Genomic DNA, 70,839 nt, shown 5'->3' with positions numbered 1-70,839 from the left:
AAAGTTAAGTCTAAATGTAATGTATCAGATTGTAATAATACATGTGGTTGTTATTTTACATTGCAGTTATTATGTATCCACATCTCACTAACAGTGCAATAACAGTGCAGTTATAATTAGATAACCCTAGCCACAAGCTACAAGCCAGTGGTTTATTGCTATTAATGCTTTGTTACAGGGTAATAACACAGCTCCCATGCAATAAGACAGTATTCATATTTAATCTATCTGTCAGTCTTCATAGAACATAGATCCAGCACATGCTTTTCACTTTGTTGTTGGTTTTCTTCTAAGGGAGTGCAGATGCAGAATTAGAGGATGGTCCCGAAGCTACCCTGTTAGGATCCCTTGCTTTACAATACAGACAGGTTCTTTAGAGACAATGAGATCAGCAGATACAGATCCTGCTTCTTCATGTAAAGTGGCTGTGCTTGCTTACACTACTGTGTAAAACCCCACTACTCCCCGGGAAGGAATCTGTCTCCAGCAGCTCATTTTCTTGCTACTAATAGCCTCGGACACTGTCTGAAACACATCTAATACAGTAAGTTAATAAACAGGTGGCACACCATCTCCTTCTGGGGTGATCAAAGTGTCAGCTGATAAGAACTGGAATGTTACTGAATCAGGAGAGCTTTTGATTGGCTCAGAGGGACTTTCTGATTTTTTTTCAAAGGGCTGCTCCCTTGTTTAGATTCTGGAACGCTATTGAAAGTTCTGGAACTTGAATTGTGCAGTCCTACTCTTTAACCCTGTAGGGGCTGCAAGCTGATTGTAGCAACACATTTCCTGCCCAGTCTGCTGTGATCAGGCCTTTTTCTTGAATTGGCTTTGACACATTCAAATTGAAACCAAAAGGAGATGTAACAGCAGCTGTGACTGGTTGTTTTGCAGGAGGATTCTTGGAAACCTGAACCTCGTTATTTGATTATTATTAGCAGGGCTGACAGGAGAAACTTGTTTTTAACACTTTGCAATAGTGCATGTCATTTTTTTCCAGCTGTATGTTAGTTGCTTGTTTAAGCAGTAAGGTTAGCAATGAATTAGCAAAGCTAAATGACATGCTCACTGATACTGATACTTATGTTGATAGATTGTTGATCAGTGAAGATTGATGCAGGATTGGTAAAGGTTACTGATACGTTCCAGACTTGTTCTTTCTCTCTCTTCATTATCACTCACTAATACAAAGCTCCTCCCCTTGCTACATTGCAATCCATGCTTCTTAGTTAAGAGTAAGGCAACACCACACACAATTTTCACCTGATGAATTAGCCTAAAAACATGATTAATAAAAACTGTGAAATGCATGTTTCATCTTGCATTAACATTACTTTTAACCGGGGAAGCGGTTTGAGATGTTGCCTTGCAGACAGACAGTGGGGGACTTGTGAGTGTGCAGGTGGCGACCGCTAATTATAAATACACTTTAAATATTAACACAGGACATGCAGCTTAACATGCATAGGCAAAAACAAGATCCATGCGTAATGGTGAAGTATGCAAATCGGGGACAGAAAATAAACGCAGCGGGATTGGTAGTGAGAATAGACCCAGTTTGAGAGTTCAGCTCACATGTCACAGATTGTAATTCTGTGTGATCAGGCTAGAAATGCTTCTGTACCTTCGATTCTGCAGTGAGTGAAACTGCATCGCAGGAAGAATGTGTGTCGGTGTGTTTCCATTGCACTCTGCAATTCAATACAACTCACCCTTCTAGAGCTCTAGAACATTAAGCTGCCGTGGAGCACTCCATAGGAATCTCTGGAAAGGGTTCGTTGGTTACTCAAGGACTGTCCTCCTTCATAATAAACACACAATTGTGCTGAATTTAGAAACACCAGCAGAAACGTAATAAATAGGGCGACAAACGTCTTTCTCAATGTCTTGAAAACTGAGAGAATGTCAAGACTAAAAGAAGAACGACAAATAAGCAGATTCCCAATCTCCTGCTCTAACTTGCCCAGTGGAAGTGACATTACATCTTTATGATATCAGAAATGCAGTGATTCATATTTGGACATTTTGAGTATCATTATTATGAAACCTACTGACATTAATATTAACAATGTGCTTTCTGCTGTGTGTAAACACATTTCAGTCATAAAAACAGATGGTTTTTTTTTTTGGTTTTTTTTACTTGCTGGATGTCGATCAATGCATGCGCAAAGTGTATAATTCAAAAAACTAAATAAACCACGAGTCTCAGAGGTCCATATTTTAAAAGCTGCTTCTGGGTGTTGAATCTGGTTAGAAGATACTGGTGGCTAACAGATCACAGAGCTGAAAGATAATCTCCATCCAAAGGTATCAGTAAAAGTATGCATCTGCCTACCTAGCAATCCATTCAGCTGCCTTTCTATCTATAAATCCAGCTATTGTTCCATTTGCCAGTTATTTAAAAGAGTAAATATAATACACACTTTTGAATTGCTCAGTGTTGATGTCATGAGATGTATCTGTTTTAAAATACGCCCTATTTCTGCTTTCCTGCATGCAGCAGTGTCACTTAAAAAAGTTTTGCCCGACGCTATCCGTCTGAAGAGTTAATGGCAAGCATGATGGGAAGCTGTGATTGTTCCATCACGGTGTCTGCAGAGAAACAAGAGAAGCTGTGTGATCTGTCAGGAGCCAGGCTATAATTACACTTGATATAACAACTAGAGAAGCAAATATCACAGCGAAACTGTGAGACAGGAATGTTTGTGTGAGATCTCATTAATTCTAAATACCTCCTCGCCCTCTGTTTCTCTCTCTCTCTCTCTAGAAACTTACATTCAAAAACAGGGCAAACACACCATTTAGCAAATTCACAGAATCAAATTAAGTTCCATACACAATACAGTAAATTTATACATTCTCTAAACTTGTGTGTGACTATGATTGGTGTCACAGTATTCCCTAATGAATGTAGCTTCAGAGCTACTTGGGTTTAGTTTTACATACTGCCGTTCAATTTCAGAGTCTTTATTACTGATCTATAGTATGTCCAATCAGAGGTGAGCGAGGGAATGGGTTATGAGTTCCTCAAAGTGACAGTAGCCTAGATACACTAGGCTGTATTGTTTAAATGCATTATCACAGTGGTATACAATTACAAAGGCCCAACCAGGAACACAAACACTTCTGGAATACATTCAATACACAAACACAATTAGTCAAAACCTAACTGAAGATCCTTATTAATTATCCAGCTAATGTGTCCAGCAGTCTGGGCAAAAAGAAAAAAATGAACCTTTAGAAAATCATATACATTTCAAACATTTTAAGTACAGTTTGTATAATTAAAAATATGCTATGTGGCCTCCCTAATTGACTGGTAGGGTGCTGTGGGATGGGTGCTATGCATTATACTGCTGCTTTCTGAGCTCTGTTTATTGTTTTTCACTACCTCCTTTCCAGTGTGGGCTATCGGCTGGATGGGACTGAGGTGCAAGGAAGAGAAATGAATCATATAAAAAACAACTGCGCTTCGAATACAGCAAAAGCACAGTAACAAAAACACAGCGACCCTCGCCGGATACACACGCTGCTTACACATAGCATTCTTTGTGAGCTGTGAGAAACATTCAACCACAATACTGCAGTCCATTCAAAAATGGATTTGAGCTTTTTCAAGCTGCTTGGAAGATCTCCTTGAAATCTAGTTTCACTACAGGGTGCCTGCTGACCTGGGACGGACACTTTTATTAATCTAAAGATATCTGACTCGAGTTAAGTGACACTGCAATTTCTCTGAGCACGCTGCAACAGCATTGCAGTTTGAGATCTTTATATGAATATCCTGCAGTTACAGTGAAGATAAACAGTTAATCTGCAGTGTGCATCCGGGTCTGTTTTGTATGAACTGACAAGCCATATCGCCACTTTTTAAGAAGATGATTTGGCAGAGAAATTAATAACCTGTGTCTAGAGTTGCCACCTGGCCCCATAATTCCAGAACAGTGTGATACAGAACAGGATTTTGAAGTTGCCTTTAAACTGAAGGAAATCAACATGTGAATTGAGCCCTAAACCTTTGCTAAATTGATTCTGGTGATTAATTATCTTGAGGCAGCATGACAATACAATAATAGCTTTTAACAAATGAAATATATAAATAAGTACATCATCAATATTTATTTATTTTATTAATAGTGTTTATATATATATATATATATATATATATATATATATATATATATATATATATATATATATATATTAAAGTTTCTTTATAGTTTCTAATAGTATATCACCTTCTCCCACTGAAATCATTAATACTCAGCAGCTGTTCACTATTCCTGACACCAGACAGCCTGAACACCCGATCATTGTTGTTATTTAATTGGGAGAGTCAATGTAAATTAGGGCTATATATTACTAATTAATTTGATATAAATAGCATATTTTAAATATTGAAAACTGAAATATCATTTTGTACAAAATAAAAATAAATATCTTGAACAAACCTACACACATGTTTATTCAAGATGGTTTTTTTTATTCTGTAAGATTTGTATTATCACAATGATTCAGATAATTAAGAAGCAGTATAAATTAAGCAAGTGCTTAGTGCTCAATTCGCGTGTTTATTGCTTTCAGTTTAAGGGCAACTTAAAAACCATGTCCCGTCCCAAAGTGTTCCGGAATTATGGGGCCAGGTGGCAACCCTACCTGTGTCCTACAGCATTGTGGAACAAGCCAGCTCCATCCGACTACATTCCAGCGCGCTATGAACAGTTTCTATTGATGGGAGTGTGTGTATTTTCGTGCATATATAACACCCAATTCTGACTCATTTACGCATGGCATGAGAGTGCGCCTGTAAAAATAAGTCTTAAAGCAACACCAGCCCCAGGCAGGAAAGCCAGGAGGAAGGGAGTATCGTGTTCACAGAAAGGGCACGCATCTCAAAGGGAGACTGGTCACCTCGTTTGTATCACTCAGTTAGGACTAAAATGATCTTTTATATCCAGTTGGGAGTTTTAAAAGTGATGGGTTTTTTTGTTTTTTTTTTAATGTTTTTAGTAAACCTTTACAATAAGGTATGATGAATCGATAAATACTTTCAACTTTGAAATTCGGCAGGAAACAATGAACCCACAGTCATAAACCCTCATTTGCAATTTCCTTCTAAGTTTAGAAAGTGTTTTTAAACCCCAGAATTGAAACCAACCCCTATTTAGAAACATTCGAGGAAGGTTTCATGAATAATGACTTGCTTTATTTATTATCAATAAAAGCTTGCATGATAAGGGCTCAGTATTTCACTGCGTTTCTAACTGCATTCGATTCCTATCAATGCCTTGTTGTCTGAATTTCATTCACACGCTAGCTACGTTTTCATGGTCAGGGTTAGCCACGGTCATCCCCAAAACGATATGAAATATTACTTAAGTGTCTCTGAAGCGATCGCGTTGTCTGTTTATCGCTTTGCAACATTGTAATATGGTATTTTGCATTAAAAAGTAGTAGTTACATTAAAGTATTTTTTAATGACACATTACGCGTGTAAATCATCATGTTCTGCATTAATTAATTATAGGTTTCTTATAAATGCCTAAGCTATTTCACGTTATTGCTTTTTCGTGTACGCGCTCTCTCAATATTGGCGTCTAAACTACAGTTCAATTAAACAAGATTATTATTATTATTATTATTATTATTATTATTATTATTATTATTATTATTATTATTATTATTAATAATAATAATGTTTTATATCAAAGGAGTAACAAGTAAATAATAGGGTAATTAAAATAATACCTCTGCTTCCCAGAGTAATATCCGTTAATACTGGTAAGTTAGTGATATAGTTAGGGAGGAAAAATGTTAAAAAGTGCATTTAATTGCTTAAACTTAGATGTCCGCTAATTGTCAGCTAATTACGGAATGAACTCATGAAATGAACTAGTTACGTATTATTCAGCACAGTCGTAACCGTTTGCTCTTCAGTGGAAACATGAAAAGGGTTTAATAATCTGACCTATCCTGGTTATATCTTATTTACGCTTAACATAAAGCATTGCTATCATAGAAAGAAACTCTGACTGCCTTTGTGATAAAATATTACTTTGGTCTCCCCAATTGACTGACCTGATTTTAACTGCTTTAAGAATGCAGTATCCAAGATAATACCAAAACACTTGACATAACTTGTTAAAAAATGTTTGGTATATAAATACACACAACACGCAAACAACAAGACTATAGGTCTTCTGGGGAATCTGCCAGAGAGCAAATTTCAAAATAAAAAATAGTTTGTTGAAAATAAAAGAGCTCTAACTATTGCTTTTCAAACAGCAAAAATAAATAAAAACATCATATAAAACAAACACCTAATTCTTGACAGTATTATAATGCTTATAGGAGAACTAAACATAACAAATATGAAACTACCACACACAGCCCATTTAAAATTGATAAATAGATTTGCTCTTAGTGTTAGTGCCTGTCTATCTATTTATAGGGCTTTTAGCTAATAATGCTGAGCAGAGCTAAACACACGACCCGGGAGTTCTTAAAACGCTCAAGCTGTCAAAATAACAGTAGTCGCTGGGAAGTAGTACAGTAGCAGGATTAGCAGGACAATCATTTCTGAGGTGGCCCTCTTCGAATCTGTTGTTGCTCAGCCCCTTCTATGCTGTGGCCCTTCTACTGTATCCCAGGCATGCACGAGTCATTCAGCAGCCTGCACTTGCTCAAAGGTAGCTGCTAGTGCTGCACTGTGCTGTATTGTAAACTGCACTGGAGTGCATCCTCCCTTAATCAACACAGGGATGCAAATGCAGGCTGAATGATGAAATAACTTCCACCTTTCCAAGCTGTAGTGCCTGGAGAACGCCGTTCTTGAGTAAGTAGCTAGATTGCAGTAGCCTACCTTTTCTGAGCGAGGTCCGTGTCTCCTCTTGTGCTGTAAATAAGTAAGAAGGGCTCTCCTTTAATTGAATGGGCTACAACAGTGTACACAGAAACACCCAGCTTTGAGAGAGCTACTCGCCCTCTCTCTCACACTCTCTCTCTCTTTCTCTCTCACTGTAGCTGCGCTCTGTACTGGGTGTATAATTAGAACAGTCTCTGTTGTGATACGCCTCAACGCAAGCTGATTGTGGGAGGATGCTTGCCTCCTTGCCTGCCTCCCTGCCTGCCTGTCATACTGCCTGGTTTGGCAGTCTGCCTAGAAGCGTCTCTCATTGACAGTTCCATAGCTAGAAATTCATCAGGGTGACACCCAGCTATTCACTACTCAGAGCTGACTTCACTTGGGTTGTAGTTAGAGTGGTAGCAGTGGAGTACACTCTGGGGATTAACTAGTATTAGTGGCATTCGTATATTAAAACAGGAAAGGCGGCATTTAGGCAAACTGTATTATTATTATTATGCACTCTAAATGTGCATTCCTCTTCATATATTTGATACTAATACTAACTAATACTTCCATTAATAATATAAAGTGTCTGACTCAAATGTAATCATGTCTGGGCATGCTTCTGAGCACAGCTAATGGAGCTGCAGCAACTCTGACTCATTTTGCTTCCGGTCCGCTCCAGCGGTGGATTGGACTGAGTCACATAAAGTTTGTGAAAACTACCCTGCGCTTTCAGGACACTGGTCTGTAGCCATACAGCCATACAGAGAGAAAGAGAGAGAGAGAGAGAGAGAGAGAGAGAGAGAGAGAGAGAGAGAGAGAGAGAGAGAGAGAGAGAGAGAGTCCCAGATGGACCCAGCCTCCTACACTCTCATTTCTCTATTACCACAAATATCACTTCTCTAATTCCTGTTAATGTTTTAGTGCATACAGCTGCCACTGCTTCAGTATCACTCCTCTCTGCATTGAGTTACTGTACGCCTTGCAAAGTCCTTCTTTCCAAAGCAAAGCCTGCAGCGCTATAAAGCGCTCAATGGTAGAACAAGTAGTAATGCTAAATACGTTTGGTTTGAATTATTACAAACGTTTCAACTAGAATTGAGGAAAGACTTCTAGCCAAAATCTTTGTCAAAGACTTTTAGTTTAGTATTGCTACATAACATGTTCTCTGTGGTCAAACAGTGTTTAGAGACGCAACAAAAATCTCTAGTCGATCTGGACAAGTAGTTTGAGAAAGGTTTTGTTAATAAAATGTATTTAATGACATCAACAAAATGGCAGAACACAAGCTGGTGCCCACAAGGAGGAGCTGCTGCAGGAAGTGAAACCATTGCTCTCAAGATCTGGGGAGGAAGTTAAATGAAACGTTGAACTTTTACACGAAAAGGGTGAAATCGGTTCATTTCCTGTATTCCACTTACTGTGAATGAGGTCATAATAGAATGCCAAATCTACAATGCCTAAACTCAGAGTGCAAACAGTACGGTGCCAACCCAACAGCACAGCATTGCAACGGGGGCTACTTTTGAAATGTTTTAATGTTGTGTTTTAATTACCAAAAAAAAAAAAAAAAAAGCTGGATTCTCAAAGGTATATCCTCCAAACCGTCATCAGCACATTAGGTTTTCAGATAGTAAAACCACACCCAAAAAGCAAACAAAAAATGTATATCTTACAGTATGTATCTTACAACTGAGTTTTGGATAAGGTGCATTTATTACCCAATATGGATCCATGGAGTCATGAAATGGTCGTTAAATGAAAGCTCTTCAGCAGAAAGCCTTAGTTGCTGAAAGCACCTACCAAAGTAATACTTTGACTTAACACCAAAAAGAGACTGCAGTGAGTTATCAATGAATGGAGGAGCAAGTAGGGATGGGCAACAGTAACTTCAAACACTTTAATGTTCACATTAATGATCAAACTAACCTTACCTGTGACCTTAGCATATAAATACAGTAATATGCAAACTTTCCTCTCTGCGTTTCAGGGCAGCAGCTAATGCAGAGAAACCAGAAACCTGTTCAAATGTGCTGACTCAGTGAAGAGGCTGGCAGAGCGGAGTTGTATTTAAAGTGTGAATATTGGGTGGGCTATTTTTGTCTTGAGGTTCCTCTCTGACGGTGAAGTCTGCTGACACTGTGCAGGACATGCTGGGGCTGCAGATCACACAGTTAGTATTTTACATCTTAGATTTACTACGTCTCTCACGGGCTGGGCCAGTGTTTCTCAGGCAGTGTTGTCTGTTATCACACAGTGCAAGAGCTTTTCTATTCTTGAGCTACACCAGAAAAGAACCCTCAATGAATATTGCATTGGGTTAGGTAGCAACAGCAACTAGAAACCTCCCTGGTGGTTACATTTGAGAATCCCTAGTCATTACAACTTGGAGACCTCTAATATTATTGCTAGGATTTTCAAACTGGAAGGTGGCAAAGCACACAACTCCTGCACTCCTCCCCACACCCCCTGTACAGGTGTCATTTAGAACTGCTTTTTTAACACTGTAGTGATGTTTAATAGATGATGTAAAATGTATCAACAATGTATTACGAGACAAGTTATAAAGTGAAGGAACAATATTGTCGAACACATTATCAATGCTTGTTTTGATCTTGCAAGCCCTGTAATGGGTTATTTGATGCAGATAAGAGGAAAGTTACATCCAAGAACTGGGTAGAGCCAGCCAGAGACAAACATAAGCCCCTTTTACCCAGTTGTGCTTGAGCTCATCTTTGAGAATCTAGAGCAAGCATGTTGCATGTGGTCACACTTCATTAAGTACAAACCTGCTTGGAAGGAGTACCAGTGAGGTGAGGGTGCCACAGAGCTGTAGCAGAGTAAAAATATCAAAGAAGGTTGCAACAGGTTGCAGACAGCTTTAGTTAGTAGCTTCAGGTTATGCACATTACAAACCCTTAGGAATTCCTTTTATTAAAACATGTGTGCTGGTTTGGAAAATGCCTTGTAAAAAGATATGCTATTTTTTTTTTTTTGGTGGGGGGGGGGGGGGGGGGGGGGATTACCAGTTATATTATACAGGTCGGCTGAAACAAGTAACATTCGTCAGATGTCAAGATGCTGACACCTAGCACCACCTCTTCACACACACTCTTGCATACAGCACTATGGTTTGCATGTATTTTCATTGCAAAGCAGATGGGGGTGTCAGTGGGTGGTATGGAGGCTGTTTGATTGGCTGTGCTGTTTTACAGTAAATGATTTATATTCCTATAACTCGATTGACTGCTGAAATAAATACAATACTATTCCTTAGCATTGGGGCTTACTGTCACCAGGGCTGCCATAATGATGTATTCTGACAGCAGTTTTTTTTAACAAGTAATTAGCAGTTATTGTGTCTGCAAGAAAAATCGAGAAATCGAGAGGTCAGGCAAGCTGTAAACACTGTGTGCTGTAAACAGCAGCAGATAACATGCAGCATTGTATGTTCTTGACTTGACATGGGCTGGAACACACACTTTGTACGAGTGTTTGCAAATGTCTTGTTGGGACTCTGGGGGTCACTTTGCACCATCCTTTAATGTAATAGAAAGTTCATGGGAGATGTGACTCTGGGTGGAATAAGAGAGCCAGCGGGTGCATTTGTCATCGCTGAGGGGAGGTGATGACAGGGTGGTCTCATAAAGCAGAGCTACAGAAAATCAAACGTTTCGATTCCCTCGTGAAAGGAGGCTTTTGCATTTGCGGTGCAATAATATCCCACAAAACAAAAGCTCCATCTGCGCCCCCTGTCCCCCTCTTACATGCAAATCATCAGAACAGTGTCTCACCTCAGCCATAACCTTTAAGAGCTTCGCAAGAAGCTCGCAACAGTACCACTTAAGTCATCGCTCTGAAAAGAAGAAGAAACAGTGAGAAAGATCAGCAGTAATTAGTCATTGAACATATGCAAATAGTGCATTTTGATTTACCATTTCAACTGCATTTAATGTCCTTATGATATTAACACTCTCAACAGATAAAGTTAGCTTTGTTTGAACAACAGTGACAGTGTCTTTGTTTGAACAACAGTGACAGTGACACTGTGCATTCTAGAACAGGAACATTGAAGATATGGAATTGGCAATAGGAATAATAGATCAGAGGGAACTGATATATATATTCCTATGAGCTTAACATGCAGCCTACAGCACTCAGTATTCCCAGGTGGTCTCCCATCCAAGTACTAACCAAGCCCAACATTGTTTTGCTTAAGCATTGCATGGTAAGTTCGATTTGAAGAGCTTTTTGCCATCAGAGACGTTGCCCAGGGGTCACTACAAGGAAGTAGCTCTTCTTGACCCCCAGAGGGAACTGATAGAGGCAGTTAGCAGTACACATAACAACAGAACGCCCCGCCCACCTCATGAATATTGAAGTTCCCCTGACCTGCATAGTCAAAAATGTACCTGAGCTCTCTGTAAAGGTGAGCTAACAAAAGATGAAATAATCTGATTTTTTATAACAGTGTATATTGTAATAATGATGGCTGAGTTGTATAGGATCAAAAATAAATAAATAAATAAATATATAAGTACAAAAAATATTTTAATTGTAAAATTATTATAAAAAACATTGGATAACCTTTTAGTACTTTAAGTAAACTCTAACAAAGAATGGTAAATAGTTGCAGCTTTTGTTGCTTGTGGAACAGATGCAAGTTAAGGGAACAGATCAGTATTCTTCCCCCTCCAAGCACTGGAGAAGGACAGGTATAATTGCAATGTAATTTCATACATACACACACACTCACATATATCGAATGAGTGAGTTGGGAGGGCTAGTATTTTCTTCAAAGTGCTGATAATGATAATAATAAAAGCGTTATTTATTGGCCTGTGTAGGCTATATAATCTTCATAATACCACATATTTAGCAGCGGTGTGACATTTGTACGAAGCAAATTAAACCATCTGGCTCTCATTAACAGCCTACTCACATCTGATAAAGTAGACTTCGGGTGTGTTTTGAGTCAGCTCTCTCTGTCCTGCCCACACATATTCTCTGAGCCATAGCTGAAGAATTGTTACAGCTATTTAAGAGCTGGCTTGTAGAGGTTAGGAGATTCCAAAAACTGCTAATATTTGACATTTAGGGAGATGGGGCACTGAGGTAAGACCTGAAACGAGAATTGCCACAATGCTTTCTAACCTCTCCTGTGGTTTCAAATACATAAGTACAACAACAAAGTGTGACCATCAGTCATTTCGAAAAACAAGTCTGATCTCGGTATAGTTCAGTATCACACCAATATACTGCAAAATGAACACAAACTGAAAATATCACACCACTATACTGCAACACTGACACTATGCTATAATGTGTCATGTTATTGACAAACTAAGATCACTCTAGCTTGTGCTGAATGTGTGCTAGATTAATCCAAACTCAGCTGAGATGGCATCTGTTGTTTCAATATTGTTAATATAAAAACATGGTTTATAACAAAATTTCAAGATCTCATTCATTATAACCGGTATGGCTTATAACAGACCCTTATTCTGCAGTGGTACTGAACTGAACTGTGCCACACACAATTTGAAGGCTTTATTTGTTGAAACATTTTTTTTATTTTACCATGCCATACCAATTTCATTTATATAGCGTCCTTCATGTGCAAGCATCCCTGGGCGCTTCACAGAAATACTAAATAAACAGAAGACCGAAAAAGATATGTTTTGAGCTTAGATTTAAACATACTAACAAGTGTATTTTACATATGTCATTCAATGACAGCAGTTTGCAGTCAAGATACTAGGATGACAATGCATCAAAATGTAAAATTGAAATTGATCAAAATCAATGCAAAACATTTTTGGGATTTTTTTTATTCCTGTTTGATTGTTTAAATTGTTGCAGCAATAAATTAAACTGTATTGCACCCTTACAGTAATAATAATAAGAAGAAATGAAACTGTACACATTGAGATGCGCAGTAAAGGCAAGCACTGTATATATAATATTTGATTTATGTTTTAAAAGCAGTTTCTAAATGACTAACAACCGTGAATCCCCACTCTAGCTATCAATACACACATTGCAGACTTGTATGATTCACCCTGATGAATATCATGCTGCTGTTTAATTAAGGGCAGCTCAGACAGACACACGAAGAAATAATAAAGAAAATGTAAAACTAAAGTTTGATTCCCAATATTAATAAATGCAGGTTAACTTACAAGCCCAAGGTGCTGGCCGACAGGGGCGTGTGTTAATATCACAAGATTAAGAGCTGGAAACAAGCAGAGGCGATGACAGGACAGAAGGTTCTTCGACTATCACCAGAAAATGAAAAAATAAAGCTTGTCACGTCAACAAGGGGGGAAAGGCATGTTGCAAAAGCTGGTGAGGAATTGTTTTAATTCCTCTAAATCTGTCGACCATTTGTGTGGTGCTTCTTATTTTTGTATAATTATACCTCAATGACCTATTCTGGCCTATTCCAAATGAAAATACAGACAGATTTCTAAACGACAAATAAAATTAAATAAATCAAATCGGAAGTTGGAGATCTCTTGTATCTTGATTTTTGGTTCCTGGATAGTCAAGGGATTTAAGAGGCCTGTTTCTCAGAGGAACTAATAATGTTACACCAGCACAACTCTAACAAGTGAAAAACCTTCCTTTGACTCCTACAGATCTGGGATGAAACAGTAAAAAGGCAGTGCTAGTAACAACGAACCTGATACTCTGTAAGTATTTTATTTGACGTCCACTCAAGTGTGCTTTTGTCAGGACCTTGCAGTTCTTGATTTGTAATAGGAGAAGCATGGTTTGTACAAAACGAGATACAAATCGAGGGTCACTCGAAGTGAACCAAACAAAACTGACACAAAACAGTATCAATAACTTCTGCCCTTTGACTTCTGGCAGTCAAGACCCAGAGAGCACTGCCCACACTGTAGGCATTACTCCAGAAATGACAGAGCCTGGCACTATGGGAGCAGTCCAGCAATAATTACAGTGAGACTGAAGACCATTGTATCATCACTGAGCAGAGTATGTGTGGGGCCGCCACTGAAGCTTCATCAGTGATCTAGACCAGCTTTCGGATGAGAAGGCTTCATCAGGGTCTTTACAGGGTACAACGTGGGCTCTGAAACTGCTTAGCTGGGGATTGTGGACATGCTCCCACTTGTGGTCTCAGTCAGTAATTGCATGTAGCGAGTCAGTAATCCAGATGATGTCGGCTACAGCGGGTAACTAACGCACTACGGAAGACCATCTGGGTTAAAAAACTATGGAAGGCCACACACACACACACAAACATATTCACAACTACAGAGTCCTACTGGTAGTGAGGATCTCAAAGCTCTGAGAAGAATAAATGAGCCAATTTCAAAATGTCATTGTTATACAAGACAGCACACTAGGCTGGGCGCAATGACAGGACAATGAGAGAGTCATCCATTCTGGTAGATCTGTCTTGAAAGCATCTCAACAACTGATCACCACAAGTTGTTTCAGGCCATATGCTTTGGCACTATCGCAAAATTGAAGTCTAACAAACAGTTGTCTTGTGTTACAGACTGGGGACGTTATGCTGAGATGTCAGAACTAAACAACCTTGTCATTGTATTTTTAGCCATGTGCTGTACTTTTCTGTTACACTGTTGTGGCAGGCTGGCAAGTGGATAGAGGCCCAGAGACAAACTGCAGTTAAAAAAAATACTCTTATTATAAATAAACACAAAAATAAAAGTGCACAAGGGCAAAATAACAGATATTTAAACAAAAAACTAAACTTACAAAAATAAAGGTTTCCAGGTTGGGCAATACCTTCATTGAATTTAGAACAGTTCAAAAACCTCAAACACCAACCTGCTTCCTTCACTCCCTCCTCCTAATGGGACGCAGAGGCCTCCTTTTATGTCAGGTGGCTGGGTGCTGATTGATTGTTAATTAAGTTAATCATCTAATCAACTAATCAACCCCAGCCACCTGAGCATAATAAACCCAGGCAGGTAGGGGAAATTAACCCCATCCCTGCCAATTTAAAAAGGGCAGAGCTTTGCTCTGCCACAACTGTGTATTTGTATTTTTTAAATTTTATTTTCTTGAACTAGCTTCTTATGAATACACATGCAAAAATACAATATATAAACTATATTTTTTGTTAAAAAGATGTAGTTTGTAAGGAGATCCTATGCTCACAAACCACACACACACACACACACACACACACACACACACACACACACACACACACATCAAAGAAATTGTAAGATAAGTTAATAAGTAAGAGGAAATTGAGTAGGAGGCAAAAGGTTAAGAATACCCAAAAAAACAGTGAGTAATGTGCTTTAGTTATACATAATTATTATTCGCTTTGTAATAAATATGGATACATTTAATACAATTTATTCTGGTAAAACACCTCAAGTACTGGTAACGATGCATATTAACATTGTAATGATGTGTAAGCACACATGTATTTATTAAGTAACTGCTATGTAAATCCACAGTAATTACAGAAACTTCATGTAACATGTTACCCCCCCCCAAAAAAACCCTGCTCCTCTCAATGGATTATTATTGGTTCTCATTTACATATGGTTTTCATATTAATCACCAAACACCCACTTTGTGTTTTCTGCCTGCGTGTTTTGTGTTTTTATATCACGTCTGTTCTGTTTTGTTTGTAAATGCCAGAGGTTGAAAAGCAGGGTGGAGATCGATAGAGAAGCACTTTCTTCTTCCTTGTTCTTGAATTGGGTAACACAGACTCATTTCATGAATATGTATTGATTGGAATTCAAGATGTGACCTGGACTGGACACAAGGGTTAACATGCTCACTCACAACTCTGCATGTCATAGGGTTATTTATTTTATTATTCGTATTCATTCACAAAAACACATTCTATAAACGACTGTATCAGGATGATACACAAAGAACACCGATGCATAACTGAGATGTGAAATAAACACACATTTTACTCAATAGAAAGTATTTCTCTCCTTTCTTTTCCAGCTCATTTGATGGGTACCTGGTGTGATTGTCGATGTATCAGTGTGGGTGCAACAGCAATTCAGTTCTACATTCTTTGCTGTCAATTAGAATTGACAATTCTAATTGCTCGTGTATCTGCGGCCTAACCTTGGTTATCCCCCTGAGCTCTGCTGTGATTGGTCAGCCAGAAGACTGCTCCACTGCCCAACCAATCACAAGCTTTTCTTCTGCAGCTGGTGTCAGATTTGAGCAGACAATGAATCAGAGTAAACGAAGCAGCAGTAGGTGACTGTGCCAGTTGTAATGAAAGCGCACACCAGCACTAACGCTGATACCTGCACGTCCCAGGCATGAGCGACTGCAGTTTGCTTTTGAGTCTTCGGCTCCTCTGATGATAGGTCTAGTGGTAACATTTAAACCATGTGAATCCCCCTTTCAATTCAATTTCACCTTCTGCACTTGTGTGGGAAAAACATTTCACTGACCTAAATATGGTTGCTGTTCTATGGTGTCTGTTTGTTTTGGGTTTTTTTTTTGGTTAAATTTAATTTCTGCAGAACCTGTATATCATCCTGAACAATTTCTTATTAAAGACTGCAAATACACTCACCTCTGTGTGGATTAGTGTAGCTCAAAGAAGATTAGGAACAAAGTTTCCTATCTGAAGGGCTTATAAGAACAGTCCCTATGCCCCACGCTAGTGAATGTAAGGAATACCACTTTGGCTCCATGCAGTATTGGTTACTGATGTATTTTTTAAACGCACACCATCTGTTAGCAGATCTCTGCTCGGATTGTGATTACAAGGTGTGTTCAGTTCAATTCATTGAAGGTGTGAATGCTGTTGCTGTAACAGACAGATAATATCTGCATGGCTAACCTCATCTTCGGCTGCTGAATGCAAAGGAGGGGACAAGACTGGTCGGTAAAAACCCTGCCAACCTGCTGCTTGTCTTGTATTTAATTATCAGCAAGTACTGCAACAACAACTGAGCTTTCTGGCTAAATAAAAGAGCAGTACTGGGTGCAGTTTGGTGACATTATTTATTGCACAGCATATTAAACTAAGGGATGATCTGATCAATCTTTACCCACCTGAGACAAGCCACAGCTGGATTTCTTCAGAGCATTTTACAGTACTAAACAAATAAATGAAAAGCTTAGGCCTTGGAGTACATTCAAAAGACATGGCCAAAGTCATACATTTTACATTTGAAAGCACTTATTACTTAAAAGTTCGCGATCCTCCCCAAAAAATCTGTCGCTTGCTAAAAAGTACAAAGTGAAGAGGTCAGATGATTGCGGTGAAACAAACTGCAGGGTCAGCACACGTAGCGCTATTTTAATGTCTGGAAAGTATGACAAGTGTGTTACATTACCAAGTGCTACATTCAGAATTAATGCCCAGGTTGCCCAAGCTCAGTGTGCTACGAGCCAGCAACACACTCACAAACAAGCTGACTATAATGTGTGTGTGTGTGTGTGTGTGTGTGTGTGTGTTTTACACTCCAGGGATGACTCACCGGCCACATCAGACACTGAGTGTGAACAGAATGAGAGAACTCTGCAGTTTCACACAGGAAGTTGGTACTGATAGGAACTTCAAAATATGGTACGAGAATCACACACACACACACACACACACACAGTATTATAAAGGAGAAAATCACAAAAGGTAGAATTTAAAACATGGTCAGGTGCTAAAGTAATATATAGGACTGTATTCACAAAATTCACGAGTTCTTTAAGAGATTTTTTGTGGGAATAAATAATGTTTGATAATCATGAAACTTCATTTTTTACAACAGGCTTGAAAAGATGTGTGCAATCAATTTAATCCAGTCTGAAACTTTTTTTTTTTTTTTTACTGACTGGTTTCACAGACCGTGATTAGCATAATCTTGGACTATCAGGGGTCTGTACTATAAAAGGGTTTGTGAATAGGACCTACACAAATAATATGATTAGTTACAATCACAAGTTCTAGTCATCTACCTGCAGCGCCTTGTTCTTACTCGAGCTACAGTCTACTCTAGATAGTTGTTCACTTGTTAATACTTTCTTCACAGTTTGAATGCTGTGTTTTGCTTTAATGCAGGGCATGTAGGTGGGACTGATCAGAACCTGCAGGCTTGCTCAGGCACGATATCATCAGTGCACATTTTACATACACAAAAGAAATGCAATAGCTGTTTGGCAGATAACAGAGGGAGGATGAAAGAGTGTAGATTTCAAACCATTGTGTTACCCGTGATTAGCATATTACCATTCTCACATGTCATCCCGTGGTTTTGTTTTTCAATGTGTTTTCACTTTGACTTCGTGAAGCCCACTTTATCCTGTCTCAACATTCAACAACATGACCTGCTCTCCTCACTCAACTTGCTTCCTGTGTTACAGATAATAGCATCCCACCTGACCCCTCAACCCAACCACCTGAGTCACAATTAAAATTAAATCAACAGCTGTGAAATAATTAAAATCAGCTCAATTTTGTAAGCACTGTTTCTCGAAACATACCATCTATGTGATTCGTCTAATTATAATATGTTCCCAGTGCTACAATAGTTCTGTTTGGCCAAAATCAAATCAAAAGGTTTCCCAGCACCAGCTTCAACACCACATAAACTAATGCAGTATTTATATTAAAACAACAGTGGAGTAATGTGTAGTTTAGTACTACGTCCACCAGAGGGCAGTACACTTCACCACAATGGCAGATGTATGCCTGTTTAGAAGGAAGCATATATATATATATATATTAGAGAAATATATCCAGTGGCTATATATATTACATATATATATATTGCAGATATATGCGCGCGCGCGTTTTATGCAATATGGGTACTATATACATCAGTATTGACTTAGTTCACTGAACTGATCCCTTCATATACATTATTGTGTTAGTTCACTGAACTTGAGTTGCCGCCTCTGAGGTACAAACAAATCTCCGAACAGAAGGGGTTTGTTAAAGGTTTAAACTCTCTTTACAAATCCTTTATTCATCAATAGGACATATTGATAATGTCACCACTGTAGGGCTGTCAACCTATTCACAGTAAGTGTCTACTGTTGCAGTATTGTGTCCTGATTTATGCATCGTGCGCTCGGTTTATGGTGCGGACATTTAGTGTCGCGGGAAGACATATTAAACTTCTTCAAAACCGGGGACATGTATTTCATTAGAACATTTTCTGATAGTGAATAAATGTGAGAAAACAGCATTTGTCAATATAGGGTTATGAGATTAAAAACACAAGCGCACAAATGAAATTTATTCACTGATCCAAAAAATACCACCCTTGTAGATTACTCGATTAATGTGCGACAATGATCTAACTACCAGCAGAGAGTATTCAATGGAAAATGTGCCATCAGAAACGATGCAAATTCATTCCGTGCTGTACCTCATGTGGGCAGGGTGCAAGTGACTATTACACGACTGACAGAAAGAGCAGTCCAATCATAAAGGGACACACATCTTTATTAGACCAGCCCGCTTGCCAATCCAGCAATATTTAAAACATGTATGATGTTTACGGGTTTTTGAAAATGAAACCCATTAAAAGAAACATTTTTTCTTAAAAAACAAACAAAAAACAAACCTGAAGCCCTTTTCGCTCATTAACGCTAAAGCAATACTTTGAAAGGTGTCATTTATTATACAGGGCTGTAAAGACAAATGTATTATTACAGGGGTGTACACGTTATAACAAACATTGACCTGTTTAAAACAGTCATACCCTTTACTTTGTAATGACACACATTTAAATTAAGTTGTTTGATAAACGTCAATGTAGATTTAGAATTCTTTTTTGGGGGAACTGTCGCGTTTCTGTCCCCTGACTCCACGATGTGTACCCCTTCTTGATTCGAGTGGTATAGCCTCCCAGTCCCGGAAGTACTCCAGCAGGCGGTGGTGACGCTGCACTCGCAGACATGGCGCATCCCGGTAAGTGATTCAGGAGAGATGTTGTCGGAATGAAATTAAATAGAAGCAACGAGAAATGCACCATAATATTGCTTCGTCACACTAACACTAGAGCCGTACAAGCGACACTGCAAGTGCGTATTGACTGATGGCGAGAGAAGGTAAGAAAAACCCAGAAACAATCCAGAGTGAAAAAAAAAAAGCTTACCTTGGATCTACAATTGTGCAAAATTAAAACAGCACGCAACATTCACGAATAATGTGTGCAACATGAATATAAACACAGCGACAGGTACATGTTTTAATTCCAGATTTCGCGAGTGCTATTGTAATGATATAATATGTTTATAGTAATGTGCACACTTGGATGTGTGCAGATCTGGAGCTAAAGAAATCCACGTATCGATAAAACAGAGAGCTGCGCGACACCGTGTGTGTATCGATGAGCCGCAGCACAAAGTACACTGCTGCGATTTCACCTGAGTCCATGTGTTGTGGATGCATTTCGAACCAGACTAACACAAACGTGTGAATCTGTTTACAGATATGTCTTAGAATCCATTAGTCTTAAATCTGTCATCTTTATTTATTGACTTGAATTTGAAATCAAGCGCAGCATCCACTGAAAGCATTTACTGCGTTGAATTATCTAATCTTATATAGAGTGATAGTTTTTTTTTTTTTAAATGCGTTAATAAAAGTAACTCTTGACAATGTTATAAGCCAACTGCTGGATGCAAGCCTTGTTGATGCTGAAAAACAAAGTCGCTGCAGTAAGATCGAGATTGCTCTGCAGTATTTAAGATGTTGCGTGTTCTTGCATGTGAAAGGTGGGGCAGTATAATGTCGTACACAGTACTGATTTTAATTCACGTCTCAGAAATTAGAAAAGGCATTACATCTTTACAGCGTGCCAACTCAACTGTTTACAATTCCCAATCCTTTTCCACCTTGCACATCTGTATCTCGGACCTGGCACCAGGACCCATGGCACATGAGGCATGAAGATGTTAACCTGTGTCCTTATTTTCAGCAGGTTTAATCTCTCTCTTCCTCTTGGCCCTGGTGCTCCATGCTCAGGCCCTCACACCCTCCCACCACCTGTCCAGTGCGGATGTGACCAGACTGCAAGCCTTCCTGAACCAGCCTCTGGAAGACCTGGAGTCTGCCTATTACACCATTGTGGGGCTCAGCAAGCTGGGGACCCAAGTGTCTGATGAGAAGGTACAAAATGAAACCACACCTTCCCTGCCTTCATTTTAGATCCTGGCTTCTGACAATGTGTGCATCTGCCCTATTCAACAGCCCACTGTTTTGAAAATGTCTGGATTTTAGGCTTTTCTTTTTTAAATAGAATTTATTCTGGTGTTGATTACCAGAAATGAGCACATGCCTTTTATTTCCTGCGTTTGTTGTTACTAGACTGTTTAAATGTAGTTAGCCGTGATTGCCATTTTAGTATTACTACTTTATGCTTCAGTCTTACTGTATTGTATTTTACACAAATGCAAATACAATATAGTCAGAGCTGTTGAGAAAACTGTAATGGAAACAGGCTGTCCACAAGGAGGTGATATTGTATTAGCATAGCATTCTGCTGCTCAAACACTGGACTGGCACCAAGGCAAGTATAGTTATGTTGTATCAGATTAGGGACCATGCATGTTTTCTCAGTGCACCCTTCTCTGTTTCCCGTGATTTAAGCTCATGTTTTCTCTCTCATCACTTTGCAGGGTGCCTGCCAGTTCCTGAAATCCCATCACGACCCCACCAATATCGATTCCCTCTTCTTCGCTGCAGAGGCGAGCCAGGCCCTCTCAGACTGTGAGGTGAGTGGAATAGCCCGGGGACACTTGCTTTTATGTTAAATCAAACAGAGTCTGCCCCGTTCTCATGTGCCTGTTATTTCTGTGACAAGACGTCTGTGTTTACAAGGTTGTAACCGCACTCAATTCAGCAATTAGTCCTGCCTTGACAGAATTTTTTAATTTGAATTCACAATCTCTGATCTTAAACATCACATCTCTTATTGAGTTTAATCGTTTGCCCCTTCAAAGCTAATTGCCAGTAAGCTGAGATTCCAAGCAAGCTGCAGGGATGGAAATAAGACTCCTACTGCATAGCAGTTTCACCCATTCCAGGTTTTATTACAGGCTTGATTAGCCACAGTGTGTAGGTAACAAGCTCAGGCTTGTCTTATTAAAGCCATCGTAAAAGCAGGAATGGATCACACAGCTATGCAGTGGGAGTCGTTTTTCCATCCCTGAGCTGTTTTTTGTGTGGTGGGAATGCCGATTCCCAGTATGTTGGTTCTGGTGTCCTGCAAATGCCCAGTGAGCTGCTTGTTGTTGTTGTTTCCAGATCCCCATCTCCAATGAGACCCGTGACCTGCTCCTGGCCGCAGTGAGCGAGGACTCGTCAATGTCTCAGATCCACCATGCTGTGGGAGCGCTCAGCTCCCTCGGGCTGCCCCTTGCTTCCCAGGAGGTGGTGAGCGCTCTGGCTGCCCGCATCACCAAGGAGGACAACGTCATGGCGTAGGTTTACTTTCTTTATCTGCTTTCATAAGTACAGTCTACACATAATTATACCTGCTTCAGAACCTAGGTTCAAAGCATTCACTCCAGCCTTTAACAACACAGTTTTTTTAAGAGAAAAATGTATGTTATTCTGTACATAAACTAGAACCAATTAGCTATATATATATATATATATATATATATATATATATATATATATATATATATATAACATACATACATACATACATACGTACACAGTACCAGTCAAAAGTTTGAGTACACCTGCTAGAAACTAGGTTTTTTCATAATTGGCAATGTTTTATGTCGTATCCGTTTCTGTAAATACTTGAAAATAAAAATGCATGTTACAATATACAAAACAGAACATAAAGGAGTATCAAAGCAATGTTCAAGAAAATTGTCTCTAAATCTTGGATTCTTCAAAATAGCCACCCTTTGCCTTAATAACAGCCTCACAAACACGAGGCATTCAGTTAACAAGTTTCAGCAGGAAATCACCCGACATGTCCTCCCAGCTCATCTGCAGCAATTCCCAGAGATGTAGGGCACTTGCGGGTAGCTTTGTTTTGACTCTTCTGTCCAGTTTGTCCCATACAAGTTCTATGGGATTGAGGTCTGGAAACTGGGCAGGCCAGGTCATTAGATTGAGTTGTCCTTCTCTTTCCTTCTTCGCCAGATAGTTCTTGCACAACTTTGAGGTGTGTTTCAGGTCATTATCTTGCTGAAGAATGAAGGACTGCCCAACTAGCCGTAATCCTGATGGAATGGCATGCCTCTGAAGTATGCTATGATAGCCATGCTGGCTGAGCGTGCCATGGACTTGGTAAAGATCACCAACTCTGTCTCCAGCAAAGCAACCCCAGACCATGACACTGCCTCCTCCATGCTTGACAGTGGGAACCACACATGCAGAACTCATGCGATCACCCTCTCTGCGTCTTACAAATACTCGACGGTTGGACCCAGATATTTCAAATTTTGAATCATCGGTCCATAAGACCGACTTTCACTCTTCAAACGTCCAGTTTATGTGTTTTTTGGACCAGGCAAGTCTCTTCCTCATTTTTTCTTTGCAGCAATTCTTCCTGTTAGACCATCTTCACGCAATCTCCTCTGAACAGTTGATGTTGAAACATCTGTACTTCTAGTAGCAGTTAGCTGAGCTTGTATTTCAGGGGCAGTTAATTATTTAATTTCTTAAAGAAATGAGGGTCCATGATTACTATAAATATAGGTAGTATAGGCACAAGTTTGTCATTCCTGAATGCAAGGGAGAAGAAAATGGCAAAATATGCTCAGTTAGCAAAGAAAAGACTAATTACTTTAAGAAATGAAGGTCAACCTTTATGACAAATTGCAAGAATTTTGCAAGTGTCTGTAACTGCTGTGGACAAGACCATCAAACAATTTGAAGAAACTGGCTCTCATGAGGACTGAACAAGGTCAGGCAGGCCAAGGGTGACCTCAGAATCAAAGAACAAGTTCATTCGAGTCACAAGTCTGCAAAACCGGCGATTAACTGTCCCTGAAATACAAGCTCAGCTAAATGCTACTAGAAGTACAGATGTTTCAACATCAACTGTTCAGAGGAGATTGCGTGAAGATGGTCTAACAGGAAGAATTGCTGCAAAGAAAAAATGAGGAAGAGACTTGCCTGGTCCAAAAAACACATAAACTGGACGTTTGAAGAGTGGAAGTCGGTCTTATGGACCGATGATTCAAAATTTGAAATATCTGGGTCCAACCGTCGAGTATTTGTAAGACGCAGAGAGGGTGATCGCATGAGTTCTGCATGTGTGGTTCCCACTGTCAAGCATGGAGGAGGCAGTGTCATGGTCTGGGGTTGCTTTGCTGGAGACAGAGTTGGTGATCTTTACCAAGTCCATGGCACGCTCAGCCAGCATGGCTCTCGTAGCATACTTCAGAGGCATGCCATTCCATCAGGATTACGGCTAGTTGGGCAGTCCTTCATTCTTCAGCAAGATAATGACCTGAAACACACCTCAAAGTTGTGCAAGAACTATCTGGCGAAGAAGGAAAGAGAAGGACAACTCAGTCTAATGACCTGGTCTGCCCAGTTTCCAGACCTCAATCCCATAGAACTTGTATGGGACAAACTGGACAGAATAGTCAAAACAAAGCTACCCGCAAGTGCCCTACATCTCTGGAAATTGCTGCAGAAGAGCTGGGAGGACATGTCAGGTGATTTCCTGCTGAAACTTGTTAACCGAATGCCTCGTGTTTGTGAGGCTGTTATTAAGGCAAAGGGTGGCTATTTTGAGGAATCCAAGATTGAGACAATTTTCAATCTTCTTGAACATTGCTTTGATACTCCTTATGTTTTGTTTTGTATATTGTAACATGTGTTTTCATTTTCAAGTATTTACAGAAACGTATACAACGTAAAACATTGTCAATTATGAAAAAAACCTAAAGCCTAGTTTCCAGCAAGTGTACTCGAACTTTTGACTGGTATTGTGTGTTTGTATATGTGTATATATAGTGTGTGTGTATGTAACACAAGGCCTCCATAACCACTTGCAGGTTGATCTTTCTCATCTTGTAACATTTCTCCTTTCAAAAAGTTTATTCAAGACCAGAATAAGGCCTTCGACAATACAGTGTGGCTCCTGTGGTTTTACAGTAATTAAATACAAAGTTATCTCTACAAAAAACACTTTTTTCCCTTGCTGAGTTACAACAGAGCTTGAGTCAGTAACGTGTGACCTCCCACTGCTGCAAGTAGTTGTATGATGGTGTTTCTTTTCCTGGTTTAATGGAGGAGCGTATTCTCCGAATTCCCCCTGCAGAATTATCGTGGCATTGCAGACTGCGTCCCGGCTCTCCCAGCAGGCTGATCTCGGCAGGATTCTCGAGGAGATTGAGGTGGCTGTCTGATTCCTTCTTGGGACGTGTGTGTGTGTCCCCTCCCCCCTGCTCTGAATCACTGTCTTTCCTGGAAGCCCACCTAATGACCCTGTAGTTTACAGTGTGGGAGTCAGTTTGCTATTGTAATCGTCCTTGCTGCAACCATTTACTCTGAATTACTCATGCCTTTGTCTTGTTTGTATGGTGAACTCTTGTCAACTTAACATCACTTTATGAATGTGAGGAATTTTGAAAAGTAAAAATAACTAAATACATGTGTGTCAGATGTTTACACTGTCATGCTTTAAACCCTGGAATTACCTGGTAGAGCTTCAAGTTGAAAGCTGTCAGTTTATCTGTTTGTTGATCTTGGATTGGACTCTGGTTAGAGAGAGATATAACAGCATTTCTTAATCATAGCCATCAAATAAAGCAGTGTTGTTTGGGAGGGTTTTTGTGCGTCACTAATCCCTGTCTTCACCCTTTCCCACAGGACCTGGCTGCCCGGCTGGACGATCTGGGTGGAGTTTACCTCCAGTTCGAGGAAGGGCTGGAGGCCACTGCCCTGTTTGTCACTGCAACGTACGGACTGTCAGACCATGTGGGCATGGAGCCACCCCTGAAAGAGGTACCTCTTCCTCACTCTTAATCCTTATCAAATGCCAGTACTGTATAGGACCTACCACCAGGAGACCATACCCATCTGCCAACTACAGGACAGTACCAGCCAAACATGTGTTTTTTTTTTTTTTTTTTTTAAACAGTTACAAAGTGATGTGTCATTTCAAACAGTGCATGCTCAGTGTCTGGTTCCTGTATTGTATGTTATAGAAATGCTTCCTCAACTCTTGTTGAGATCTCGCTGTGTGTAACCCCCCTCCCCCTTTCTCCCTGTGTCTCAGGACCAACTTGTGCAGCTAGTGAACTCTGTGTTCAGTAAGAAGGCTTGGGGCTCCCTGGCGGAGGCGTTCAGCGTAGCCAGCGCTGCCGCCGCTCTTGCAGACAACCGCTTCCACGTCCCAGTGATCGTGGGGACACAAGGCCCGGCCACCGTCTCACACAGACAGCCCACCCTAAAGGTATGTTCAGCTCCATCCCATGCACCCCGCTTCATATCCTTACAGTCCTTGACGTTCACTCTTATATAGCCTTCACATTATGATTGCTCTTTGTAATAGTCATTTACACATCCACGTTTATTGTAATAAAAGTAAGCGTTGACCAAAGACATTGGTTGAGTTGGCCCCGTAAGACTTGTATTGTATTAAGATCAGGTGCTTCTGCTCAGCTCTACACAAGGTCACAGAACTCTGTCTCTTCCTCAAGCCCTGCAGGATAGATGTAACTGATAACCTTGCTGTACGATCCCAGACATCTCCAGGAATTTGTCTGGGATCGGATGGTCTTTTCTGTCTTTGCTCCCTGCTCTCGTCCACAGGTTATTTCATTTTTGTCCTCTCTGTTTCCCTGCAGATCCAGGTGACCAACGTGCTGTCCAGGCCCCTTCCCTCTGCCAGTGTGGTGGTTGAATCGGCCCGCTCAGTCTCCTCCAAGAACGTGGTCTTGAAGCAGGCTTCCTTCACACTCCGAGAGTAAGCACCCAGCTGCCTGGCAACTACCTCAATTCCTGTCCCATTGTCCCTAGGTTGCAGCTGCAATAGGTTTTGTGATGTAACTTGGTCATTTGTTTTGAATGTTTTGTAAAATCAGTCTGGGTCACCAAGATATAACTAAAAGACCCCGTATTGTTAACTATAAGGGGGCTTCTCTTGCCTCACTTTAGTATAGTGCTTGAGTCGTTCCAGCCAAAGCGGATCACAGGGTTTGCACGACCCCTTGGCTCAGATTGTATTTTGATGGAAAGCCCTTGAAGCAAGCTTTGAAATAATAATGTCGTTGGTCTAGTCCATCCCCCAGAAATTCCATTCTCACCTCTTTATTTCTTTCCTAGAGAGGTTTTTGAGCTGAACTTCCTTGACAGCAAGCCAGCAAGTGGCTACTATGACTTCGCAGTGGCAGTGGCCGGAGACACGCGCTTCGTTGGGAGCAGTGTGGAGGTGAGTGTCCCGTGATACACACTCCCTAAACCATCCCAGCAATTGCCATGTATTTTATTCAGGCCCCAGTAAAGCAAGTATGGCGCAGGCTGAGTGAGCGTGCTGTAAAAGACTTGGGAATGAAGGGGTCTGCTGTTAAAATACAGACCCATCAGTGTTGCCTGTAGGAATTTACAGTATTTGGCTTCTCTCAATATACTTATGATTTCCAAAGCTGTCACTATTGCTCATGTCAAATTGATGCAGTTGCCATTGTTGTCATTTTAGATTGTCGTCCCAAATATGTCTGTGTCAACAAGTTGTAATTGTCAAGCAATGAAAATGTCAGAGCTTCTGTCCGCTTCCATCCCCTTATGTATGTCTAGGTTGAATGAGACACTCCACTGATGTGTAATGAGGTGCAGTTGCACAACAGACTGTTAATGGAAGGAAAGGCTTTTAGATTTTTATTGGGTAGTTTTATATATGCTGAGTCTCGCTGTAATGTCACTGCACTGGAGTGGATAAGCGTGCCCTGGCTAACCTTGCACATTAAACGTGGCCCGTAAGATCATAATTTGATGGTAATGTCTGTTACTTTGGCTTTGTGTTTAATACTTTAAAATGGCTTTGTGTTGTTGTTATTCAGCTGTGTTTAAAACCTGCAAACTGCTGACCGTGCCTTTTTAAGATGTTAACGATTGCTCTTTTCTGGTCTATTTTTTTTTGCAGCTTTACAAAGTCAAGTCGCAGTCTAATAAAATCACTACACTGTTTCCACTTTAACCTTCTAAAAGCCCCATTTAAGACTTTGTATTTGGATGTACGCTGATCCATAGAGTCACTATAAATAGTTTTACTTTACGCTTCCCATCTTTAAAAGAAATCAAGATAAATATAAATGTGAGTATCTTAGTCTGGTTTGCTGGTCTGCTAGTTTGACATGTATGCAGTGTTGAATATTCAAAGCAGATCTGTTCTGGAGCCCTTCAACAAGGTTTTGAATCGCAAGCCACTAATAGAAATCTAAAAGTTCTCTGGTCTAACAGCAACATATTGCCAGACAGCAACAGGTGCGGTCAGATGTTCCATTCTTAGACAGTTGTGGATGACTCAGACAGACGGTAAGCGAAAGGGCATGGATGTGTAAAGGTGGGCTCGCTAGCCTCCTCTTAACTGCCTTCAGGCTGAGGTAAGGAGAGGAATTAGCTGCTGCCTACATTGTGTCATTGATGTGCACGGGTGTGTTATTTTCTGTGTGAGAGAGCTGGAAACAGCAATGCTAATTATCTTAATGTTTTAAATTGTCTGACAGTAATGAGGCTGTTGCCTGGGGCTTTCTAGTTCCATAATTGTGCACTTCCTGACATCACATGGCCTCGGAGTTACTGCTCAAGCACCTTCTCTCCCTCTTTCAAACTGATCGACCATAGGGTACTGCTTAGCAACAGGTGCAAGGGCAATAGCACAATTTCTCAAAGGAATAATGCAATTTGAACAATATGAAACTAGCAAATAATTGATTGCGACAGTAATTCACCTGCTCTGAGCTGCAACCAAGTCGTTTGGTGTTTTAAGGAGCAAGAAGCACAGTCTTTGTAAGAAAGGAAGCAGATGTCCCACTTCATTGTGCTTTGAAACTGTGGAGATGCTATGCTATGTAAGAGACTAATATTGCGAAGAGCAGATAGGGAAAGACAAGGAATTATTTTAAAAACTGTTAAAGTACCACCGGATGAATTGGTTTGATTACGAAAGGCTAATTTAGGACTTCAAATAAATCACCTTGCATGGTCCAGCTGCCTAGACTATCTGAGATAGATAATTAAAGATACGTTTTCCTTATCCAGCCGTCTCCTTTCTCCTGCTCCTTCCTGGCCTTTGATGACAGTATCTCACTGATTTCTCATTCTATCTTTCTATTCCTTTCCATTCAGCTCAAAGTCAAAGTTTCCACTGAGGTTGGCATCACTAATGTGGATCTGTCTATAGTGGACAAGGACCAAAGCATTGGACCAAAAAGCACCAAGTGAGTAAACGCTTTCTGAACACCCAAAGACATGGCCACTGTTCTCCAGTGGGGGTGGTGAAGCTGTCGCATCAGAATTGAACTATTGTCTTGTGTGTGTTTTTAATTAACAGTATAATAAATGCTTTGGTATAATCTCCTGAAATAAGTGAGTCTTGTAACTGTTCTTGTCATAGGCAGCCACTGATTTCTCTTTATTTGTCAGGTTGTTTTATTGTTTAGGACAGGAACCTTGGGCCCGGTTTTCCTAAGTGCTTTAACGATATTGAATGACTTATTTAATTTAGCAGGGTAAAAATACTTATTTTCATGTAGCATGTTCTTCAAACAGGGATCACTTATATAATGGTAATTTTCAATACAACCTAACGAGGAGAATCTAATCCAGGGTCTCCAGCCCTGGTCCTGGAGAGCCCCAGTCCTGCAGGCTGTATAGCTCTCTTTACATTACCAATGGCTAAAGATCTGGAACACATGTTAATCTTGACAAATTAAGCCAATAATTGGTTTACTTAAGTAATGAGCTCGGTTGAAACGAAAATCCAGAAGAACCTGTAGCTCCCCCGGACTGGTGTTGGAGGCCCCTTGTCTAAAGCATTGTTTCAATAATCAGAGTGTCTTCTCCTCAGAGTGGCGTACCCCTCAAAGGCAAAGGGCTCCTTGATCGCAGACAGCCACCAGAACCTGGCTCTGTCCTTCCAGCTGGTGGATGAGAACACCGGGGTGGAGCTCACTCCACACCAGGTACTCTTCCAGGATCAGAGATACTGCAGAGCTGTGTCGGGTAGCAGCTGTTCATCTGTAAACGATTAAAAGCTAATCACTAATCTGAACCAGCTGGGACCAGACCCTGTTTGGGTTGCTGATATGTTTGGGAATACTGATCATAGTCTGTGCTAAATATTTTGCATCACAGAGTTGGAGAAATTGAGGTTTGGTTTATAATTGCATGCATTTCATTATGATAGAAGCATAGTACTGATTATGGGCCAGTTTGGGCTCCCTGGGTCTGGATTAGCATAGCAGGAATATATCTGTATATCTATCTATATATATAATTTTTCCTTTCCCCTGCAGACCTTTGTGCGCCTGCATAATCAAAAGACAGACCAGGAGGTGGTGTTTGTTGCTGAGCCCGACAGTAAAAACGTGTACAGGTTTGAGCTGGATACTGCAGAGAGGAAATCTGAGTTTAATTCAGTGTCTGGCACGTATGCACTGCACCTCATGATCGGGGATGCCACACTGGAGAATCCCATCCTCTGGAACATGGTACGTTCACCTTTTGTAAACTTTATTTTAGATTATATGTGTATTCACAATGGGACGTCACGAGCTACATGCTAAGGCTTCTCATAACTATTGTAAAAGCATAATGGTAAAGGACCCAATTAGGCAAATTTAAGTACTTTATTCCACAGTCTTTTTGTTTTTACTGGATTTTTTTTTCTTCTATTTGTTCCATCAGTTTGTTTGAAATGTGAAATGTATGGATTATCAGCCTTGCATTTAAGAGGTGTGGCATGATGCTAAAGTCTTGGGCTTCTCTCTTCCCAGGCTGATATTGTGCTGAAGTTCCCAGAGGAAGATGCCCCCTCAGTGGTGCAGTCCAAGAACCTCTATGTTGCTAAACCAGAGATCCAGGTAACAGCTTTCATAAGCCATGATCAGTTTATAAAAAAGATTCCTCATGAACTGGCTTTCACAAAACACGTTATTCTTGCGGGTTTTTTTAAATATATTTCTGAATTGGTAGATTATGGCCAATAAACATCTGGACAATGGATAGAGTTTAGGGGTATTGCATCACTTGTAGGATGTAGTTAAGACTGTTTTTGTTCCTAGAAGAGGGGAGGCCATTCTCTATTGAGTGGGCTAAACAAAACAGCCATGGTGGTTGAATTATTTTTGAGGGTCAAGGCGCCACACCTGCTTGTCTTGCTAGGGTCTGCTGTGCACTCTTAAGTTAACACTGAAACATTTATTTTTGTAGCATCTGTTCAGAGAACCTGAGAAGAAGCCAGCGACTGTGGTTTCCAATGCATTCACAGCTCTGGTACTGGCTCCATTCCTGCTGCTGATTATCCTGGTGAGTCTCGCTTATGTGATCTGTACGTTTGAATACTAAAGTGAGCTATGTAACTGTATAAAGAAAATGTGAGGAGTAGAAGGAAAAAGTGATGGTCATGGCTTTAATATAGTAGTTATTTTTTTATTTTTTTTATTTATTTATTTTTTATTTATTTTTTTTTCTAGTGGATTAAACTTGGTGCCAACATTTCAAACTTCAGCATTACCCCAAGCACCCTCCTGTTCCACCTGGGACACGCTGGTAAGTGCAAATGAATTTGTCCTCATGATTCACCCACTCATATGCAGGGGCTGCAATGAAAGGCATTAATCAGCGTGCTGAAGCAGAAATCACTGCGACATAATCACTGCATTAGTGACCTCTCTCCCACCTCATTATCTGGAGTCATTAGTCTTAATTGTTGGTATTCTCTTCCATTATTCAGTTTTTTTTCCTTTTTATGAAAACCTTTAATTTGACCACATGAAATTTTGTTAACAGACACAGCGTGTGTGTTCTAATAACAGATAGCAATGATTCCAGCGTGTTGATTTCTCTGGATCCCTGTTCTGCACACACACGGCAAAGCAGAAGCGCAGTTCCAATTGATTCAAGTTACAAAGTAAATGTTTCATTACATTAAACATGCATCCTTCTGTTTCTTGCAGCAATGCTGGGGCTCATGTATGTGTACTGGACACACCTGAACATGTTTCAGACCCTCAAGTACCTGGCCATTGTGGGCAGCCTCACTTTCTTAGCAGGAAACCGCATGTTAGCCCAGAAAGCAGTCAAGAGGTATGTACAGCAGCTTCCAAGCAAGTGGTGTTAGTTGTTTAAGGATGTTATTTAACATGTTTTGGAGAAGTGTCTTACAGTAATTTAGTAAAGACCTATTACCAAGATGTGTGAAGATGAACGACTTTAAAACGTAGAATAAGGATTCCTGTTTTTAACTCACTGAAGCGAAGGAGTCGCATTGAATATGGAGAGCATAGAAGGAGCTTAGTCTTTGAACCTGTGTGGGGTGGGTTGGTATTGTAGTCTAACGTTTGAAATAGGCTGGTGACTTTTAAAGAGCTACTTTTTTTGTAAGTGTTAGATGATGTAGGTTTCCCGAGAGGATCTGCTCTTTAGACAATCTTCTACTATAACCACTTGATATGCCGTCTATTCCTGCTAAACGCCATTGACTTGCTAATGCCAGTCAATTCAAAGCCTCATGCCTGAGAAGATGCTGGATGTTAACTGGCTTGTGCGCTCGTTCAGAGTGTTTCAGTCCGCTGGGAATCGCAGGTACTTGTGTGCTGCTAACCTGTTTAATCAGGAGGGGCCAAGATAGCGGGGCTCCCATGAGAGTTACCCTGACTCATCTAGCCTTGCCCAGAACACTGACCGAGCGTTTGTGGTAGGGTATTTCGGTACCTTTTTTATTTGAAAAAAATAAGGCAGGAAAAAAAAGCTTTTATTTCAATGAATCATTCTAAAGCCTTTATTTGCCTTGCTGCTCTGCTCCCTTTAGCGCTTTGTTCTCCTTTTTAATCCTTTCTCTCTTTTTCTCTGTCTCCTCTTTTACTCTCCAGGATCTCTGCAGAGCAGAGTAGTAGATTGGCAAAGTATAGGAGCCTGCGGTAGAGAGCTGTTTTCTAATTCTTAAACACAAAACCTTCCTGTCTCAAGTAAGGGGCTGGCATTGCCCAGCTAACTGCATTCCCCATGCTGCCCTCATCCTCCGCGTTCTGCATGGCTTGTCATGTGCAACCCATCATGAATTCCAGCAAGGGCTAGAGATCCTAACGTTAAGCATTTTAACCCCTGCACTCCAGGTCTAGTGTTAGGTTTACCTCCCCCTATAATCTTCCACACTACCCCTTGAGGCCACAGTCTTCCACTTGGTGCTCTTCCAATGTAGATCTGTTACTGAGAACCCTAATATGAGGTTTTTGTGCCCCAGTAATATCCTACTCATTATTACTCCCCTGTTGGATCAGGTGGTCTTGTTTCATTGTCTGCTATGCTGACACGAGTGTAAGCCATACCTGGCTAAGTTGAAGGCTGCCAACAGCAATGATCTCTCCCCCTGCACAGTGCGCTCAGGTCCCAGCGCCAGCTGCCAACAGCAGTGATCTCTCCCCCTGCACAGTGCGCTCAGGTCCCAGCGCCAGCTGCCAACAGCAATGATCTCTCCCCCTGCACAGTGCGCTCAGGTCCCAGCGCCAGCTGCCAACAGCAATGATCTCTCCCCCTGCACAGTGCGCTCAGGTCCCAGCGCCAGCTGCCAACAGCAATGATCTCTCCCCCTGCACAGTGCGCTCAGGTCCCAGCGCCAGCTGCCAACAGCAGTGATCTCTCCCCCTGCACAGTGCGCTCAGGTCCCAGCGCCAGCTGCCAACAGCAATGATCTCTCCCCCTGCACAGTGCGCTCAGGTCCCAGCGCTGTTCTGAACTGCCTCACTGTGTTGTTTTAGGGGAGGGGAGAGGAACATTAGTCCAGGAACAGTGCTGTCTCTGTGTCTTTTGATTTTGCATTGTGTGTTTTGTGTCAAGGTTTAACGTTTTGTAACGCAAAATGTATAGTGTAAAAAACTTTGCAGTAAAATTGGATAGTAATGCAAAATGTATTGTGGTATTAATAAGAATCTTGGTTAAAAAGAGTCCTGCACCGACCTCCTTAAATGTGTGAAACAGTTTAATAACATTTTGGCTTAACATTACAACATGTCCCAATTCTAACTACTTCTTTAACACAATTGTGTTACCTTCTCCCGTTCCCCAAGTCACCTCTTCAAATCGTGTCTTCATTGAGTGCTATAGCGTGTTTAAAGAAAAGGGGGGATTTCGCATGCGTTTGGCTCACGGTAACATTCAATATCTGTGAAAGCTGCTAATGTGTTGTTTTTTTTCTTCAGTTTTGTTAATTTTCTTGTTTTTGATGTATTTCTCATGATTTTTTTTTTTTTATAGGACTGAAGTTGGCATAATTAATGAATAGTAAAAGAAGTAACTCAGTAAATGTTTTTAAATCGTTTGCCGTGCTCTGGGTTGTCAATTGTTTTGTTTGCATATTTATTTTAACAGATTTTTTTTTTTGGTTTGTTTTCAGGATTGGAAGCCAGTAAAAGTAATTCTACAAAAACAATTGAAGACTCCTGAAGATTTTTTTTTTTATTATTATTGTTTTTTTTTTTTAAATTTAAAAACAAAAAAAAATAATTAAAAAAACATTGTCTTGGTTTGGGTTGCAATGTTACCTGGTTTTGTACAGAGTTAATTTGAACGGCTGTTTTTGTTAAAGGCCCTGCAGTACGTGTTTTCAATGCCCACTGGTCTCCCAGTGGAATAATTTGATACAGATATACACCGTTCTTCAAAAAGTTGTATTATTTGTTGGCTTTTGATCAAAATGTCACAAAGCTTTAAGCAATATTTGTGATGTACTTTTTTTTATGAATTTATCTATAATTATTATTGCCAACATGATTGGAGTAGGCAGGTACTGTTTGAGAAGTCATCAGAACAGTTATTGTGCATTTTCTTTAAATCTGCTGCTTGAATCAGTTGGTGTTACACGTTTTAAACCCTTTACCACCGCCTTCATTTTCAGTATGTGAATCTAGTATAGTCTCCTTTTCTGTTTCAAACCACTGTAACAAACTTGCATCATCCTTTGAAAAGAATTGAATGATAATTGATTGATTGACTGTCTATTGTTGACAAGGCTGGAGGTTAAGGGGTTGAAATCAGCTGGGGCAGAGTGAGATCTGGGTGTCCTGTGGGTGAGGGCAGTGTGTGATACCCTTCCCAGTCATCTTCATGCCCAGCCACCCTTGTGAATCTGGGTGTTCAATTACGAAGGGCAAGTCTGGCTCAAGGAGACAGGTCTGCAGCACCAGGACAGCGCCTGCTCCGAATCTAAAGGGAGACCCAAATTACTATAAAAAATAAATAAATAAATCATGATTCTGAGGGATTTTGATAAATAAAAAAAGAAATGTGGGCGTTTAAAGTGGTGTTTGTGTGTTTTGTTTGTTTTTAACCTTGTTTTTGTGCCTACAAGAGGAAGGTGAGGGTTGTTTTGTTTAGCACCTATGCCAATGGGGTATCTGTTTTTGTAATAGAAACCCACTCGGGTCAAAATCCACTGGGTTTCCATATTCATAAATACAGCAAGGGTTGTTTTAAATGTTTTTGTCAAAACAGCCAAAATTGAACTTCTTGTATTGTGTCTGACTACTCCTTATTGGCAAGTGATAGCCTGCAGTGTTCAATTAGTCAGCTGTGTGTTACACATCATTGAATTCCATCAGCCCATTGCTATCCCCTGGTGTTGTGTTGTACTTTAAAATACAAAGTGTATTTTCATAGTAAAAAAAATCAATTAAAAAAATCAATTAGTTAATGCTGCTAGTTTATTTACAGGAGTTTAACAAAATACTGGGAGCATAAGAAACAACAACAACTTCAAAAGCTTAACTTTGAAGCAAAGGGGTTTCAAATGAACACCCGCAGCCTAAGTACAACTTGTAATTCATTGCAGCAGTACAGGAACAAACTCGGCAACCTTTTTATGTATTCATTTCACACACATATATAAAATTTGTATTTTTGGAAAAGTTTTCCATGCAAATACACATATATATATTTTTTAAATCTAATTCTGAATACATAGTAAAACACATTTTTAAAATGAGGGATTTGTTGATTGGAAGCAGTCACGTCAACATGGCAGAGGAGTCCTCTTCAGTGCAGCCTTGTGCTAGTTATTCTGCAGTGAAAACACAAAACCCCATCTGATCAGAACCGTATAATCTCTTGGAAATGAATGTTCCATACAAATGTTGCCATAACCCATGCATCAGATCTGCTTTACAACAATGGACCTGCAGAATAACCCAGGTGGAACCTGACCTGGTTCCAGAGTGCTACAGCTTTAGTGAAGAATGCTGAACGTCTTTGCAAACACTTGCACTTTTCTACATGTGTAAACTACACAGCAAAAGAACAGCCAGTCTTGCAGGCTCCCAACTGGACTAGGACTTTAGCTTCTAAGCCTCTGCCCCTGCCTTTGCTCTCTGGTGCGTTATTGCGAAACCACCCTCTGCCACAGGTACCAGCTGTCGTTGTCTGTGAAGACGCTTGCCTGCCGCTTGGACACCTGTGAGGATTCCTTTCATCACTGAACAAACCAAATTTCAAACTGCATCTAACTTTGCTTCAAACTGTCTATTCATGAATTACTGTAGTAGTTAAACAGAGGTCAACTGATTTGATGCAGGCCATTATTGAAACAAGGCATCCGCTAATACCATTCACTTCCCAGCATGGTTACATGAAAGCATAGTTCTTTCGTTGTGGCTTCTCTGATCCATCCTGGCCGTGACCTTGTTCTGATCCTGCCCTCTGTTATTAAACTGAGCAGCCCAGAGCCTGTTTCCAGCACCTAATTGTGGGCTACTAAGGACCTGGTAGGAACAAGGTCCTGGACTGGAATGGAAAAGCGAGCACCACTGCTACAAAGAAAGTGAACTGCAGACTGCCATACTCCGGGATGTTCCTTTGTGGTCAAGCATGATAAGGAATAGGCATTATAACAGCATTGCTAAGCATGCAGAACTAGGCATACCCAGCCCCTCTAGGCTACAGTAGATGATTGCTCACCCCAGTCGTTTTCCCATGATGATCTGCAGGAACTTCCTTGCTGAAATCTGCCCCAGTACTTTCCTGTAGCTGTTTGTGAATATAGCATCTGCGTGCCTCACTGTTCTGAAAGTACAAAGGCACAACATGTATTTTATTTAGGCTTGTTACAAGTGCATCAGTGCTTGCAATGTGTTCCTCCCTCTTGTGTATTTACTAGACCAGCTGGGAAAGTCTAATGGTGCAGTACTGTGTTAAGGGCTACTCAATTCTGTAGCAACACTGCAGGAACAGGGGCATGTTAAGGGGGTGGGTTGTATTGTTTTACATGTTCGGTATATAAGGATTCCAACCCCAGATGAATGCAAAGACCAGAGTAGACCAACCTTTCCTCTGGGGGGTCTCTCAAGGAGGCGCTGAGCTGCTGAGACCCGTCTGTGTCTGGGAAGACGTGTGCATCGTCAGCAGAGGACCTCAGAATGAAGGAGGAGGAGGCCTTCTGACCCAACCTGAAACAACATTTCACTTCTCTAATCTAGACCATGGGGAGGTAGCCTCGCCTCGTCCAGTTGAATCGATCAGTTAAAACATTAATGAAACGGTGCAATGTAATAGAACGGTTGTCATGCTGACACACTGGGGAAACCGCACTGTGGTTGATCCCCGGAGCCAGCATCGCAGCCGTTGTGTGTGCTGATGCGCTGGGGAGGCAAAATGAGCTGATCCCTGGTGCCAGCATTACACTAAAGCCATCAACACCAGGGAGAAGGATATATACATCATCAGATGGAAAGAAACCAAATGGATGGAGATGCAGATGGATCACATTAGTTTACTGTAAAGCTGTGTCTTAGTTGGTGCTTATCTTGGCGAGAGCCGAGTTCAAATCAGCATGAAATTTTAACATCGAAGAGCTTCTCAGGTACCATGGATGGGACAGATTCTTTTATTATATAATTTATATATATATATATATATATATATATATATATATATATATATATATATATATATATATATGTTATATATATATTTATATACAGTGCCTATAGAAAGTCTACACCCCCTTGACCTTTTTTCACATTTTGTTGTGTCAGTGCCTGAGAGTTTCATGCATTTAAATGAGGATTTTTTTTCCACTTATCTACACACCATACTCCACACTGTTAAGGGGAAAAAAGATCAAACTGGATAAGTCTCCACCCCCCCCGAGTTAATACTTGGTGGAAGCATGCATTTGCATTTAGGCCAAAAAGTTCAATTTTAGTTTCATCAGACCACAAAACTTTTTGCCACATGGCTACACAATCTCCTGAGTGATTTTTTTGCATACTTCAAACGGGTTTCAAGGCGGGCTTTCTTGAATAATGACTCCCTTCTTGCCACCCTATCATACATGCCAGATTTGTGGTGTGCTTGGGATAGCTGTCACATGCACACTTTGACCAGTCTTGGCCATAAAAGACTGTTATAGCTCTTGGAAAGTTGCCATTGGCCTCTTAGTCTCCTTCTTGCTTGGTCATCTAGTTTGGAGGGATGGCCTGATCTAGGCAGGGTCTTGGTGGTGCCATACACCTTCCACATCTTAATAATCATCTAGACCATGCTTCAGGGATATTCAAGGCCTTTGATATTTTTTGATCCCATCCCATTTTTTGATCCCATCCCTTAATCTGTGCCTTTCAACAACTTTGTTCCGTTGTTCTTTTGAAAGCGCCTTGGTGCTCACGACTGAGTCTTTGTTTTGAAATGCACTACCCAGCAGAGGGAACCTACAGGTACTGCTGAATTTATCCAGAAATCATGTGAATCACTACAATTTAACACACGTGGAGGCCACTTACCTTGGTGTGTGATTTTGAAGGCGATTGGATACACCTGAGCTAATTTAGGATTGCTATTACAAGGGGGGTGGACACTTATCCAACCAGTTATTATTTTTTATTAATTTTCTACAAATTTCTAGAATTTTTTTTTTTAACTTGGAAGTTGTGGGGTAGGATGTGTAGATAAATGAAAAAAAAAAAAACTATTTTAATGCATTTTAATTCCAGGCTATAAGACAACAAAAGGTGAAGATTTTGAAAGGGAGTGTAGACTTTCTATAGGCACTGTATATATTGTACTTCTTATTTAGTCTGCCTCTTATTCTTTGTTCTCTTAATTTGACATGTTTCAGTTATTTATAGTAGTGCCAAACTATAAATGAAAATGGAAATAAATAGACAGTCTGGGCATTAATCACCAATCCATTATTCAGGAAAAAAAAAAATAATAATAATAATAATTAAAATGTATACTAGTACCATGTATGGTTTTTAACTTTGTGTTTCCTGATAAATTACGTCAGTACACAGCTGAAAAAGAGGTGTAATCTAGAGTCTAGTGTCCCTACAAATTGCTTGGAAAATTCAGTGACAAAGTACAATAAAATGTCTTGCAAAAATGCTACTCAAAGTTAAAAGAAAAACGCAGTGTTTAATAAACTGGGCACTCGCTTGTATGCATTATATTGAAAAGAATATCAAAGGATATCAGTGTGATCCCATACACTGAAGTGATGCTGTTTTTATACTACAAAGGAAAGTGGTCAAATATCTAAAACCGCACTGTACAGCATCATAACTGTAAGGAACTTTTCTTCAAATGAGAAGCAGGATTTAGTCTAAACAAAGTGTTCAAATGTCAGAAGCTTTAAGATAATCTTAAATAAGCAGACAATGGTAAACAAAAATAAATAAATAAAACATTTGGAACCCTCTCATCTAGACACATCAATTTAAATTATTATCAGATAGACATGACAGCTCAGAATAACTGTGCAGAATTTCAGATTATAAAGTAGTAAAGGGTTGAGGAGTCAAAACAAGCCATTTATATTGTAATTGAGGAAAAAAGCATCAAAACAATGTTTGAATGAAAAAAAAAATTGTTAACCCAAGCAATTCCAAAACCCAACCCCAAATAATAAATAACAGAACCATAAAGCAAATACACTGAATGTTGTAATTGTGAAGATGTGCAGTGTACGTGTGTGCGTGCGTGCGTGTTTGCGTGTCTGAGTGCTGAACTTACCTTAGCACTGGGTAGAGCGGGGAGCAAGCCGTTTGCATTGTCAGGCAGAAAAACACTAAAAGTGCTCCTTTAACTAACATCATACAGCTTTCTGTGGAGAACAAGGAGGGGTATAAGGGACCTGCACCCTGACACCAACGTGAGCAAAGTCCAGCGTTGTGTTTAAACTGGTCAGAGCTGGAAGTAATGCTGGTTCAAGACATAGCAATGTTTCAAGTGTTTCAAATTGGTAAAGTCATTTTACTTGGAAATTCTTACAGTCGTTTGGCAGTCACCTGCAGTGCAAATGCGCCATTTAATAAAGGCATGTTGATGTACACCAGTTTTACTGTATTTGCAAACCATTTTTCTTTCCAATTCAAATTATCCTGAGCAGACCACTATTTAGACAAAATGCCTTTTTCTCATGCACCTGTAAAGAGCCTATATACCCAATGTAGTTACAAAACTCAATGTAACCAGATGCTTCCAGGTTCTGCAGTTGCATCATTACTACATAGAATGTATGCTCTAATACCCAGGGACAGAAAACAATTTCAGTAAGAATCTATTTATTATTTAGGCTTTCTTATGAAGAAGAGCAGAGGTGCTCATGAAATGGATTCAGATTTAAAGAAACAGATTTTTGGATCATTCCATTATAACAGTGGCCATTCTTCCACTCTCTTGACAAGTAGGGAAAGCATTGGTCCCCACCTCCTCCACCCTGTAAAAAAAAACAGAAGAAAAATAATTAAGAGAAGAATGCCACTTACTTGTATACCAAAATGTGAATCTTGTGTCTTGTTTTTGGTGTTATTATTTCCCTGGTGTTGCGTGTTGAAATGCGTTCTTTCACCGGTGAAATATTCAAAAGTAGTGTTACAACAAGCTAGTAACTTCCACAAGCCTCCAGAGCTAGTGTCTGGTTAGTGGAGAGAGAGGAGGAGGACTCTATCTGGGGTGGGTTTCGTACTGGAGCTCCGGTAGGGTTTGTTTTTCACATCTGAAGCTTTTTTTTTTTTTTTTTTTTATCTTCTGCAGCACCAGTTAAACCCCTGCAAAGGGCTATTGTGACATCAGCAATGCCTCATTCCAATATAATATTAATAGTAAAACAATATATAAATAAGGAAAAAAAACTCCAACTTCTCCCTCCATTATGTAGAGTTCAGACTGGTCAGAGGGTCACAGTGCTGCATGTGATTTAGCTCAATTATATTGCTTTTTTTTTTTCCCCCATCACAAATCACTGTGCATTTGGCACAGTTAGTAAAAGGTTACCTCTGGAGTCCCTCTGAAATTTCATTTGAATGTCATCGCACTTCCTCTTAAAAGTGGCATCCACTTAAAGGTCTGCCATTAGTTGCCATTTGCTTATTTTTACCCCAGTTGACTGTATAGGTTTCAAGAAACTCACAGTCAAACTAGTTTTTTAGTTTCTATTCATTTGTGCCATTTAGAAGAACAAGGGTATATAAAGGACATTTTGAGCCAGTATTCTAAGACAACTATCCTGTGAAGAGACTCGTAGGTATCGGATTGAAATAGAGTTTATCCGAAAAGGCGTAGATTATGATAGTGTCTGAGTTTGAAAAGCTGTCAGTGCACAGTGGACTCCCTTGAGCTGGACTGACCTCAATAATAAACTTTAAATACTCCAATAATAGAACATTCAACTCCACAATGATCGGGGAGTACCATAAACTGTATAGAAATTGAAAATGTCTGGCGCTAATTGCCTTCTAAATTAAATATATACTGTATATATAAAGAAGTAATGTTTGAATATGTATGTAGCTTATTTTTTAAAAAAAATGTATTTACGTGTAGTAAAAACCAATGTGTAAATACCAGAATCATTTCAGTTTTTGGAACTATATTTGAGTTTAAATTAGTTTTAGGGAGAAGTCCGGCGACTTGAATACGGCTCGCTAATGGCTGTTTCCCGGGGGACAGCAAATACGTGGGCGTATTGACTAGTGAGCCCAAGCGGTGAATAGGGGGTTATAACTCACTTTAAAATAACCAAGTAAAAGCACAGCTGCTGTGTTAATGTAAAAATGGGATCTACTGTACATTCGATTTAACTGCCTAAATCGTGTAACTCAGTGTAGGACATGACCGCTGTACCTAGTCTTAGCGAGCAGAGATGTTACCTGCAGAATTTGAGTGGATTTACATGTCAGATAATGTGATATTGACACAAACATGCCGTGTCGCAGAGCTTGTGGTAGTGGTCTGCGGAACCAAGCGATCTTTCTTTTTTTTCTAAATGAAGATTTTTTTTTTACCAGTCATGTTACCCTACGAAGTAACAGATTAAAAAGGAAAGTGTGATTTTGCAGATTCGATTCGGGTCTTGTTTGTAATGTTGAGAAAGAAGATAAACTTTGATTAAAATATCAGCTAATATCTCAAATCTTAGTGCACTAGTGTCGTACACATGCTGCGGGTTTCAAATACTTCAATTAGCTCGCTAGTTCTCCAAGTTTTAATGAGAGTGTGTGAACCCAGCCTGCTGATGGCAGTCTTGACTTTTTCTTTTCTTAGGCCCGTGCTAGGTGTGTAAGTGTGACCCTGGATATATCTTGGTAAAGATCTCCATGGAACACAGCTGATGCAAACCCTGGAGAAGCAATGACCGTTACCTGAACTTAGTAATGACGCAGTACGGTTAAACGCGACGCTCTTTGTGCATGCTGTTCACGAGTCGTGTTTTAGGCTGCTGTGAACTTTGTAAAAGGATGAACCTCCTGAAACAGGTAAGAACGTTGTTGCGCCCAGGTGAGCGATGCCTCCACGCACGCAGGAGCAGGTACGGCTGTTGTTCGGTATCTTCCAGTCACGCCGTTTCAAATGAGCACCGCAGGACCGGGCACAGCGGTTTCACTAGCAAACTAGCAGCGGGCCCTAGTTTTCGAGATTTCGTTAAAAATATCGCTGCAGGAGAGAAAGGCGCACCCGACCTACAAGAAGATGCGGAAGAAACGCACCCCTACATCCCTAAAGACGCGCAGATCGGAACTGGAAGAAAAGGTATAGAGTTTACAACACGTGTAATTCAACTTTCCGAGGGGCTGTCAGGAAGTTATCTGTGTGCATTCCAACGTGTTACAAACGCATTATGTAACTGTTTCTTTCACTGACCAAAATGCAAATAACAAAGACGCACTAAGCTGAATTCTTAGAATCTTTTAAAATCGAGTTTTTGACGTGTCCTGCTTGATGCGTGTTTTTTTTTTCTTTCGTTATTTTCTTTCTTGTCTGTTTCTGTTTATTTTGAAATCTACGGGTGTCAGATGAACGTGAATGACACGGAGATCGCCTGATCGATTCTGCAGAAGAAAGACTACCTGAGGACCAGCGACCTTGCTCAGATGGAGAAGAGAGGGCAGGGCAGGCAGGCTGGATAGCCGGTTCCATTAAGCAGCAGGGGCTGGCACTGGCAGCCTTAACCCTTTCAGTATGGTCGCCACACAAATTGAATTCATTTAACGACCTATCAGGCCCTATAGCTGACTGTCTCCCCAGGACTGGAGTTACAGTACCTACCTCTGCTGAACATTATGCTCTACACAGAAGTAGAGAATCATAAGCACATTTCTTGATAACTGTACGCATGGTTTTCAGATGTGTGTCTTTTGGAATTAAGTTTAATGTAAAACATTTAATAACAGGATGTATTAATGAGTGATTCTTCTTGTAACATGCTCGGTATGGTACTGTATGCCTTTATTCCTGGGCACCACTAATATATATATTAGTGGTGCCCACATAATATTATTATTATTTATTTTTTATTTTTTTAAATGCTGAAAACCAAAGATCAGCTGGATCGCACATTGTCTTTTTATGGCATCCAAGTGCTCCAGGATCTACATGTTCCTCAGTCTCACCCTTTTGTTGTAGTGATAGCCTGCTTTTGCTTCATGTCGTCAGGGAGAAGGCAGAGCAGACCACTTGGAACAGGCTGACTGCACTGAAGAGGAGGCACACCAGGTCTCAGACCCCACTCAAAATAGGGATTTTAGGTCTGTACCCACAGCGCCTGTCTCAATCAGATCCTCTTAATAAAATTGCCAGTGCAACACTGTAATACAATAAACAAAAACAAAAAAGTTTTATTTATAATTATGCTGTTTGAAAGATACTTCACATTGAGACATGGTTAATGTTTTCTGGCCCTGTGGTTGACGATGGCGCCCCCCTGTGGTGTGCAGGGTGCATGGCGGAGAGGCTGAAGAAGCAGCTACCAGAGCGGGAGAAGCTGGTGGACGTGCTGGCCGGGCTGTCATTCTTGTTGCATGTGTCTCAGTCTGTTGCTGACCCTTGCAGGTGCTGCAGCTCATCCAGGAGAGACACAGCATCTGCAAGCAGCTCCACATCCCAGCCCAGAGTGGCAGCACCCACATCCTGCAGGCGATGCGCAGGGGGTAAGGAATTCAGGGAAGCACAGAATCAATCAGCACCCCTGAATGAAACACAACTGCACAAGTTATACTGTCCCACTCTTTTGACAAATGTGCAAGCAATATTGGACAGGGTGTTCTGGACTAAGGACAGTGTTCATGTTGTTGTTGCTATTGTGATACTTGTTGTTTAAGTGTTGTCCACTAGAGAGAGCTCTCTCCCTGTATGTTAAATGGACAGTTTAGTTTACATGTCAATGTTAAACCCTGCGTTGTTTCTTTGCAGCTACACCAGAGAAGCTTACCTGGAGCTTATGGATCACATCCGGAGTGTTATTCCAGGTACAGGTTTTTGAATCGGCCAGGAACCCTCATTAAAGGTACAGGTTGTGCTAATGATGATTAATTCTTCTTAAATGAACTACATATCATGCATGCTAACCTGCTACTGGATAGTGTGGCTTGAGCGACACTCTGAATTGTCCTGTTGTGTTTCAGAGGTGTGTCTGAGCCGTGCTTTTATTGCTGGGTTCTGTGGAGAGACAGAGGAAGATCACCTCCAGATTGTCTCTCTTCTCCGAGAGGTCCGGTACAATGTGGGGTTCCTCTTCGCCTACAGCATGAGAAAGGTGAGGAGACACACAGACAGCAGAGCAGAGGGACTTGATGTTTATCCCAGGGCTCACAGAGGTTTTGCCTTTGTTATTTCAGTGACTTGTGGTTTAGTGCCTGTCAGTTCCTTCTCGTTTGTATTAAAGCCCTGATGACCAAGTAGAGACTGTGCCCCCCTTCTCTCTTGTAGAAGACCCACGCATATCACTGTCTCCAAGACGACGTTCCAGGGGAAGTGAAACAGCTGATCCGAGTGTTCAGAGAGGAGGCTGCTAGCCTGAACTTGGGGTACGTCGGGAGCACTCAGCTTGTCCTAATGGAGAGGTTGGGTACTGCACATCATTCCCAGAGATGTCACGTTTCTGTTAAGCCGTGCAGACACACGTTGGATGCTCCTTTTGAAAGTTACAAACCTAAGTGACTATCAAGCTGAGAGGTCACAGTTTGAATCGCGATAAAGCAATACCCATATTTGAAAGTCTTTAATTCAATTCGGTAGACCTAATTTCAATGAGTAGCCTGTGAAGTCTGTGTAGGCTGTCTGTGTCCCTTTTAAGGTACATTAAGCTCATGCAGGTGTACAGTGCACTTGATCTAAATTGTCACTGCTACAGGTGGCTAGAGGTCTGTAGTGGAGCTCTCTGGGAGGAATGACGGCAACGTCAAAGTGATCTTCCCCGACCTGGAAGACTCCACAGGCTGCGCGTCCAGAGGCACTGCTGGGATCAAACCAGGAGACTACGCGCGGGTCAAGGTAAAGCAGGGACATTGCACTGCTCCTATATTATTAAGCAGGTTGACACTTGTTTACAGGAGTGCCCAGGGGAGGCAGCAAGCACAACAGCATTCATCGGACATGATCAAGAAACACAAAGCAAGCATTTGTAACAATACAAGCAATTGAAAACCGCTATCGGCTGATTTCGTTAACACTGCGCTTCCTCACCATTAACAGTAGACATCATCAGAGTTTATGACACCCGTCGTCAGGTTTTTTTTAATAACAGCACATTTAAAAACTTTACATAAAGATTGTTCAAGTCTTAGTTGTCATAAAGAAATCTAAAGGGAAGACTATAAGAAACCAAGTCAAGTAGACAAGCGTTTTAAAAAGGCGCTAGCCAAACTCTTCCGAAGTTATGGGTTCTGAAGTTATGGATCAAAAGCAGTTTAAAAAGATGATGTCTGCTTTTAATACAAACAAAGACAAATTCTACGATTCAAGTACAGCGCATCTTTCAGTGGCACAGCAGTGCTGTGGCGTTCCTGTCCAGGAAGGGGTAGTCACTGTGGATCTCTTTCAGGTCACGTCAGCCAGCTCTCAGAGCCTGAGGGGCGTTTCTCTCAGCCTCACCACCCTGAAGGCTTCATCTGGATGCACTCTGCAGGGTTCAGGAGACACAGGCTGAGATAAACTGAGGCTGGAGTTCACTGTGTCACAACCTGATCTCTCAGCCAGAACCGGCAGGACAGTAGCTATCCAGCAAGGTGTGGGAAGCTAGAATTGCTTTTGTACATGATTGATGGTTACAATGGAGTTATACTGGGCCATATTCACACGCCATTTGCTGCTGTACTAAGTTAACACCAGTTATTTTCTAAAATGAAAGCATTGATGTTAAAAGCTCTAAATGAATACATCAGGCATGTAAATACCTATGTGCACCTAAGTTGAGTCTTGCAAGTTCTGCAACGTTAGCAGTTTGTTTTTTGTTTTACAAAAATGGTGCATACCTAGCACAGTAGACAATGTTTGGTTAATATGGCTTGCTGTGCACCATCCTGTGCATTTTAATGTGTAATTCAATTGTAATAATGGCACTTAAATAAAAAAAAAAATATTCAAACTTTCTTGCTTTCTTTTTTATGTTATATTAATATATTTTTAAAGATTACTGTGCAGGACACTCAGGTAAGAGAAGTGTACTAGTGTTAGTAGACTGATCTGAGATACCTGGACTTGGCTGGACCTCCTGTGATGTCAACGTCTGTCTCGATCAGTACATAGTCCTGGAAAACAAGACGGGGAACACAGCTTCAAAGACAGAGTGGTTCAGTATCCATGCAGTAGCAGTCTAGCTGCCTGTTTGCACCTGTCCCTATGCGAGCATGAGAATGCAAGCTAGGGATAATGATGCACTGAGCAGGCAAGAGTTGCATCCGAAACAGTAGGAGCTTACCTTGAGAATCTGGATCTGAGTATTAACGAGGTTAATCTTTTTAATGGCAGGGAGAGGGAATCCTTCTTTCAGGAGCTCTGTGGAACCAAAGAGCTGGTTAAAGTTTTCAAGGGAATATGCTTAAAGCCGAGGTCAAGGGGCAGCGCCGTGACTGGACCTGTGAATCTGCTGCCTTAACTTGGTATAAGTGATGTGTGTTCAGTTTGTAGTTAATATTAAATCAATAGAACTGCGATTAGAGGGCAGTAGAGTCTGGTAGTTGAAGGCATTGGGAGGGTATGCTAATGGGAACGTCAACTAATGCCAAATACTCAGGGTTTTACTGTAGTTCGAAAGTGGTAAACTGTGCCTTTAGAACATTTTGAAACTGATTTACAGATGGATTCACCTTTTCAATGTCTTGCTTTCCTTCCGTTTTTCTTTTTGTAAAGCTACATTCTATTGGAATCTTTATTGGACATCTGGCTGTGTCCGGCAATAGAGCTTACTGAAAGTTCTGAGGTCTGTAATAAGCATGCTGTTGATAAAGCGAGTAGGGAGCGGGGAGCTTAGGAAAGACGTAGGTTCTTACCATTAACCTTGGGCAGCACCACAGATTTCAAAGCCTGCTGAAGCACAGTCTGCAGGGAATGAATCTGAAAACAGAAAAGATCACAGTGGTGGTTGCAAGAGTGTCTGGTGAACTCACGCTGGCACATTTAAAGACAGCCTGCTTTACCTGGAAAGGCCCCACGTAGCTCTTCTGCAAGAACAATTCCACTCTGTTGAAGTAAAGCATGTTTAGACTCGGTCTTGTTTGCTGTAAAATATTTCTGCTATTAACAAAACCAGCATTTGGAAAAGCAGTAGAAGGAGCTTTAGCTTATAGCAGCGGTGCACAGCAAGGGTAATACCAGTCCACCAAATCCTGAACTACTGAATTGGAGTAATGAGCAGGTAGCAAGCGGGCTGAGAAAGCTAGGGCAGGGATGAAAATAAGACCCCCATTCCATAGCAGATTGATCCAGTCCTAGTTTTACTTATTAGTAAGACAAACTTGAGCTTGTTACCTATACACTGGGGCTAATCATTTACAAATATTTAAAACCTGGAATGGGTGAAACTGCTATGCAATAGGAGTCTTACTTCCACCCCAGTGTAGGGGAATGCTAACAAAGGCCTGCTTCTTTCCTAGTAAAGAATGTGAGAAAAGCTTATAGGGTGGAAATTCACCCAGTAACTTAGGTAAACAAGGAGTGGCAGGGGGTGTACTCACCTGTTCAGAGTTACAGATCCAACCAGTTTCTTCCCTGAAATAAGCAGGTTGGCACTGGTGCTGGCTTCCTGCAGAAGACAAACTGACCCTTATTGTAGTTGAAAAGGAACTAATCCTGCCTGCAAGCTGGTGTGATTTGTTAATGTAGTAAGATAAGAAGATTAAATTTCTTTTTTATACTGCATGTCCCTTAAACTGGGAGCTCACATTTAAACGAAGGAGCATTTTCATAACTTCTTATGGACTGGTGTTGTTGGTTTGTTTCCAAGTTGTGTAGGGAAACTGGTCCTGTTATTTCCAGCAATGCTAAGAGGACCATCGCGTACACTTACTATATCAAAAATGAAGAGGGGCGCTAGGGTGGAGTCGGGTTTGATGACGTAGACAGAGAAGGATCCCATCACCTCAACTGTGATGTTGCCGGGCTGCATGGTTACATGTGGCTGTTTGGTGGCTTGTACAGTGAGCTTCACTGACATGGTAGGATAGGATTGCGCAATCTGGAATGTTAAAATACAAAGAGCTGTGGCAGACCATAATACTGTCCCCTGGAACATCACTGTTCATCTCAAAGGGTATTTTAATAATTAAAACAAAGGAGTCAGTTGCCTGGCAACATCTGGTGCCAAGGTTTTGTCAGGTGAAAAGAGATGATTTTTTGACTGGAGTAACAGGTTGCGGTGGGGTGGTGAAATTTCCAATTGGGATTTTTTTTCAAACTGGGGGCAAAATACTTTCTTTTTCATTCATTATTACGTTTTTTTCTTCATTTAAAAAAAAAAAGGAAATGTGAGCTGATTTACCTGAGGGATGAAAATTCCAAATGTTTGGGTGTTCAGTCTAAGAGGGGATGATTCTGGAATCTGGGGGGGTGGAGCAAAACAGACGATTACCAAACCTGTTCATGCTAAATTACAATGCTGACAGCAAGAAGCGAGGGCATTCGAAATATCCAGCAGAGATATCAAATAACAGGGCAGTATTATTAATGAGTTGTTTTCTCAGCATCTACAGTATAATGTAGAATACAGTAGAATTACATCCACACTGAGAGGGCTCTTAACAAAGGATACCATCAGTGCTGTTGAGCGCTGCAGCCTTGTACACAAAGCCAGCACAGGTCACTAATGAGATATTCAGAAGTGCAATCAAAGCACATTTTTTCTTTATAGGATATTTCTATAATGAGTTTGACATTAAAAGAACACAATGCAATATATTACTGCCATCAAAAAGAAGCAATGTGAATCCCAATAAACCCACAATGGGAGGGTTGATGACCAACCATGTCATCTGTAACGTTGATGTGGAGCGCTCCTGCGCTGTAGTATACAAAGCCAGCAGAATTCAGAGTGAACTCAGACACCCCGACGTACAGCATCCTGCTGGCCTGCTCGGGGAGGGAGAAGGGGGGCGCGGTGAAGGGGGGTTCACGGTGCTGCCCGATGTTATAGAACTCACCCTAGAGAGAGAGAGAGAGAGAGAGAGAGAGAGAGAGAGAGAGAGAGAGAGAGAGAGAGAGAGAGAGGAACTTCTATCATTATCCACTCTGGAAGATATATAACTTTCTGAAACAAGTATTTCATAAATCAAATAAATTGAAAATGTTCTATCATACATTTAGTGGCATATTATCAAATTACCAGCTACTTTACTGGAGGGCAACCCTATATTGTATTCAAACGAGCTGTAGAAAACACTGCTATCTTCACCTTGTGTGTCATGAGCTAGCCCTTTTTAAAAGGCTGTACCTGTGCACTCAACAGCGGATGAATCAATACAGCAGTTGTGGTAGAACGTGTAGTTGCAGAAAGTTTAAACTTGCAAGACCAGATGTGGAGGTACAAACCTTCCCGTCGACAGTAACTTGGCTATGATTTGCTAATCTGTTGCTTTTCCTGACTTCCCTCTATGTAAAAATTAAGTTCTCTGGATCAGTTTGAGTGCATCTCAGATCTCAGCTGAAATTGCAAACTAGCAGGGCACACCTTCAAGTCCAAGTCAATGTAGTTCTTTGTGATCACAGGGGGAGAAACCAAGGAATATTCAACTTCTGAGTACCGATCAACCTTCGCCAGCACTAGATGACAAAAAATTGAACATTTTCAAAGCAAGTACCTTCTCCCACATCATCGCCTTAATATTATACAATGGCAAGGTTCCAAAACTCTTCCAGATTTTTCGAGGGGAAGTTGCCCATTCATTTACACAGTTTTTAGTCAAGAATATTTCTGTAGTCTGCTATGTTTCGTAAAGTGTTATAATACATATACATCCAGTACAAATAGACCCATACGTACCATTTAAAGTTTTCAGCTGAGGATTAAGTCCACTGATAGCATCAGAGACCAAGGGACAAATCTGGACAGATACAAACAATGAGCGGGGAATGAGAAATAATCAGTCAGCATCTTGTCGAAACTTTTGGTTTGTAACTCGGCATGTAAATGATAACTACACAGCTGCATGTGTAATTGAAGTGTGATTAATGGCAAGTTCCCTATTAAACTTTGGGATTACCTTGTCACTGAATGCTTTGTGAAGGGATTTCTCAATTAAATTTGAGAACAGGTTGTACATCCAGCTGGACAAGCAAGACAAACAAGATGTTAGTGGAACTAGAAACACATTTTTTTCTATCGATGGATTCGTGTACGGATGTCGCGCTGCCAAAATGAAAAAAAAAAAAAAATTCCAATGTTTTTGTTTGTACTTATTTCATTGGATACCCACCAATCAACCCCACTAATCTTTTGAGGACATTCCAACAATTCAAGTTCTATACAGTGGGTTCACTTTGTCATGTGGGTGTTCCTACAGTCTTCCACTCCTAAATTCCCACTTGTTTTAGTTTCATCAAACTGGTAGTGCTGTTGTGGAGCAGCAGCATTCTAGACCAGCTCTAGTGTGCCCAGGCTAGGGCTCTCTCACTGGATTACCTTGACTGGCTATGGAACTTGATTTTCACTTCTTTGATGCTGGTAGAGCAGCTGGCACTCGACACTGTGGGACGTCTCGTCTCGTCACAGGACAATCCAATACCTGCCGAAACTGTCAGGCCACTAACTGACAGATCGAAGGAGCCGTTGTCTTTACTGCATGCAGAAGAGGGAAGAAATCAGCTGTGTTCAATATCAGTAGAGATATTTAACCCTGCCATTTTCTTGCAATGAGTACAGTATATGAGAACTGCTAATTCATCAGCGAATCACTTATTCGCTAAGTCAAATGTACTATACCTGTATGCAGCAATAATGTAAAATAAGGATTTAGGATTAAAACACTTCAGAACTCTTGCAAGCCTACCCCTGCTGTCCCCTTTCAACTTTGTATTGATTATTATTTATTTTATCGGTAATCAACTCTGCTTTGCTACAGAAGCACTTAATCCATTTTTAATAAATAAAAACCTTTATTAGGTACTTTATTGATCATGGATTTGAACATACATGCTGAAATTTATCATAACAGGAAACACTACCAATGACAAGTTAAACTTACATGACCGTTTGATATTTTACTTGCCAGTTCCCCTTGATCCTAATGTAGGCATTGCCTATAGATAAGACAACCCCAGTGCCTGGAGATAGCCTGACTGCTGACTGGGGAAGATTGACACTTACAATCTGCATCCTGGAGAACAGAGTAGGGTGTGTGTTAGTGTCCAACGCATTAAAAACAAAAAAAACAAAACAAAAAAAAAAACATCTATTGTTAAATAATGTGGCTTTATTAGGGCCATCATATCACCAACCCCCAACTTACCCCAGAGAGCCAAATGATACTGTGGATACTCACTCTGTCAAGCTGTACTTCACGTTGTCAATTAGCGGCACTTTCTCCATCCCCGACATGTCAGGGATTTTAATGGACTTCAAATTCTGCTGCAAACCAACCATGCCTATCTGCCACCCTGAGGGGTCACAATGAAAGCAGCTCCAGACAATGGCAATAATTGTTTTGTGTCATCATGTGTTACCATGCTGCATTGAGCTTCAGCTATGCTTTGCTACTGTACATTCAGCTATGCTTTTTCCACTGTGAACTTACCATACGCCAGTCCATTCTGTGTGATCCTCACAATGATACCAGGGTTTGTGCAGAGCGACCCAGGGCAGAGGGCTAGGAAACCCAAGAGCCACCAAGGGAACATTATGACCTCACAGCACAGGTGCATTCAAATATCACTGCAATCAGAAACCCGCAAATGCATTGTTCATTATACATTATTTATTGTAACTCTACCCAACAAAACATTACAGTAGTGTCTGTATATTTTGATCTAATGCTTATTTTTATATGCGCAATGTAAGTTGAGAGAGGTGAAAACATGAAACAAAAGGCATTTTCAGTATGGTAAAGATTACTATTCAAAGAACAACTCCTTAATCTGAACAGGCTCTAATTATTGATCTATAGTGCAATAATTGAAAACAATCTTGTAAAAACTCACACAGGGTTATGTTCAGACTCTCCTGCAGGTATCTTCCACCGTCAATATCTTGTCTGTAGAAATCGCAGAACAACTAGTCCTTGTAATAAATGCTATTTTATAACGAACCTCTTCTGGTTGAGGAAATGTCACAATTTCGGAAAGAAGGTGACCGTCCTAGATATTGCTTGATATGCCAGTCACGCGGTATTATTTCACAAGCAGCCAACTGCCTTTTTTTTTTTTTTTTTAAATTGGTCGTTGCCAATTTTAATTTTTTCTCCCAATTTGAAATGGCCAATTATTATTTATTTATGCTCGGCTCACAGCTACTACACATGCTGTCCTCCGAAGCGTTTGCCGTCAGCCGACCGCTTCTTTACACACTGCGGATTCACCAAGCAGCCACCCAGGAGCTTCAGCATAGGAGGGCAACACAGCTCCCGGGCAGCTAACAGGCAAGCCTGCAGGCGCCCGGCCAGACTACAGGGGTCGCTGGTGCGCGATGAGCCGATGACACCCTGCCGACGTTGTAGCTCTGGTTGGCTGCATGGTGAGTCTGCAGTGAGTAATGATGCAGGCGGCTGACGGCACACGCTTCGGAGGACAGGGGTGGTAGCGGTGATCTGAGCCTAAAACACATGATTAAACTGGGGAGAAAAAAATAGAAAAATAATAATTGACGATGACTTAATTAAAAATAAACAAATAAATAAAAAATAAAGTATATGAACATGATTTAGATCTTTTATTTAACATCATGCAATCAAAGAAACTATATAATGATACCACAGAAGTCTGCTGGAAAACGTAATAGTAGAGCAGTATTTTGTGTTAGATTTCAAAATGTCACATTTTTCAATTTTAATATTCAAGTATATGGAAAATTAATTCATAATTCAATGTGGCATGTAATTCAATATGTTAACATAACATTATTCAGCATTGACTTTATGAAGCAAAATGAGTTAATTCTATAGGGAGGTGCAAAAGCTTTGTCCATAGCTGTGTATACATTCATTTTAGAAATGTAGCTGCTGTATTTCCAGCTGCTTATGTTTGGTTTTACCCTTTTGTACTATTGCTTCTTTCTATACTCTGTGGTCATGGGAACAGGATATGATGTGTAGGACATTGCTGAAACTTTAACAGCGATTGGTTGATTTCACATTCCATACTTCTAGCTTTACATTAGCACTATGACAACTGAAAGACAGAATGCTACACTTTCACATCAGAAATGTGCCCTTTTGCAAAGTCATAATCCCTTTGTAAAATATAATGAAACCTACAATCTTTCTTCTAAAAAAATCCACCTTTAACTAATCCAGAGACCCTGGTCTTGAAAGCTTGTATTTATTTTTCTACATGCACACTATGTTGGTCCAAAAAAGGTATCAACATTGTTGTTTTCTTTTTCTTCTTTTTAACTAATTATAAATTACAAAGCATGTGTTAAAACAAAGGTTATTTATTAGTGCATTTGATTGAAAGCTGATTGTTCCAACTGTAGTGGATTAGAAGCTGTTAAAACGAATCTGCATGAAGATGTGAGCAGTTTCTAAGCAGTGTTAAAGGTTTCGATTCAGGCAAGGGTTTTATTTCATCAGTGCTTTCTGTCACAGTAAAACAACCGTAGATAAGAGACTGAAGTCATTTTTTATTTAATTTTTTTTAAAAAGGAAGATCAAGGTTAATCTAAATCTAAATGACGCTTAAATAAAAATAACAAATAAGATCAAGAAGAAAAAAAAAGAAGCAATGGATTTTGTAGTCACTGCAAATGTGACTGCTAGAGCTGACAACTCTATAAGGAGTGGAGCAACCCTGGACCAAACCAGACGCAAGTTCATGGTTATTTAGCCCTCGGACGTCAGCGTCAGCTGTCTTCTCCGTTTACTGCTTGTCCTTGACGGTTAATGGCTCCACGCTTTTGGCTTTATTGCAATCAGAGGATCTTTACTAGCAGCCCCGATTCATTCTGCTGATTAACCTGGCAGGGAGCGACACTCTCCTAACTGTCACCTCGGTGCCCTCTGTGCTTCACTGCCTGATCAACCAACACACGATCCTGCTCAGGTTCTGGTGCCAGGTGGAGTTCTTCATCGGAACCATCTGCATATTTAACACCATGTCCACCTTGACCCTCATGGCAGTGGAAAGGTACCTGTACATATGTCATGCCATTCATTACCTCAGGGTGCTGACCCCCAGGAGGGTGAAGCTGAGCCTGCTCATCGTGTGGCTGCTGGCTAGGGCCATGTGCAACACTTACATCCTCCTCCTCAACGTAGGAAGTGTATCTCCAGAAGCAGCCATCATGGGTTTACTCTGCAAGTTCGATGTCTTGGAAAAGCAGATGGGGTTCCCCCCAGCAGCGACGGCCTTCAGAAAAGCCTGGGGCCTCGCGTCTGTTGTGATGTCACTCACTGCATACGTCCTTTCCTCCTTCAAGGTGTACCGGGAAACCAGGAACACTGTGGAACCTTTCAGTCGCACCAACGGGAGGGCGCACAACACTGGCATTTTCTACAGGGCCATGTTTGTCCTGCAGGTTATCTCGTATTGGCTGAGGTCCATCACAGACTTTCTGTTGGAGCTGGACCCTGAAGCGATGAGAGCACAGACTGCCACGACCGGGCTTCATTTTATACTGCTGGTATTGATAACAGTGCCCCCCTGCATCAATCCCATCATCTACAGCTTCAAAAACAGGGAGGTGAGCAATTCCTCTGATAGCTTGCAGGTTTCGTTGACCTTCCACTTGCCGGTGCCATGGTGGTGGGGTGAGACAATTAATTTGTTTAAAACGGGTCACCCCACTGATGCAGAGGGACAGGCTGGGGGGTAACAACTTGTAGCAGAAGAGATTTTTGGGTTTGATGTCTATTGGTTTTATGATCTAGGGCTCCCAAGCAAAGTGAAGGCCCAGTTGGTTTGGTCCAGAAAAGATTAAAAAAAAAACAGTAATATTACACTACGAAAAAATCAGTGCATTCAAAGAAAAAACATGTTACAATTTGTATTTTCAGATCTAAAATGTGACCTATATACAGGGCTCCCTCTTTTCACTATCTGACTGAGAATATACAGGGAGTTAGTGAAGAGCGCTTACCTATATACAGTACAGTAAAGTACAGCACTCTATTTAGTGTCAATATGGCTAAACAGTGAACTATTGAATCATGACAAATCAAGGGGGCTCTGTATACTAATCCTCTCACCAACAACAGGACTTTGTAGTAACGTTTACTACATGTCAGCTGACTGTTACACCAATTGTGAAGCTATTGTGTAAACCATGGTAAACTGTACTGTAGTGTAATGATACCATGTGGCTAGATGGATTGGGGCTGATGATATTGCTTTGATACGTTAGTATTTATAAAATGTCCCTCTGGTGGTAACAAGTTCATTGAGCAACGAAGAGCATTGTATTAAAAGGGAGCTTTATGATTATATTAAAATAAATCTTTTAGTTTGCCAAGTAGGAAAGGCTAGTGGTTTACAGTTGATAGATATGAATGGTACGACACAGGTCCAGTTTGCTTTGCAAAACTATGTTTTTTTTTTTAGCGTGAAATATGTACATTCTTAACAACATGTGCAATATCCACATTAAAGAGGATGATTCTAATACTGTCCTTGTACTCGTGTATATAAACAAGAAGTGATGATCCTTCCCCCACATTTCATATTACATTCCTTATGAGAAAAGAACAGTTGTGTCTTGTGAGTGTCTCTTCCTGAACACCGGTACATTAGTAAATTATAAGAAATGTCCACAGCTTTTTGAAGATGAGAATATAATCGTTTTTAAAGCTGAATCTGTTTTAAAAGTTTTTTCTAATTAATGTATAACTAAATACTAGTTTATTGCAGTAGGAATTAGGTACAAATAAACAAAGAAAGCCCACAATTTTGTATGATAATAAAACTCCAATCCCCATGTTAAAAGATGCAATATGATTATCAAAAGCCAACAATAAAATCACAGTATTCCATGCTTTCAATTGACTCAATGCTAGGCTCAATGAAGAATAAGAAGCACTGTGATGAAACGGGCTACTCGTAGCTCCCAGCCATAAGTTGCTATTGAAGGAGCCTCCACTGTTTTAAATGCAGGTTCGGCTAATGGAAATTAACAATCAATTGCTCTCCGTGAACCCGGAGCCACAGGCTGAGACAATCAAAGAAGCGTGAACATTGTGAAAATGCTTTCTGAAAAGCATTAGGCCTCTAAAACATCAGCATCTATGTGATTTAGTATAGCAGTCTTCAAAAACAATGCTGCTTAAAATAATGGCTAAGAACGAGCTGTGAGCTGCGTACAGCTGCTCAAGGAAAGCTAGCGGCTTTCAACTGACTTTTTCAGGATGAATTAGTTATCCCAGGGTAGGCTTTCTGTAGAGTAACTTCTTGTTGAAAGAGTAACTGTGAAGTCCTACATTAAGCTGGCAGGTAAAAGCACAGACAGTTTGGTAAATACTTTACAGCATGGTCAGCTTTTCGAAGGGATTTAATATAAGTCAATAGGAACCCATGTGGCAATTCATAAATGTTCACTGCAGTTTTCAGAGTGGTTCCTATACAATAGCCTTGCCAATGTAACCCACTCAGAAAGCACACATATACTGTACCTTCCAGAGCCTCCTAGCCATGTACTTCCTGAGCAAGATCTGTGATTTGAGGCAGATGTTGCTGTGCATGGCTTTCTGTCCTATATTGTTTAACCAGGGATGCTTCAGACACTGTGCTGCACTGTGACGCTCGCTACAACACAAAAAAAATACGAGAAAACACTAGGGAGGGTTTATTGAGCAGGGCTATCAAAGTATTGTACCTCCGCTCACCAATACTGTAGAAGTCACATACTTCATTAATACCAATTAAAGGCTCAATACAGATTACAGTGTGTAGAGTATCTGGTATGGGGGTTGCTCAAACTGTATCACAAGAAACATCCTACACACAGCGCATTCACAAAATCAAGCACTGTACTCAAGAGCTACAACTGAGCTAGGGTTTGCTCCTGCTTTAGACTGGTGCTGCTTATTTTATGCACAGGATGACATCACAATTAAATGTACTTGGATTTTGACAATTCCTTAATGCAGATTGGTTGATAATGATATTCTTCTATTCATAGTAAAGGAAATTGAGCACTTGTTTATACATTATGCATTACTAGTATGCTTCTTATAAAGGGCTGCTGGTACTCTGTACAGTAGTTTTGAAATATAATCCTAATTTAGATGAAGATGGGTACTATTCCTAAGCACAAGCGTGCTGTGAAATGCAAGTTTGTAGTTTTATGTAACATTGATGTTACAAGGCTTGTTACAAGGTCAAATGGAAATGTATAATATCAACGTGTTGAATGTCTTTTCTTAGGGTTCATTTTAGATTTGTGACGCATTGAATAATGACTCACAATTTGCTTCCATTGTGTTTCATACATTTCATCAATTCAATTAAAACCTGTATCAATACTAATCTAAACAAGGAGACATCTGTTCCTTGTAGCTGGTAAATTAATCTATTGCAGCCCCTACCCCCTGTGTTCACTGCATAGCCCCTTCAGGCTCTGTGTGCACAGGTGTGCTCTGTTAAGTTTACCTATCAATGTATCTATTTTATAATGCATAATGTGTTTTTTCTTAAATCAAAGTTATGACAGGGCAGCTTCTCAACTCCATAGAGTTCACACAAACCTTTTTAAAATTTCTATAAATGTAATTTAAAAAATCATGACCGAAGGTAAAATAGTTGAGTCGTGCTGTTTAGCTTTGTCGTGATGATTCCTGCTATTTTGATGAGTTGTTTTGAATTAAATGATTTTCATTGTCTCCACCTGAATCATCTGGTCAACCTTCATCCAGTGGACCATTCTGTTATCTGGTCAACCTATTATGATCAATTATGATAACCACATCACATAAAAGCAGCCTCTAAATCATAGTACGTTTGAAGGCGAGGACACTGAGACATGAGCATGAACTTCACTAAGAGAAAGAGCAGCTCTTCCCATTAAGGGCAGCTGGAGCTCACTGTAAGGAAGGACGACGTGGGGAAGCTTCCATTGACTGCCCTGCTGTATCTGCACTCTGTATTTAAATACAGGACTTCAGTGAGGGTGCGTTCAACCTGACATCATCCACAAGAATAATGCATCGAACCCCGCACCCGCTCACCTCTTCTCCTTGATGAGCAGGTTGGAGATGAAGTCCCGTCCCTCCTCTGAGACATGTTCGAAGGCTTCCTCGTCGAAGTACCAGTTAACAGCCAGCACGTTGCTAAGGGTCTGACTGTCATCGTCTCTGAGGAACGGGGAGAGGCCACTCAACCTGAAGGAGCACAGTGAGCAAGGGCCGGTCACATGTACAGCAAGTCTTTATCATTGTACTGATTCAAAACTGTACCTACAGCATATATGAAATGACACCAAGCAACCACATGTCCGTCGGGAAAGACACAAAATCAAAGTTCACAATCTCGGGAGCCAGGAACTCGGGGATCCCAAAAGAGACCCTCAGCTTCTCTCTGGGCTTGTGCCTGCTGGAGGGGAGGGAGGGAAAAGGAAGTCAAGGGGTGGGGACTCCCCACTGAACAGCAGGGGTGTTCCATTCAATCGAAATGAGTGTTTAGACAAGCATTGCATGAAATGTATTCAGAGATGAGTATCAAACACAATATATACATTACCAAAAAGATATCATTTAAAAAAATAAATAAAAAAGTGAAGCTCCCTGGTTTTTAGCTAAAATATAGAACATATTCTTTATATTGAAATATATCATGTTTTATAAAGTGTGGGATACAGACTTCGTCTATATTCCTTTGCTGTAATAAATGCCATTTGACTACCTAAATCCATGCTCCTCTGACAATTACAGAAATCATAGTTTTGCTTGTGTAATCCTGGTTTTGTTTTTAATTTCACATGTCATTACACAGAATTGCATTATCTATAATATTTTCTTTACAGAATTATAAAGCAAGCAGAGAAAAGCAGTGCCCAATCTGCTACCCATTTTAACAACGAAGTATTCAGATGATTCCAGTTTCCATGTGTGCCATCTCCAGTTTGCCAGGTCTCTGGTTTCATTGTTTCAATTCTGACATCGTTGTGGGGCTGGGTTATGTTTAGTAACACACACACACACACATTGCTTTAATGAGGACCTACCTCCTGGCCAGCCCAAAGTCAATGATTTTCACCTGGTGACCTGTCCGGTTCACACACAGGATATTCTCAGGCTGTGGAAGATAATAAGATGAATGTGATGTCACCATGAACGTGATGTCACCTCCATTCTAAACTTTATTTATTTCCTTCTTAGAAGTCATGAAGATTCCACTGCTAACACGACAACCGTCATGCTCAAAAAGGAGGAAGTGACAAGCAAGGTGAAGAATGGAGGTACACATCAAGCTGAAAAAATATCATGAAAACATGAAACAAGAACAGTGCTGGGGAACTAGGGACAAATGCACCGACATGCACCCAGAACGACTAGAACCATGGCACATAGACACTGTTACAGCTGATTCAGGTAAAGGTTTAGTGCACGACTCTCTTGTGTTTTTAATTCACAACAGTACTCATTACCTTCAAGTCTAAGTGCAGGACATACATCTGGTGCATGTAGTGGATTCCCTCACAGATTTGCTTCACAAAGACCATGGCGTCCACCTCTGTCAGGTGGTAGTTATCATCAATAATCCTCTCAAAGAGCTCTCCTCCGTCCACACTGCAGAGAGGTATGCTATTTGTATGCACTGTGCTATTTGTGTTCTTACAAAGACAAGGCATGTTCAAATGGAATGCTAATGTGGAGAAGACTGGACCCATGATCAAGCTGTCCGTTGTGTAAGAGGGCTGCCTTATAACGAGGGAGCATTTTATTAAAATCACAGAGATCACCGTCCATAGCCATGTCATTCTAAGTAGTCCTTTAAGTGGTTTTAATAATTAATAATGGCAGTTTTATTAAAAAAACCTCATAAAAGTCAAAGCTTGGAAAATCAAGACAACTCAGCAAACATAAATGGCATGCATGAGTGGCTATTGGGATGGGTGCCCCTGTATCCACAGCTTTGGGGTGCAATCTGTCAGACACTTACTACTCCATGACGAGCACCACTTCGTTCTTGCCCTCGAAGGCGTCGTACAGCTGGATCACATTGGCATGGCTCAGCTGGTTCATCACCTGCACCTCATTACGCACCACTTCCTGTTTTGGTGAAAAACAAGTGGGCACAAGGGACACGACAGAGAAAACCCTTAGAAATGTTCCCCACAGTAAAAGCATAGCTGAGTGTAATGAAGCACAGTGAAAGCATGGTAAAGCACAGGGAAGCATATTAATAAACATGGCAAAGCATGGTAAACTACGGTAAATGCATAATCATGGGGGAAAGGATGTGCAAGCTGTAAAGATACTGCATAAACTTTTGTAAGGGAATGTTTGCAAGAAATAAATTGCTAGTAAACATGAATTTGGCCCATATTTTTCTTGATTTAATCATGCTGGCCTAATTCTGTGACTGGCACTGACGGTAGACACATCGCTGTTCTGTATGTATTTACCTTTTCTCTGGGATTTCGGACTTTGATGATTTTAGCAGCAAGCTTTAATCCGGAGGTTTTCTCTGTGCACCTGTGCACCTGGCCAAACCTTCCGCTAAAACATGAAACAAATACATGTTTAAAAGTCAACCAAATGATCATAAAATGCTTATGAAATTAAGAAAATGAAGTTTGAATTTTACAGCTGCGATCAGCATGCAAGGTTTGGGCTCTAGGTCAGTTTGTGTTAACTGGGTTTGGGTTCAATATCACTTCTTTACTTTATGTAGCCACCTGGTATCAGCATGTTAATAAAGCTGAAAGTCTATAAACTGAAAAGAAAGGACTGTTAAAAACCTTCACCTTACCCTCCCAGTACCTCCTTGGTGTTGATGTTGAAGAAAGTGGAGGGCAAGGCTGGCCTCAGAGCCACAAAGCGATGTGCAAACGAGGCAGGTTGTGGAGGACTGTCATCTGGAAAAGGGATTAAAGCACAAAAACTCAGCACTGCCACGGCAAAACCTTTGGGTAAACCTGTCTTCGTGCTGAACAAAGATACTTCAGATCGATAATAGATTTTTTGAATTTGAAAAGTGTCTCTTCCATATATATATATACAACTTTCCAGAGAATACAATTTTATTTTGCATGGATGTAAAATCCTTGTATCCAAGTGTCCCTTGAGAAAAAAGATATATATATATATATATATATATATATATATATATATATATATATATATATATATATATATATATATAGATATAATAGATGTGGAAGAGACACTGTCCTTTGTTCTCATTATTTACAATGTTTGCATTCTCTTCGATTCTGCTTGCTGCCTGGGCAGTAGTCCTGGATTAATTTGTATGCTCACAGAGAGCCAATTGCATGGTAAATCTGCTGATAAACACCACTGACCTAGGCAGCAATGTCAGAACTGCTGCACCAGGAAGGAATGTCACATGTAATGCAGTCGACAGCCCACAGAATTTCTATTCCACGAGGATACCGGTATATAAAACCAGCCAGATTTCAATAAAGGGCAAACAAGACGGGCATCTTGGAAAAAACTTCATTTCAGTTTACAGAAAATTGTAATATTTGTTTTAATAAGAGGCAAGGTATAGGTCATCTGCAGAAAATTAAACAGTGGGTTATCAACAACCCTCAATTCTGAGAAGGAATTACCCTGGCTACCTCTCATGCAAGTCGTACTCCAATCAATCAATCAATCATTCAGCAACACAGGTAAGGGGATCCCTGCTTGAAACCCACTAACATCATCCAAGTTGTTTTTTCTTTTTTTCCCCAGAAGGTTACAGAGTAAATGTTAGATTTAACAAATTTTTTCAGTGGGTTGCTTCTTTCAATTACAGTTGGTATTTAGTTTTAACCATTTAAAATGCTCCTTTCTTTAGCGTCATCATCCTTTCAAAGCTGAACTGGGGAAGAAGGCTTCCTCAGAGAAGACTGTGTAATTGATCTAATTTTAATTTTTTAATTAAAAAGTGAGCTTGTGTATGACCTAAAGCACACTAACAGTCCAGTCTGTGATCTACAGCCTATAACATGCATCTCTGTACCTCTGCATGATAACAGTCCAGTCTGTGATCTAGTCTATAGCATGCATCTCTGTACCTCTGCATGATAACAGTGCATTCTGTGATCAACACAGCCTATAACATGCATCTCTGTACCTCTGCAGGGAGACAGGACAGCTCTGCATATGCCTGAGAGCTGGACCATCAGTCAAAGGTGGTTTAAGTAACTGGTTCTCCATGACCTTCACAAAAACTGTGTTCTGAACATTATCTGCAGTGGCAGCATTCATGAGCTTTGCAGTTCCAGCAGCTTGTTGGCCCGGATTATCTAGCGGTGTGCAGGTTTTACTCGGGTTGAATTCCCCCGTGTTCTTCCTGTACTTCAATTTAACAGCCTCCCGCTTGGAAAGCGGCTGATCTTCTTTGCCATCCTTCGCTGCTTCGGTGAACTCCACTTTCTCCGTGGCTTTACTCTTCATCTCCTGTGATTTACTTTCTCCAGACTTGGAAGCAGCAACGTTCAGTGCTGTTGATGCTGCTGCTGCCTGTACTTGTCTTCCAGTATCAGCTGCCTGGTTGGACTTGAGGAGGCTCTTGTCTCCTGGGGGAGAGGTCTGGGGTCTCCCAGCAGCAGGCGTTTCTGCCTGGGCAGGGGTTTGGGGCTTGGCTTTGATCAGACCATGAGTCTCTTTCTTCTCAGGCAGTTTGAGCTGAGCTTGTACAGCTGCCTGGCCAGAGCCTGTGGCTTTACCTCCTCCAGGTAAACTTAGGGAGCCTGGTATTGAAGGGAAATTAAAAACTATTTAAAATCATACATGCCATGGTACACAATATCACCCTGTTTGCATGGCAAATTTGAAGCTTACCATGCTTTTCAATGCAATTGCTATTGGCCACACCTCTATGTGCATTACCATAGTTAATTGTTACACTTTTGGTCACTGCTGCTGTCTTCCAGGACACACAAGTGTCAGCAGGTTTTTATTTGTGGTGTGTCCTGACCAAGATAGCATGTTTTTTAACTTACTGGAACACATGTCCAGCAAGTTCAAGCAAATGCATTCATAACCAATCACAAGCTGATCACAATGATCTAGATGTGGATACTATGAACTTGTATCAATGAACCTCCATGCCAAGTTTCATCACAATTGAATGGCATCTTATTATGTATGTGTGACAGACGTACACCTCCACTATATTCCAGTCTCCAGGGACATGCAACCCCCAGGCGGGATATAGGCATCCTGCAGCCCTGAACCTTATTAATCCCCAAGCAGCTTGCATGCAAATTAAAAATGGAATCAGACTTGGCAAGACGACAAATTTTCCATAACACTGCTAAATATAGGAGCACTTAACATTTTGAGGGCAAGATGGTCAACAGAAAGGGATGTTTTTACACCTATGCCTTACAACAGTAACAATGCACAAACTTGTTTTGCCTTACCTTTCCTGTGCGTCTTTTTCACACCCTTTGAGCTTGGCTACAACTTAATTTCTTTATCACTAGGCTTGCTGTTACCTTCCTAAATAGAAAAAAATGACACCCATAAAAAGGTTTTACAATCTTTAATAAGCCCTTGGTTCTGTGGGCATTTAGAACTCCCCACAGCTCTCTATGCTGGTTAACGTGTCACTTTTATGTATATCTATTGTTTCATACTGTACACACAACCAAATTGATTACTGATCATTTTCTTTTTTGTTCTTTATGGCAGAAAAGGGTGCAGTGGAGCAACACCTTAGTCTCTAGTCCCCAAGAATTAGGCGTAAAATATTAATTAAACAAATATTAAGCAAAACACACACTCACAAACCCCCTTACTTTTTTGTTCCTATCTTCCCCTTTTTCTGCTGCAACCAAACCTGAGGGTTTCTCTCCTGGCTTGCCTGTGCCCAGCAGTGTTGAGGGTGACTCTGTCTTTTTGGGTGCTGTGCTCATCTGGGGGAGCAAGGTTCCATCTTTAGCCCCCCCAGGCGCCCCAGCCAGAGTCTCCACCAACAACCCCAGGGCACTCTGTATCCCAAGCACCAGACTCTCCAAGTTCTCCAGACGCTGGTTCTGCTGCTCATAAGTAGACGCTATGGAGGAGAACATCGTGGCCAAATCCTGGCACAGTAGCTTGCACTCGCACTGCCCCGTCCCCCGAGATGATGACTCAACAAATTCATAGGTCATTGCTTCCCCTTGGGTTTGAGGCTCCCCAGGGTCTCTCAGCAGCTTCTCTTGCCCTTGTAAGAGCTTGTCCACTTTGAGTCCAAGGCAGTCCAATTTGACCTTCATCACGTCTGTTCTGCTATCTACCTGACAGTTCCTATAGTGGAGAGTGAGCCATTGCACTATGTTGTTGGTGAAACAAAGACAGGCAGGCAGCTGTCGCTTTTACAACTCAAGGGTATTGTACAGCATGAATGTAGGTCACTACGTCAACAGAGCAGTGATGGTGCTTATTGTTGGCCAGTAGGTCAGATTCTAGTGCTATAAACTACAGCGCTGCTCCAAACATAGGAGAGCAAGACCTTACTAGTCCCTGACAGAGGTATTTTTGGCAGCCAGGGACACATTCTTTCTTGCACTGGAGGATGCACGCCACCGATAAGAAGCCATCACTCACAGCGTGCCAGGACCATGGAAATGGGCAGCTGGGAATAATCTCCCTGGGCTTGCTTCCTTGTTTTAAACATGATCAGAATGTAGACAAAGTGGGTTTTGTTTAGGTCCGTCACCTCTGACCACACTTGAGTAAAGATACTTCTGCCTGTGCCTATCCACTACTAGTCAATTATTTTATTTTAAAATGTAATGTCTTCGGTCTCTCAGGACTATGTCGATTGTGTTGAAACGTGTGGTGGTTTTATGATGGGGATCATTTGACATTCGGCTCACCAAGCTCCCTAACATGCAGAGGTGTTTCAAATGATATATACACTGAACAAAAATATAAACACAGCATGCAACAATTTCAAAGATTTTACAGAGTTACAGTTAATATATGGAAATCAGTCAATTGAAATAAATTCATTAGGCCCTAATCTATGGATTTCACATGACTGGGAATACAGATATGCATCTGTTGGTCACACATACATAAAAAAAAAGGTAGGGGCGTGGATAAGAAAACCAGTCAGTATCTGGTGTGACCACCATTTGCTTCATGCAGCGCGACAAATGTCATTTGCATAGAGTTGATCAGGCTGTTGATTGTGGCCTGTGGAATGTTGTCCCACTCCTCTTCAATGGCTGTGCGAAGTTGCTGGATATTGGCGGGAACTGGAACACGCTGTCGTACACGTCGATGCAGAGCATCCCAAACATGCTCAATGGGTGACATGTCTGGTGAGTATGTAGGCCATGGAAGAACTGGGACATTTTCAGCTTCCAGGAATTGTGTACAGATCCTTGCGACATGGGGCCGTGCATTATCATGCTGAAACATGAGCTGATGGCGGCAGATGAATGGCACGACAATGGACCTCAGGATCTTTTCACGGTATCTCTGTGCGTTCAAATTGCCATCGGTAAAATGCAATTGTGTTCGTTGTCCGTAGCTTATGCCTGCCCATACCATAACCCCACCGCCACCATGGGGCACTCTGTTCACAACGTTGACATCAGCAAATCGCTCGCCCACACGACGCCATACATGCAGTCTGCCACCTGCCCGGTACAGTTGAAACCGGGATTCATCCATGAAGAACACTTCTCCAGTGTGCCAGTGGTCATCGAAGGTGAGCATTTGCCCAGTGAAGTCAATTACGACGTCAAACTGCAGTCAGGTCAAGACCCTGGTGAGGACGAGCACACAGATGAGCTTCCCTGAGACTGTTTCTGACAGTTTCTGCAGAAATTCTTCGATTGTGCAAACCCAATTTCATCAGCTGTCCGAGTGGCTGGTCTCAGACGATCCTGCAGGTGAAGAAGCTGGATGTGGAGGTCCTGGGATGGAGTGGTTACATGTGGTCTACGGTTGTTAGGCCGGTTGGACATTCCTGCAGTCAGCATGCCAATTGCATGCTCCCTCAAAACCTGAGACATCTGTCATTGTGTTGTGTGACAAAACTGCACATTTTAGAGTGGCCTTTTATTGTCCCCAGCACAAGGTGCACCTGTGTAATGATCATGCTGTTTAATCAGCTTCTTGATATGCCACACCTGTCAGGTGGATGGATTATCTTGGCAAAGGAGAAATGCTCACTAACAGGGATGTAAACAAATCTGTGCACAAAATTTGAGAGAAATAAGCTTTTTGTGCGTATGGAAAATTTCTGGGATCATTTATTTCAGCTCATGAAACATGGGACCAACACTTTACACGTTGCGTTTATATTTCTGTTCAGCGTACCTCATCATCCCCACCAAACTCATAGCTATGAATTAAAAACACAGGAAATTAAGCTGTGCTGTACATAAATAAAACTCATTCACCACCTGAAGGTGCCAAGGCATAGAATGCTAAAACAAGATTCTTCTCTTAATTGACTGATTTAGGGCACATAGTGTACACCCTTATCTGTGAAAGTAAAAGGCTTTGGCAGGATGAAGCTACCGGAACTAGCACCAGATAATTCATTCTGCCTTTCCTTTAGCCCCTCATTAAAGCGCACAATAAGCAGTGTGAGAATGTTAACGCAGGCTGGCCTATGTGCTTCAGGGTGACAGAACTTGAATCCCTACCAGCACCAAAAGGTCAGCTCATCAACTACAGAACAGAAGGGACCAGGAGTATTCCTTGAACAACATATACCATGAATTTGTAAAAACAGACAAGTAAATTGAGCCACATTATTAAGATAGTGTGATTGCGTAACACTTCCATGTTGCGCAGGGCCCCAGCACCTTTAGCTTGTTCTCTTTTTGTAGCACTAAACCTCTATACTTGTATTTGACTTGTTTTACTGTGCCCAAAACATATAATTGTTTTAATCTACCTGTCTTGATTCAGAAAATGGTTTCCGATTTCCTCCAGCAAAGAGTTAGTAGTGGACTTATTTGACACAGCAAGTACAACAGTATAGATGCATTACCATGACTGTCTTGCAGTAATCACTCAGGCAGTACTGATATGCAACGATGTTGTTTCACAATTCCACCAACTGCCAGCATTCTCATTTTTTTAGGCTTCCGACAGAAAAATATTTCATATGCCACGTATAACTTAAGACAACCCCGCCTTTATTCAGTTACACAATTAAAATCTTTTCAATGCTTGTTATAAAAAAAAAACATGGGACCAACACTTTACACGTTGCGTTTATATTTCTGTTCAGCGTACCTCATCATCCCCACCAAACTCATAGCTATGAATTAAAAACACAGGAAATTAAGCTGTGCTGTACATAAATAAAACTCATTCACCACCTGAAGGTGCCAAGGCATAGAATGCTAAAACAAGATTCGTCTCTTAATTGACTGATTTAGGGCACATAGTGTACACCCTTATCTGTGAAAGTAAAAGGCTTTGGCAGGATGAAGCTACCGGAACTAGCACCAGATAATTCATTCTGCCTTTCCTTTAGCCCCTCATTAAAGCGCACAATAAGCAGTGTGAGAATGTTAACGCAGGCTGGCCTATGTGCTTCAGGGTGACAGAACTTGAATCCCTACCAGCACCAAAAGGTCAGCTCATCAACTACAGAACAGAAGGGACCAGGAGTATTCCTTGAACAACATATACCATGAATTTGTAAAAACAGACAAGTAAATTGAGCCACATTATTAAGATAGTGTGATTGCGTAACACTTCCATGTTGCGCAGGGCCCCAGCACCTTTAGCTTGTTCTCTTTTTGTAGCACTAAACCTCTATACTTTTATTTGACTTGTTTTACTGTGCCCAAAACATATAATTGTTTTAATCTACCTGTCTTGATTCAGAAAATGGTTTCCGATTTCCTCCAGCAAAGAGTTAGTAGTGGACTTATTTGACACAGCAAGTACAACAGTATAGATGCATTACCATGACTGTCTTGCAGTAATCACTCAGGCAGTACTGATATGCAACGATGTTGTTTCACAATTCCACCAACTGCCAGCATTCTCATTTTTTTAGGCTTCCGACAGAAAAATATTTCATATGCCACGTATAACTTAAGACAACCCCGCCTTTATTCAGTTACACAATTAAAATCTTTTCAATGCTTGTTATAAAAAAAAAACATGGGACCAACACTTTACACGTTGCGTTTATATTTCTGTTCAGCGTACCTCATCATCCCCACCAAACTCATAGCTATGAATTAAAAACACAGGAAATTAAGCTGTGCTGTACATAAATAAAACTCATTCACCACCTGAAGGTGCCAAGGCATAGAATGCTAAAACAAGATTCTTCTCTTAATTGACTGATTTAGGGCACATAGTGTACACCCTTATCTGTGAAAGTAAAAGGCTTTGGCAGGATGAAGCTACCGGAACTAGCACCAGATAATTCATTCTGCCTTTCCTTTAGCCCCTCATTAAAGCGCACAATAAGCAGTGTGAGAATGTTAACGCAGGCTGGCCTATGTGCTTCAGGGTGACAGAACTTGAATCCCTACCAGCACCAAAAGGTCAGCTCATCAACTACAGAACAGAAGGGACCAGGAGTATTCCTTGAACAACATATACCATGAATTTGTAAAAACAGACAAGTAAATTGAGCCACATTATTAAGATAGTGTGATTGCGTAACACTTCCATGTTGCGCAGGGCCCCAGCACCTTTAGCTTGTTCTCTTTTTGTAGCACTAAACCTCTATACTTGTATTTGACTTGTTTTACTGTGCCCAAAACATATAATTGTTTTAATCTACCTGTCTTGATTCAGAAAATGGTTTCCGATTTCCTCCAGCAAAGAGTTAGTAGTGGACTTATTTGACACAGCAAGTACAACAGTATAGATGCATTACCATGACTGTCTTGCAGTAATCACTCAGGCAGTACTGATATGCAACGATGTTGTTTCACAATTCCACCAACTGCCAGCATTCTCATTTTTTTAGGCTTCCGACAGAAAAATATTTCATATGCCACGTATAACTTAAGACAACCCCGCCTTTATTCAGTTACACAATTAAAATCTTTTCAATGCTTGTTATAAAAAAAAAAAAACTTATTTTCTAGTTCTTATGTTCCCAATTTGACTATTTCTACTATTCAATGATCTGAAATATATAAGTTATACACAAATCAGATATGGAGGAACACCTTCCACATTTGATTACATTTTTAAATCCACTTCAAGAATTCTTGTACATACATTTACAATTATTTTCTAGCGAAAGCACGAATTATACGGAAAAAAGGTACCGAAGACATAGCTGTTGCTGTTTACGTGTACAAGCAAATTCATCCTAGTTCACCTGTTCAGCCCCGCTGGCCTCAAAAAAGCAAAAAATTTAGACTAAGTGCTGCAACCAGTAGGAATGATTGTTCCTCTAGTAAGCTTGTGGTGCATAGCCACTTCCAATGTATTGCTTGTATTTCGTCAGGTCTAATTCAGCAGGTTGTTACGATTTCCAAATTCACTTCTGAGCCCCATAGTAACATACACTCAACAAGCAAGTTCATTTAGATCTCAGCCAGTGGAGTTAAAAGAACCATGGAAGCGTTTGCTTTCAAATTAAGGTTTTGACAAATCCTACATGTGTGCACCTCAAGCCAAACAAAAACCTAACAATTACACAACTTTTAAAATGATACCAAAATTAAATCTTTTATAAGACACAGAACAGTTCCAGAATAGTATAGGATAAAAAAAAAGTTGAAATGTAAAACAAGTGTACAATTTATTGAACAAACATTTAAGTTTTACAAAAAAAAAGGGTAGGTGCGCTCAACGTTCAAATCAGGTCATCAAGCCAGAGCCATTCTGGC

General features: G+C 40.7%; 5 protein-coding genes across 11 annotated transcripts in view; 2 read left to right on the top strand and 3 right to left on the bottom strand.

Moving 5' to 3' along the window:
- Positions 1–19,672: 19,672 nt before the first annotated feature.
- On the top strand, positions 19,673–34,416 carry LOC121319396 (dolichyl-diphosphooligosaccharide--protein glycosyltransferase subunit 2-like). Of its 6 annotated transcripts, none has more exons than XM_041256797.1 (18): positions 19,673–19,760; positions 20,773–20,963; positions 21,473–21,568; positions 22,101–22,276; positions 25,093–25,168; positions 25,644–25,778; positions 26,053–26,229; positions 26,624–26,742; positions 27,102–27,207; positions 29,124–29,215; positions 29,845–29,959; positions 30,293–30,487; positions 30,773–30,859; positions 31,209–31,304; positions 31,472–31,547; positions 31,955–32,084; positions 32,870–32,965; positions 34,390–34,416. In XM_041256797.1, exons 1-17 carry the CDS (start codon positions 19,748–19,750, stop codon positions 32,919–32,921), a joined length of 1,932 nt encoding a protein of 643 aa, XP_041112731.1. In that variant the 5' UTR covers positions 19,673–19,747; the 3' UTR covers positions 32,922–32,965; positions 34,390–34,416. The 6 variants fall into 6 exon arrangements, with proteins under 6 accessions (XP_041112731.1, XP_041112733.1, XP_041112732.1 ...); XM_041256799.1 differs by having other exon boundaries at positions 19,720–19,760; positions 20,776–20,963; XM_041256798.1 differs by lacking the exon at positions 19,673–19,760 and adding an exon at positions 19,767–19,900 and having other exon boundaries at positions 20,776–20,963.
- Positions 34,417–44,065: 9,649 nt separating this feature from the next.
- On the top strand, positions 44,066–45,871 carry LOC121319395 (mitochondrial tRNA methylthiotransferase CDK5RAP1-like). Its single transcript, XM_041256794.1, has 3 exons — positions 44,066–45,018; positions 45,192–45,289; positions 45,616–45,871. The coding sequence occupies exons 1-3, from the start codon at positions 44,806–44,808 to the stop codon at positions 45,653–45,655; spliced, it is 351 nt and encodes a 116-aa protein (XP_041112728.1). The 5' UTR covers positions 44,066–44,805; the 3' UTR covers positions 45,656–45,871.
- Positions 45,872–45,965: 94 nt separating this feature from the next.
- Positions 45,966–53,030, bottom strand: LOC121319394 (bactericidal permeability-increasing protein-like). Its single transcript, XM_041256793.1, has 17 exons — positions 52,890–53,030; positions 52,487–52,623; positions 52,235–52,349; positions 51,938–52,069; positions 51,376–51,531; positions 50,957–51,020; positions 50,737–50,797; positions 50,425–50,516; positions 49,722–49,898; positions 49,240–49,299; positions 48,769–48,936; positions 48,437–48,504; positions 47,900–47,942; positions 47,753–47,816; positions 47,182–47,258; positions 46,956–47,011; positions 45,966–46,383 (listed from the first exon to the last, which is right to left on the bottom strand). Exons 2-17 carry the CDS (start codon positions 52,611–52,613, stop codon positions 46,323–46,325), a joined length of 1,521 nt encoding a protein of 506 aa, XP_041112727.1. The 5' UTR covers positions 52,614–52,623; positions 52,890–53,030; the 3' UTR covers positions 45,966–46,322.
- A 1,483-nt stretch (positions 53,031–54,513) lies between these two features.
- Positions 54,514–64,555, bottom strand: LOC121319393 (myosin light chain kinase 2, skeletal/cardiac muscle-like). The gene is made up of 10 exons (XM_041256792.1): positions 64,435–64,555; positions 63,141–63,759; positions 61,809–61,914; positions 61,462–61,555; positions 60,996–61,105; positions 60,481–60,622; positions 60,058–60,128; positions 59,295–59,423; positions 59,063–59,215; positions 54,514–57,641 (listed from the first exon to the last, which is right to left on the bottom strand). The coding sequence occupies exons 2-10, from the start codon at positions 63,187–63,189 to the stop codon at positions 57,485–57,487; spliced, it is 1,011 nt and encodes a 336-aa protein (XP_041112726.1). The 5' UTR covers positions 63,190–63,759; positions 64,435–64,555; the 3' UTR covers positions 54,514–57,484.
- A 2,721-nt stretch (positions 64,556–67,276) lies between these two features.
- The window catches only part of tpx2 (TPX2 microtubule nucleation factor), an 11,856-nt gene continuing 8,293 nt past the window's right edge, over positions 67,277–70,839 (bottom strand). For both annotated transcript variants that reach the window (XM_041256790.1, XM_041256791.1), the window contains exon 16: positions 67,277–70,839. This exon is cut by the window's right edge and continues 235 nt beyond it. The gene's annotated coding sequence lies outside the window, so the exon portion shown is untranslated.

The sequence above is a fragment of the Polyodon spathula genome, chromosome 8 (genome assembly GCF_017654505.1).
Source record: "Polyodon spathula isolate WHYD16114869_AA chromosome 8, ASM1765450v1, whole genome shotgun sequence".
In the NCBI taxonomy this organism is placed as follows: domain Eukaryota; kingdom Metazoa; phylum Chordata; class Actinopteri; order Acipenseriformes; family Polyodontidae; genus Polyodon; species Polyodon spathula.
The sequence above is the reverse complement of the archived record's forward strand: the minus strand, read 5'-3'. Positions and strand labels throughout refer to the sequence as shown.

Coding starts and splice junctions, on each gene's coding strand:
- LOC121319393 (XM_041256792.1), bottom strand. CDS start 63,189: ATGGTCCAGCTCTCAGGCATATGCAGAGCTGTCCTGTCTCCCTGCAGA. Junction 60,623..60,995: donor GTGGTGCTCGTCATGGAGTA/GTAAGTGTCTGA, acceptor ACCTCTCTGCAG/TGTGGACGGAGGAGAGCTCT. Junction 57,642..59,062: donor CTGCTCATCAAGGAGAAGAG/GTGAGCGGGTGC, acceptor TTTGTGTTGTAG/CGAGCGTCACAGTGCAGCAC.
- LOC121319395 (XM_041256794.1), top strand. CDS start 44,806: ATGAACTACATATCATGCATGCTAACCTGCTACTGGATAGTGTGGCTT. Junction 45,019..45,191: donor TCGCCTACAGCATGAGAAAG/GTGAGGAGACAC, acceptor TCTCTCTTGTAG/AAGACCCACGCATATCACTG. Junction 45,290..45,615: donor GCTGCTAGCCTGAACTTGGG/GTACGTCGGGAG, acceptor TCACTGCTACAG/GTGGCTAGAGGTCTGTAGTG.
- LOC121319396 (XM_041256795.1), top strand. CDS start 20,010: ATGAATATAAACACAGCGACAG. Junction 20,032..20,775: donor GAATATAAACACAGCGACAG/GTACATGTTTTA, acceptor TATTTTCAGCAG/GTTTAATCTCTCTCTTCCTC. Junction 26,230..26,623: donor ACAGACAGCCCACCCTAAAG/GTATGTTCAGCT, acceptor GTTTCCCTGCAG/ATCCAGGTGACCAACGTGCT.
- LOC121319394 (XM_041256793.1), bottom strand. CDS start 52,613: ATGCACCTGTGCTGTGAGGTCATAATGTTCCCTTGGTGGCTCTTGGGT. Junction 49,899..50,424: donor ACATTGACTTGGACTTGAAG/GTGTGCCCTGCT, acceptor CTCTCTCTCTAG/GGTGAGTTCTATAACATCGG. Junction 48,937..49,239: donor TTGGAATTTTCATCCCTCAG/GTAAATCAGCTC, acceptor TTAACATTCCAG/ATTGCGCAATCCTATCCTAC.